We start from the raw sequence: 72,089 nt of genomic DNA, 5'->3' as shown, positions 1-72,089 counted from the left end.
TGTGCCACATACTCGAGAAGAATGGGCATATGTTGTTGTTAGATGGAATGTTCTGCATTATTTTTAGGCCCCTTTTGTCCAAAGTACAGTTCAAGTCCATTATTTCCTATCAATGTTTTGTTGGAGATCTATCCATTGTTTAAATCCCTAGTATGATTGTATTACCCCTTCAGATCTGTATGTGTTTAAATATTTAGGTGCTCTGATGTTGGGTGCATATATAATTATAATTGTCATAACCTCTTGATGAATTGACCCATTATCATTTATAATGACCTTCTCTTTTTCTTATTACAGTTTTTGCTAATAGACTATTTTGTCTGATATAAACATAGCTACCCTGCTGCTCTTTTTTGGTTTCCATTAAATGGAATACCTTTTTCTATTCCTTCACTTTCAGTCCATGTCTCTTGTAGGCAGTATATTGTTGGGCCTTGTTTTTTTAGTCCACCCAACCATTCTGCTTGACTGATTCTGCTATTGAAATTTTTTATTGAATTCTTCAGTGTAGTCATTGTGTTCCTTTTTTTTTTTTAAAGAGAATTGAATTTTTAAAAAGATTTTATTTATTTATTAATGAGAGACACAGAGAGAGAGGCAGAGGGAGAAGCAGGCTCCATGCAGGGAGCCCAATGAGGGACTCGATCCTGGCGCTCCAGAATCATGCTCTGAGCCATGGTAGGGCTCAACCACTGAGGCAGACACTCAACCACTGAGCCATCCAGGCATCCCAGTCCTTGTGTTCCTTAATTTAAGAATTTCTGTTTATTGCAATGAAAAACCGAGACACCTGCACCCCAATGTTTATAGCAGCAATGTCCACAATAGCCAAACTGTGGAAGGAGCCTTGGTGTCCATCGACAGATGAATGGATAAAGAAGCAGCTGTGGTCTATGTATACAATGGAATATTACTCAGCCATCAGAAGAGATGAATACCCACCATTTGCTTCAATGTGGATGGAACTGGAGGGTATTATGCTGAGTGAAGTAAGTCAATTGGAGAAGGACAAACATTATATGGTTTCGCTCATACAGGGAATATAAAAAATAGTGAAAGGGAATAAAGGGGAAAAGAGAGAAAATGAGTGGGAAATATCAGAAAGGGAGACAGAACGTGAGAGACTCCTAACTCTGGGAAAGGAACAAGGGGTGGTGGAAAGGGAGGTGGGCGGGGGGTGGGGGTGACTGGGTGACAGGGCACTGAGGGGGACACTTGACGGGATGAGCACTGGGTGTTATACTATATGTTGGTTGGCAAATCGAACTCTAATAAAAAAAATACAAAAAAAAAAGGAATTTCTATTTTTAATGATTTCTATGTTGAACTTGTTCATTTATGCATTGTTTTTCTAATTTTCTTTACTTATTTATTATTTGTGTTTTTTGTGTCTCATGAATTTCTTTAAGAAGCTTTCTCTGGGGGGGAGGGGCAAGATGGCGGCAGAGCAGGGTCTCCAAGTCACCTGTCCTCAACAAATTACCTAGAAAACCTTCAAATCATCCTGAAAATCTACGAATTCGGCCTGACATTTAAAGAGAGAACAGCGGGGATCCCTGGGTGGCGCAGCGGTTTGGCGCCTGCCTTTGGCCCAGGGCGCAATCCTGGAGACCCGGGATCGAATCCCACGTCGGGCTCCCGGTGCATGGAGCCTGCTTCTCCCTCTGCCTGTGTCTCTGCCTCTCTCTCTCTCTCTCTCTGTGACTATCATAAATAAAAAATAAATAAATAAATAAATAAATAAAGAGAGAACAGCTGGAACGCTGCAGTGAGAAGAGTTCGCGGCTTCTCAAGGTAGGAAGGCGGGAAAAAGATAAGACACAAAAGGCCTCAGGGGGAGGGGCCCCGAGGGGCGGGCTGAGGCCGGGGCTGACGTGGTCCCCTGGACAGGGCTGAGCCCCTCCGAGGAGCAGGGAGCTGCAGCCGGCCTCCCTGGAAAGGCTCCGGGGAATTGGAGCAGGCCCAGGAGGGCGGAGGGGGCCCTCGGGCTCCGGGGAACAGTACAGAGGACTGCGCCCGGGGGAGATGCGCGAGCTCCTAAGGCCTGCAGCGCTCGCGGGGCCCGGAGCAGCTCGGAGGGGCTCGGGCGGCGGCTCGGCGGAGGGGGCTGCGGCCGGGAGCGCGGACCCAACAGCACAGGCCCCGGAGCACAGGGCGCCGGGACACAGCCCAGGATCCGGCCTCCCCCCCGGGACAGGCAGAGGCCAGGAGGGCCCAGGACCGCAAGGACGCTCCTGCCTGGAGCTGAGCAGATCAGCGGCCCCGCCCCGGAGCCCCCAGGCCCTGCAGACGGAGAGCCCCGGAGCTACTGCGGGAGCTGACTCCAGGGTCCCAGAGCTGCCCCCGCCACTGGGGCAGTTCCTCCTGGGGCCTCACGGGGTAAGCAACCCCCACTGAGCCCTGCACCAGGCAGGGGCAGAGCAGCTCCCCCAAGTGCTAACACCTGAGAATCAGCACAGCAGGCCCCTCCCCCAGAAGACCAGCGACACGGACCAGTTCCAAGGGAAGTCAAGGGACGTAAAGTATACAGAATCGGAAGATACTCCCCCGTGTTTTTTTTTTGTTTTGTTTTTTTGTTTTTGTTTTTTTGTTTGTTTGTTTTGTTTTGTGCTTTTTTTTTCTTTCTTTCTTCTTGATTTCTGATTGCTTCCCCCACCCCACCCCACCCTTTGTTTCCTCCTTTCTTTTTCTTTCTCTTTTTCTTCTCTTTCCCCCCCTTTTTTTTCTTCTTTCTCTTTTTTCTTTTTCTCTTTTCTTTCCTTCTCTCTCTTTTTCTCCTTTTCCCAATACAACTTGTTTTTGGCCACTCTGCACTGAGCAAAATGACTAGAAGGAAAACCTCACCTCAAAAAAAAGAATCAGAAACAGCCCTCTCTCCCACAGAGTTACAAAATCTGGATTACAATTCAATGTCAGAAAGCCAATTCAGAAGCACTATTATACAGCTACTGGTGGCTCTAGAAAAAACCATAAAGGACTCAAGAGACTTCATGACTGCAGAATTTAGATCCAATCAGGCAGAAATTAAAAATCAATTAAATGAGATGCAATCCAAGCTAGAAGTCCTAACGTCGAGACTTGACGAGGTGGAAGAACGAGTGAGTGACATAGAAGACAAGTTGATGGCAAAGAGGGAAACTGAGGAAAAAAGAGACAGGCAATTAAAAGACCATGAGGATAGATTAAGGGAAATAAATGACTGCCTGAGGAAGAAAAGCCTACGTTTAATTGGGGTTCCCGAGGGCGCCGAAAGGGACAGAGGGCCAGAATATGTATTTGAACAAATCCTAGCTGAAAACTTTCCTAATCTGGGAAGGGAAACAGGCATTCAGATCCAGGAAATAGAGAGATCCCCCCCTAAAATCAACAAAAACCGCTCAACACCTCGACATTTAATAGTGAAGCTTGCAAATTCCAAAGATAAGGAGAAGATCCTTAAAGCAGCAAGAGAAAAAAAGTCCCTGACTTTTATGGGGAGGAATATTAGGGTAACAACAGACCTCTCCACAGAGACCTGGCAGGCCAGAAGGGCTGGCAGGATATATTCAGGGTCCTAAATGAGAAGAACATGCAACCAAGAATACTCTATCCAGCAAGGCTCTCATTCAAAATGGAAGGAGAGATAAAGAGCTTCCAAGACAGGCAGGAACTGAAAGAATATGTGACCTCCAAACCAGCTCTGCAAGAAATTTTAAGGGGGACTCTAAAAATTCACCTTTAAGAAGTTCAGTGGAACAATCCACAAAAACAAGGACTGAATAGATATCATGATGACACTAAACTCATATCTTTCGATAGTAACTCTGAACGTGAACGGGCTTAATGACCCCATCAAAAGGCGCAGGGTTTCAGACTGGATAAAAAAGCAGGACCCATCTATTTGCTGTCTACAAGAGACTCATTTTAGACAGAAGGACACCTACAACCTGAAAATAAAAGGTTGGAGAACCATTTACCATTCAAATGGTCCTCAAAAGAAAGCAGGGGTAGCCATCCTTATATCAGATAAATTAAACTTTACCCCGAAGACTATAGTGAGAGATGAAGAGGGACACTATCTCATACTCAAGGATCTATCCAACAAGAGGACTTAACAATCCTCAATATATATGCCCCGAATGTGGGAGCTGCCAAATATTTAAACCAATTAATAACCAAACTGAAGAAATACTTTGATAATAATACACTTATACTTGGTGACTTCAATCTAGCTCTTTCTACACTAGATAGGTCTTCTAAGCACAACATCTCCAAAGAAACGAGAGCTTTAAATGATACACTGGACCAGATGGATTTCACAGATATCTACAGAACTTTACATCCAAACTCAAATGAATACACATTCTTCTCAAGTGCACATGGAACTTTCTCCAGAATAGACCACATACTGGGTCACAAATCGGGTCTGAACCGATACCAAAAGATCGGGATAGTCCCCTGTATATTCTCAGACCATAATGCCTTGAAATTAGAACTAAATCACAACAAGAAGTTTGGAAGGACCACAAACACGTGGAGGTTAAGGACCATCCTGCTAAAAGATGAAAAGGTCAACCAGGAAATTAAGGAAGAATTGAGAAGATTCATGGAAACTAATGAGAATGAAGATACAACCGTTCAAAATCTTTGGGACGCAGCAAAAGCAGTCCTGAGGGGGAAATACGTCGCAATACAAGCATCCATTCAAAAACTGGAAAGAGCTCAAATTCAAAAGCTCACCTTACACATAAAGGAACTAGAGAAAAAGCAACAAACAGACCCCACCCCCAGCAGAAGAAGACAGTTAATTAAAATTCGAGCAGAACTCAATGATATCGAGACCAGAAGAACTGTGGAACAGATCAACAGAACCAGGAGTTGGTTCTTTGAAAGAATTAATAAGATAGATAAACCATTAGCCAACCTTATTAAAAAGAAGAGAGAGAAGACTCAAATTAATAAAATCATGAATGAGAAAGGAGAGATCACTACCAACACCAAGGAAATACAAACGATTCTAAAAACATATTATGAACAGCTCTACGCCAATAAATTAGGAAATCTAGAAGAAATGGATGCATTCCTGGAAAGCCACAAACTACCAAAACTGGAGCAGGAAGAAATAGAAAACCTGAACAGGCCAATAACCAGGGAGGAAATTGAAGCAGTCATCAAAAACCTCCCAAGACACAAGAGTCCAGGGCCAGATGGCTTCCCAGGGGAATTCTATCAAATGTTTAAAGAAGAAATCATACCTATTCTACTAAAGCTGTTTGGAAATATAGAAAGAGATGGAGTACTTCCAAATTCGTTCTATGAGGCCAGCATCACCTTAATTCCGAAACCAGACAAAGACCCCACCGAGAAGGAGAATTACAGACCAATATCCCTGATGAACATGGATGCAAAAATTCTCAACAAGATACTAGCCAATAGGATCCAACAACACATTAAGAAAATTATTCACCATGACCAAGTAGGATTTATCTCCGGGACACAAGGCTGGTTCAACACTCTGTAAACCATCAATGTGATTCATCATATCAGCAAGAGAAAAACCAAGAACCATATGATCCTCTCATTAGATGCAGAGAAAGCATTTGACAAAATACAGCATCCATTCCTGATCAAAACACTTCAGAGTGTTGGGATAGAGGGAACTTTCCTCGACATCTTAAAAGCCATTTACGAAAAGCCCACAGCAAATATCATTCTCAATGGGGAAGCACTGGGAGCCTTTCCCCTAAGATCAGGAACAAGACAGGGATATCCACTCTCACCACTGCTGTTCAACATAGTTCTGGAAGTCCTAGCCTCAGCAATCAGACAAAAAGACATTAAAGGCAATCAAATTGGCAAAGAAGAAGTCAAACTCTCCCTCTTTGCCGATGACATGATACTCTACATAGAAAACCCAAAAGCCTCCACCCCAAGATTGCTAGAACTCATACAGCAATTTGGTAGTGTGGCAGGATACAAAATCAATGCCCAGAAATCAATGGCATTTCTATACACTAACAATGAGACTGAAGAAAGAGAAATTAAGGAGTCAATCCCATTTACAATTGCACCCAAAAGCATAAGATACCTAGGAATAAACCTAACCAAAGAGGTGAAGGATCTATACCCTAAAAACTATAGAACACTTCTGAAAGAAATTGAGGAAGACAGCAAAGAGATGGAAAAATATTCCATGCTCATGGATTGGAAGATTTGATATTGTGAAAATGTAAATGTTACCCAGGGCAATTTACACATTTAATGCAATCCGTATCAAAATACCATGGACTTTCTTCAGAGAATTGGAACAAATCATCTTAAGATTTGTGTGGAATCAGAAAAGACCCCGAATAGCCAGGGGAATTTTAAAAAAGAAAACCATATCTGGGGGCATCACAATGCCAGATTTCAGGTTGTACTACAAAGCTGTGGTCCTCAAGACAGTGTGGTACTGGCACAAAAACAGACACATAGATCAATGGAACAGAATAGAGAACCCAGAAGTGGACCCTGAAATGTACGGTCATCTAATATTCGATAAAGGAGGAAAGACTATCCATTGGAAGAAAGACAGTCTCTTCAATAAATGGTGTTGGGAAAATTGGACATTCACATGCAGAAGAATGAAACTGGACCACTCTCTTTCACCATACACAAAGATAAACTCAAAAAGGATGAGAGATCTAAATGTGAGACAAGAGTCCATCAAAATCATAGAAGAGGGATCCCTGGGTGGCGCAGCGGTTTGGCGCCTGTCTTTGGCCCAGGGCGCGATCCTGGAGACCCGGGATCGAATCCCACATCGGGCTCCCGGTGCATGGAGCCTGCTTCTCCCTCTGCCTGTGTCTCTGCCTCTCTCTCTCTCTCTCTGTGACTATCATAAATAAAAATTAAAAAAAAAAATCATAGAAGAGAACACAGGCAACACCCTTTTTGAACTTGGCCACAGTAACTTCTTGCAAGATACATCCAAGAAGGCAAAAGAAACAAAAGCAAAAATGAACTATTGGGACTTCATCAAGATAAGAAGCTTTTGCACAGCAAAGGATACAGTCAACAAAACTCAAAGACAACCTACAGAATGGGAGAAGATATTTGCAAATGACATATCAGATAAAGGGCTAGTTTCCAAAATCTATAAAGAACTTATTAAACTCAACAGCAAAGAAACAAACAATCCAATCATGAAATGGGCAAAAGACATGAAGAGAAATCTCACAGAGGAAGACATGGACATGGCCAACATGCACATGAGAAAATGCTCTGCATCACTTGCCATCAGGGAAATACAAATCAAAACCACAATGAGATACCACCTCACACCAGTGAAAATGGGGGAAAATTAACAAGGCAGGAAACAACAAATGTTGGAGAGGATGCGGAGAAAAGGGAACCCTCTTACACTGTTGGTGGGAATGTGAACTGGTGCAGCCACTCTGGAAAACTGTGTGGAGGTTCCTCAAAGAGTTAAAAATAGAACTGCCCTACGACCCAGCAATTGCACTGTTGGGGATTTACCCCAAAGATTCAGATGCAATGAAACGTCGGGACACCTGCACCCCGATGTTTCTATCAGCAATGGCCACAATAGCCAAACTGTGGAAGGAGCCTCGGTGTCCATCGAAAGATGAGTGGATAAAGAAGATGTGGTCTATGTATACAATGGAATATTACTCAGCAATTAGAAGACGACAGAATACCCACCATTTGCTTCAATCGTGGATGGAACTGGAGGGTATTATGCTGAGTGAAAGTAAGTCAATCGGAGAAGGACAAACATTATATGGTTTCGCTCATACAGGGAATATAAAAAATAGTGAAAGGGAATAAAGGGGAAAAGAGAGAAAATGAGTGGGAAATATCAGAAAGGGAGACAGAACGTGAGAGACTCCTAACTCTGGGAAAGGAACAAGGGGTGGTGGAAAGGGAGGTGGGCGGGGGGTGGGGGTGACTGGGTGACGGGCACTGAGGGGGCACTTGATGGGATGAGCACTGGGTGTTATACTATATGTTGGTTGGCAAATCGAACTCTAATAAAAAAAATACAAAAAAAAGGAATTTCTATTTTTAATGATTTCTATGTTAAACTTGTTCATTTATGCATTGTTTTTCTAATTTTCTTTACTTATTTATTATTTGTGTTTTTTGTGTCTCATGAATTTCTTTAAGAAGCTTTCTCTGGGGGGGAGGGGCAAGATGGCGGAGGAGCAGGGTCTCCAAGTCACCTGTCCTCAACAAATTACCTAGAAAACCTTCAAATCATCCTGAAAATCTACGAATTCGGCCTGACATTTAAAGAGAGACCAGCTGGAATGCTCCAGTGAGAAGAGTTCGCGCTTCTATCAAGGTAGGAAGATGGGGAAAAAGAAATAAAGAAACAAAAGGCCGCCAAGGGGGAGGGGCCCCGCGAGGAGCCGGGCTGAGGCCGGGGCGAGTGTCCCCAGGACAGGAGAGCCCCGTCCCGGAGGAGCAGGAGCTACACCGACCTTCCCCGCAGAAAGGCCTCCCGGGGAATTGGAGCAGGATCCCCAGAAAGGCGGGGATGCCCTCGGGCTCCCGGGGACACTAACAGAGGAACTGCGCCCCGGAGAGTGCGCCGAGCTCCCTAAGGGCTGCAGCGCTCGGCGGGACCCGGAGCAGCTCGGAGGGGCTCGGGCGGCGGCTCCGCGGAGGGGGCTGCGGGGCTCCGGGAACAGCTCGGAGGGGCTCGGGCGGCGGCTCCGCGGAGGGGGCTGCGCGGCTCCGGGAACAGCTCGGAGGGGCTCGGGCGGCGGCTCCGCGGAGGGGGCTGCGGGGCTCCGGGAACAGCTCAGCGGCGGCGGCTCGCGCAGAGGAAGAAGCTCCGCGCGGAGGGGGCTGCGCGGCTCCGGGAACAGCTCGGAGGGGCTCGGGCGGCGGCTCCGCGGAGGGGGCTGCACCGCCGGGAGCGCGAATCCAACAGCACAGGCCCCGGAGCACAGGGCGCCGGGACACAGCCCAGGATCCGGCCTCCCCCGGGACAGGCAGAGGCCGGGAGGGCCCAGGACCGCAAGGACGCTCCTGCCTGGAGCTGAGCAGATCAGCGGCCCCGCCCCGGAGCCCCCAGGCCCTGCAGACGGAGAGCCCCGGAGCTACTGCGGGAGCTGACTCGAGGGTCCCAGAGCTGCCCCCCGCCACTGTGGCTTCCTCCCGGGGCCTCACGGTGTCAACACCCCCCACTGAGCCCTGCACCAGGCAGGGGCAGAGCAGCTCCCCCAAGTGCTAACACCTGAGAATCAGCACAGCAGGCCCCTCCCCCAGAAGACCAGCGACACGGACCAGTTCCAAGGGAAGTCAAGGGACGTAAAGTATACAGAATCGGAAGATACTCCCCCGTGTTTTTTTTTTTGTTTTGTTTTTTTGTTTTTGGTTTTTTTGTTTGTTTGTTTGTTTTGTTTTGTGCTTTTTTTTTCTTTCTTTCTTCTTGATTTCTGATTGCTTCCCCCACCCCACCCCACCCTTTGTTTCCTCCTTTCTTTTTCTTTCTCTTTTTCTTCTCTTTCCCCCCCTTTTTTTTCTTCTTTCTCTTTTTTCTTTTTCTCTTTTCTTTCCTTCTCTCTCTTTTTCTCCTTTTTCCAATACAACTTGTTTTTGGCCACTCTGCACTGAGCAAAATGACTAGAAGGAAAACCTCACCTCAAAAAAAAGAATCAGAAACAGCCCTCTCTCCCACAGAGTTACAAAATCTGGATTACAATTCAATGTCAGAAAGCCAATTCAGAAGCACTATTATACAGCTACTGGTGGCTCTAGAAAAAACCATAAAGGACTCAAGAGACTTCATGACTGCAGAATTTAGATCCAATCAGGCAGAAATTAAAAATCAATTAAATGAGATGCAATCCAAGCTAGAAGTCCTAACGTCGAGACTTGACGAGGTGGAAGAACGAGTGAGTGACATAGAAGACAAGTTGATGGCAAAGAGGGAAACTGAGGAAAAAAGAGACAGGCAATTAAAAGACCATGAGGATAGATTAAGGGAAATAAATGACAGCCTGAGGAAGAAAAGCCTACGTTTAATTGGGGTTCCCGAGGGCGCCGAAAGGGACAGAGGGCCAGAATATGTATTTGAACAAATCCTAGCTGAAAACTTTCCTAATCTGGGAAGGGAAACAGGCATTCAGATCCAGGAAATAGAGAGATCCCCCCCTAAAATCAACAAAAACCGATCAACACCTCGACATTTAATAGTGAAGCTTGCAAATTCCAAAGATAAGGAGAAGATCCTTAAAGCAGCAAGAGAAAAAAAGTCCCTGACTTTTATGGGGAGGAATATTAGGGTAACAACAGACCTCTCCACAGAGACCTGGCAGGCCAGAAGGGCTGGCAGGATATATTCAGGGTCCTAAATGAGAAGAACATGCAACCAAGAATACTCTATCCAGCAAGGCTCTCATTCAAAATGGAAGGAGAGATAAAGAGCTTCCAAGACAGGCAGGAACTGAAAGAATATGTGACCTCCAAACCAGCTCTGCAAGAAATTTTAAGGGGAACTCTAAAAATTCCCCTTTAAGAAGTTCAGTGGAACAATCCACAAAAACAAGGACTGAATAGATATCATGATGACACTAAACTCATATCTTTCGATAGTAACTCTGAACGTGAACGGGCTTAATGACCCCATCAAAAGGCGCAGGGTTTCAGACTGGATAAAAAAGCAGGACCCATCTATTTGCTGTCTACAAGAGACTCATTTTAGACAGAAGGACACCTACAACCTGAAAATAAAAGGTTGGAGAACCATTTACCATTCAAATGGTCCTCAAAAGAAAGCAGGGGTAGCCATCCTTATATCAGATAAATTAAACTTTACCCCGAAGACTATAGTGAGAGATGAAGAGGGACACTATCTCATACTCAAAGGATCTATCCAACAAGAGGACTTAACAATCCTCAATATATATGCCCCGAATGTGGGAGCTGCCAAATATTTAAACCAATTAATAACCAAACTGAAGAAATACTTTGATAATAATACACTTATACTTGGTGACTTCAATCTAGCTCTTTCTACACTAGATAGGTCTTCTAAGCACAACATCTCCAAAGAAACGAGAGCTTTAAATGATACACTGGACCAGATGGATTTCACAGATATCTACAGAACTTTACATCCAAACTCAAATGAATACACATTCTTCTCAAGTGCACATGGAACTTTCTCCAGAATAGACCACATACTGGGTCACAAATCGGGTCTGAACCGATACCAAAAGATCGGGATAGTCCCCTGTATATTCTCAGACCATAATGCCTTGAAATTAGAACTAAATCACAACAAGAAGTTTGGAAGGACCACAAACACGTGGAGGTTAAGGACCATCCTGCTAAAAGATGAAAAGGTCAACCAGGAAATTAAGGAAGAATTGAGAAGATTCATGGAAACTAATGAGAATGAAGATACAACCGTTCAAAATCTTTGGGACGCAGCAAAAGCAGTCCTGAGGGGGAAATACGTCGCAATACAAGCATCCATTCAAAAACTGGAAAGAGCTCAAATTCAAAAGCTCACCTTACACATAAAGGAACTAGAGAAAAAGCAACAAACAGACCCCACCCCCAGCAGAAGAAGACAGTTAATTAAAATTCGAGCAGAACTCAATGATATCGAGACCAAAAGAACTGTGGAACAGATCAACAGAACCAGGAGTTGGTTCTTTGAAAGAATTAATAAGATAGATAAACCATTAGCCAACCTTATTAAAAAGAAGAGAGAGAAGACTCAAATTAATAAAATCATGAATGAGAAAGGAGAGATCACTACCAACACCAAGGAAATACAAACGATTCTAAAAACATATTATGAACAGCTCTACACCAATAAATTAGGAAATCTAGAAGAAATGGATGCATTCCTGGAAAGCCACAAACTACCAAAACTGGAGCAGGAAGAAATAGAAAACCTGAACAGGCCAATAACCAGGGAGGAAATTGAAGCAGTCATCAAAAACCTCCCAAGACACAAGAGTCCAGGGCCAGATGGCTTCCCAGGGGAATTCTATCAAATGTTTAAAGAAGAAATCATACCTATTCTACTAAAGCTGTTTGGAAATATAGAAAGAGATGGAGTACTTCCAAATTCGTTCTATGAGGCCAGCATCACCTTAATTCCGAAACCAGACAAAGACCCCACCAAAAGGAGAATTACAGACCAATATCCCTGATGAACATGGATGCAAAAATTCTCAACAAGATACTAGCCAATAGGATCCAACAACACATTAAGAAAATTATTCACCATGACCAAGTAGGATTTATCTCCGGGACACAAGGCTGGTTCAACACTTGTAAAACCATCAATGTGATTCATCATATCAGCAAGAGAAAAACCAAGAACCATATGATCCTCTCATTAGATGCAGAGAAAGCATTTGACAAAATACAGCATCCATTCCTGATCAAAACACTTCAGAGTGTTGGGATAGAGGGAACTTTCCTCGACATCTTAAAAGCCATTTACGAAAAGCCCACAGCAAATATCATTCTCAATGGGGAAGCACTGGGAGCCTTTCCCCTAAGATCAGGAACAAGACAGGGATATCCACTCTCACCACTGCTGTTCAACATAGTTCTGGAAGTCCTAGCCTCAGCAATCAGACAAAAAGACATTAAAGGCAATCAAATTGGCAAAGAAGAAGTCAAACTCTCCCTCTTTGCCGATGACATGATACTCTACATAGAAAACCCAAAAGCCTCCACCCCAAGATTGCTAGAACTCATACAGCAATTTGGTAGTGTGGCAGGATACAAAATCAATGCCCAGAAATCAATGGCATTTCTATACACTAACAATGAGACTGAAGAAAGAGAAATTAAGGAGTCAATCCCATTTACAATTGCACCCAAAAGCATAAGATACCTAGGAATAAACCTAACCAAAGAGGTGAAGGATCTATACCCTAAAAACTATAGAACACTTCTGAAAGAAATTGAGGAAGACGCAAAGAGATGGAAAAATATTCCATGCTCATGGATTGGAAGATTTGATATTGTGAAAATGTAAATGTTACCCAGGGCAATTTACACATTTAATGCAATCCGTATCAAAATACCATGGACTTTCTTCAGAGAATTGGAACAAATCATCTTAAGATTTGTGTGGAATCAGAAAAGACCCCGAATAGCCAGGGGAATTTTAAAAAAGAAAACCATATCTGGGGGCATCACAATGCCAGATTTCAGGTTGTACTACAAAGCTGTGGTCCTCAAGACAGTGTGGTACTGGCACAAAAACAGACACATAGATCAATGGAACAGAATAGAGAACCCAGAAGTGGACCCTGAAATGTATGGTCATCTAATATTCGATAAAGGAGGAAAGACTATCCATTGGAAGAAAGACAGTCTCTTCAATAAATGGTGTTGGGAAAATTGGACATTCACATGCAGAAGAATGAAACTGGACCACTCTCTTTCACCATACACAAAGATAAACTCAAAAAGGATGAGAGATCTAAATGTGAGACAAGAGTCCATCAAAATCATAGAAGAGGGATCCCTGGGTGGCGCAGCGGTTTGGCGCCTGTCTTTGGCCCAGGGCGCGATCCTGGAGACCCGGGATCGAATCCCACATCGGGCTCCCGGTGCATGGAGCCTGCTTCTCCCTCTGCCTGTGTCTCTGCCTCTCTCTCTCTCTCTCTGTGACTATCATAAATAAAAATTAAAAAAAAAAATCATAGAAGAGAACACAGGCAACACCCTTTTTGAACTTGGCCACAGTAACTTCTTGCAAGATACATCCAAGAAGGCAAAAGAAACAAAAGCAAAAATGAACTATTGGGACTTCATCAAGATAAGAAGCTTTTGCACAGCAAAGGATACAGTCAACAAAACTCAAAGACAACCTACAGAATGGGAGAAGATATTTGCAAATGACGTATCAGATAAAGGGCTAGTTTCCAAAATCTATAAAGAACTTATTAAACTCAACAGCAAAGAAACAAACAATCCAATCATGAAATGGGCAAAAGACATGAAGAGAAATCTCACAGAGGAAGACATGGACATGGCCAACATGCACATGAGAAAATGCTCTGCATCACTTGCCATCAGGGAAATACAAATCAAAACCACAATGAGATACCACCTCACACCAGTGAAAATGGGGAAAATTAACAAGGCAGGAAACAACAAATGTTGGAGAGGATGCGGAGAAAAGGGAACCCTCTTACACTGTTGGTGGGAATGTGAACTGGTGCAGCCACTCTGGAAAACTGTGTGGAGGTTCCTCAAAGAGTTAAAAATAGAACTGCCCTACGACCCAGCAATTGCACTGTTGGGGATTTACCCCAAAGATTCAGATGCAATGAAACGTCGGGACACCTGCACCCCGATGTTTCTATCAGCAATGGCCACAATAGCCAAACTGTGGAAGGAGCCTCGGTGTCCATCGAAAGATGAGTGGATAAAGAAGATGTGGTCTATGTATACAATGGAATATTACTCAGCAATTAGAAACGACAAATACCCACCATTTGCTTCAACGTGGATGGAACTGGAGGGTATTATGCTGAGTGAAATAAGTCAATCGGAGAAGGACAAACAGTGTATGTTCTCATTCATTTGGGGAATATAAATAATAGTGAAAGGGAATATAAAGGAAGGGAGAAGAAATGTTGGGAAATATCAGGAAGGGAGACAGAACATAAAGACTCCTAACTCGGGGAAATGAACTAGGGGTGGTGGAAGGGGAGGAGGGCGGGTGTTGGAGGGGAATGGGTGACGGGCACTGAGGTGGACACTTGACGGGATGAGCACTGGGTGTTTTTCTGTATGTTGGTAAATTGAACACCAATAAAAATTAATTAAAAAAAATAAAATAATAAAATAAAATAAAATGTGACATTAAAAAAAAAAGAGAGCACTTGTTGTGATGAGCACTGGGTATTGTATGTAAGGGATGATTGTATGATAACTAATTGGAATTTAAATAAAACTTGAAAAATGAAAAAAAAGAAGCTTTCTCTGAATTCTTTTAACTAGCTGCAATTTAAATAAAAACTTGGGAAAAATATAAATAAATAAATAAATGAATGAATAAATAAATAAATAAATTCTCTGAATTCCTTGTAAGACAGTTTATAGATCTCCATATCTTTAGTTTCAGTCATTGGAGCTTTATTTATACCCTATAATGCAGCAGTTCCTCTTCTGAGTGTTCTCAAAAAAAATAGCTTTCATCAACTTTGGGTAATATCTGCTAATATGAATATCTTTATATAAGTGATAGATAGAGGAACTCAATTTTTTGCTTTCCCATTAATCTCCCATATCAGCTCTATTTATAATAGTCACTGAAAATAATTCAATGCTCAAAACACTGTAGAATAAATAAATTGTGATGGCGTCTTGCATTAAAATATTAGCAATTTTTTTAAGTGTGGAACCCAATGTGGGGCTTGAACTCACAACCCTGTTATCAAGATCTGAGCTAAGATCAACAGTTGGACACTTAACCAATGGAGCCATCCAAGCACCCTAGGAATATTGGATAGCAATTTCAAAGAAATACTGCTATATGCATACCTCTGAATCTCATAGGTATGCTGTTTTGTAAAAGAGGGCAGGCAAAAAAGAATTCTCACTGTTCCAACAGGTCAAAAACAGCCAAAACTAATCTATAATGATAAGAGGTCAATAGAGTGCTAAGCAGGGGAGGCAGGCATGAGAGAAACTTGTGCCACAGAAAATATTCTTTAGCATACATATATATGCATATATAGGTATGTAACAATTCTTGGGTTGTGACATTTATGACATTTACTCTCTGTATATTTATCACTCCATAAAAAAAGTAAAATTAATACTATACTAGGCTTTTAAAATAAGCTGGGACTTCCCCCCCTTTATTCTCTGCTTCTTCTTCTTTTTTTTTTTTTTTTTTTGGTATAAAATAGTAACTATTGCTTGAGAGCTTGATGAAACTTACCAATAAAACTATCTAGGCCTTTATTGTTAGATTCAATTTCATTGTTTTTTCTTATGTTAATAGCAGCTTTATATATTTCATAAAATTGTGGCTTACATAGCGTATTTCATTCTCACTTAGGGATGATATTTTTGCTCTGCATACAATTCCAAATTAAATGTTCTTGCTTCTTTTAAGATAATACTTTGGGGCACCTGGCTGGCTCAGTCTGAGGAATGTGTGGCTCTTGATCTCTGGGTTGTGAGTTCATGTCCCACCTGTGGTGTAGAGATAACTTAATAAAACTAAAAAAAATATTACTTTGTCTCGTAAGTAATGTTGTTACTGAGAAGTTTAGAGTCAATCGGATTCTTGTTCCTTGGCAGAAGATGGTCTCTTTCTTCTGGAAATTTTACTTTGGTGGGTTTTTTAAAAAACTTCTCTATAGTTTGTCTGCATGGAACATCTTTCCTTATCTTACTTCAGTGCCAATCTATAAGTGCTTCCAAAATGAGACCTTATTTATTCTTTTTATTCTGTGAAGTTTCTATTGATAGAATTATTATTATTATTCAGCGCCTTCCTCCCCTCTAATTTTGTGTTTCTTACTTCCAAGACCCTTCTTAAGTATATGCCAGGGATTTTCTTCTATCTCCATCTCCCTTAGCATTTTATATTTTCTATGTCTTTGTATATTTCTCATTCCTTCTTGGAAAATTACTGAAATTGATATTTCTTTTCTTTTAAAGATTTTATTTATTTATTTGAGAGAGAGAGGGTGGGCAACTGAGCCACCTAGGCATCCCTGAAATTGATTTTTCAAATCAGCAATTTGTTCTTCATCTATATTTATCCTATTATTTATTTCTTCATTGTTTTCTTTAAATTTTTAGCTTAGTAGCACTTTCGTACCCGCCTAATAGGAGTCTTGGGCACAGTGAGTAGCTTGGATCACTGACACAGATTTCTGTGCCTATGAAATTAAAACAAGTAATAAAACAAATTGTGGGTACTGCAAGATCAGAATTTGTCTCCTGTTTACACTCTTGTTTCCTCCCCTGACAGCTCTCTACCAGGGTTGCAGGCATTGACCACCCTCTGCCCAGTCCACTGTTCTCAGGTCACCAATTCACTCTAGGTTTCAGTCTGCTCAGGAAATGGTCTCATTCTAATGTGTTTAATTCTTTGGATGCTCATTTCCCTTTTATCTCTATTATTTCTCCAGAGTTGATTTTGGGAATTGGCAGTCCCTGTTTCTTTTATCATTTTGGCAGTAATAGGATCGGGGGTATATAAAACAAACCATCCCATTGAAGAAGAAATATTTTGAGAGGGTAATATAAATATTTGCATTTTTGAGCCAAACTACATAAAATATTGTTAATTTATAGATCAAGTTAAGGGCACCTGGGTAGATGAGTCTGTTAAGCATCTGACTGGATTTGGGCTCAGATCATGATCTCAGGATTGTAGGATTGAGCCCTGTGACAGGCTCTGCACTGGGCATGGAGCATGCTTAAGATTCTCTCTTAAAAAAAAAAAAAAAAAGATGATGTCAAATTGGGCAATTATTTGCATCTTTCACCAGGCTACCTTCCCTCCTCACTGCTTCCCTCAACACTAAATTTCAGCAAATGCTGATTACATAAGCTTTTGATAATAATGTTTTGGAGGAGGAAGAAGCAGCAAAATCTCCTACATTTGATGAAATGAGACAGCAAGAAGGTAAGAGGCATAGGAAAGAAAGGAAGAAAACAGTGATGGAGAATTCAACAAAAGGACACTTTAAGGAAGTAGTAGTGAGAAGGATGATAGCCTAAATACACTCAAGAACCATTAGAAATACTGGGAACAGTATGCAGAGCTAATGATTCAAATTATTTCATTTCTTATTTTCCAAAGGACTTGAGAACTTGAGCACATTATATGTAGATGGTCTATCAGTCCCCAGCAGATGTGTGAGCTCTAATGATTTTTCTCAGGAACCTCAGGAGATGAGTCTCACCCTACTGTATATATCACATGTGATCCTGTTGACTTTAACACAGCAGGCCAGAAATAAGGGATTTCATTCTTTTTCCCTTTGATGGATAGGCACACATTCAGATGGAATTTGGGAGTGAAAGTGGGTACTTTTTACTTTTCAGGATTTATCATTTGACCTTCCAATATTCCTAGCTTGAATCTAAGGGGTTACTTCATTTCTTCAAAACAAGTAATTCAGACATAGTGTTGTAGAGAGTAATTTTATAGAAACAGTATACCACTTATCACAACTATTTTCCAAGATGTCATGCACCTGTTCTCACTTCCCCAGGCTATCAAAAAAGATCAGAAATTACATATCTCTTGGTGAATATTGGGAATGCTGGAAGCTGGATTAGAGTCAGGTTTAGTGATGGTTGATTAGGAGTTGGGCCATTATTATTCCCTCAGCATGTTATAGTCATGGTGAGTGTGGATAGTCTTCTCAAATCATATCCTATAAGATATCCCACCTATGGGGTAACTTGAACCAATTTACATTTTCAAAGATTACTGGACTGAGGACACAAGAAATAATATTTATTTTAATTAAACTTGTGTGTGCTATACCTAGTAACCCAATAACTCAACCATGAAAAGGCATATCAGGTTTAGAAGCAAGTTGAGGTTTAGATATCTTCACAGCCAAAGTCATAAAGTTAACACAAAAACATTCCACTTCCAAGTGAATTTTGTGCTTTACTATTCCAATTATGCCTCTGAGTTTTCAGATTTGTTTATTTTTACAAATATTTAAGATATTTCTGAAATACACACATCTATCCCCCCACTCCCATGAAATCACATTCTGAAGTCCAAGGGGGGAGGGGCTGAAATTATGTAAGAAAAGATGATGTAATTAGAACATTTCTGGAATATTCACATGTTTTCACTGTGAAGTCATCCTGAGGAAAGAAATCTCAGATCCGGAGCTGGATTCAGCATCTGCTTCAGTCTGAGCGTGGATCAATCACCTAGGATTTCACTCAGGGGAAGAAAATGTGTTTGGATTAAAGCAGTTTGGGGTATGAATTCTATAAAAGCAGTTTGTGTTAAAGTCTCTAAATATTCACAAAGATTTCTTGATAACACAGAACTGGTCTGAAAGGACAATTTATATAGAAATGGAACACAAGTTGGCACTATCTTATCTGGATATAGACAGTGCTACTTTCTGGACCTCTAGTCTGAACCAAAATGTAACAGGAGTTTCAATACAGGCATATTTGTTCTTCATATGACACCCCAGTGCCTCTAATCTCAGTATCCTCACATACAAGTGCATCTTCACTCAGGAGTTTCTCCTCTTCCACACATTCATTCCATGAAGGATGTGAAAACCAATCTGCAAGAGCAAATTTAGGGCCTGGTTATAATTATATCTTGAAGACTAAACAGAGCCCTCTAGAGGTATCAGAGTCATACGCAAGAGGAAAATGCAGCATCCCCGGGGACCCAGATTGAGATGATTTCTGCACAATATAAAACACATCAGGGAAGCCATCAAATACAAACTGGTGATTTCAGATCATTGTCTAGAAGATCTCTGTATAGAGGCTAAAAAACTCTGTGAAGAGTCAGCCAATATAAACAGGAAAGACAGGAACCTGGAGAAAGGAATAGTAAGTATCCTACTTTTCCCAATTAGATTGGGCTGAATCAACAGGAATTTGGTGACAGGAAGGTACAACTCTGTTACCACCTGTCCCATAAGGTCACTTAGGGACCAGATCCTGATTTCCCAAATGTCCACAAGGATAATCCCAGGCTTTCCTGAAAGTCCTCTGATGGATAGAGTTGCTTCAGCTTCTACTGTTTTTCTCCTGCCAAGTGATCCCATCACCTTCTCACAGGCTACAGTAGCAGATGATTCATTAGGTCTTCCAACTCTGTAGTTGTATGGATAAAGCTTCATGAACATGTAACTGCATCTTAAGGATGGCCCTGTGCTTGGCCTAATCTCGCTCTCAGCCATCTTCATAGTCTTAATAATTTTTGAACAAGGAATCCCACATTTTCATTTTCCATTGGGCCCAGAAAATTATGAAAACAATCAATCAATATGGAGTAATTCCTGCCCTTCACCCAAAACTTGTCCCCATGAAGACACATAACTTAGCAGAGTAATCTAAATATCTTAGTAGCCATAAAATATCAAAATGTAGTTAAACATCAATTTTTTGCCATTTTAACTACAATTCTCACTTTGCCACATTTTGAATTACCCCCCAAAATCTTTTGGTAATCTATGTGATTATTGTGATTGGGAAAATAGGATCACAGCATCAAAAAATACGTGCGTGGCTATAACTGCAGGAAAGTCTTTTTCACGGAATCCAGCCTATTCCCATCCTCCCTAAAGATATCAAGAAATAACTGAAATTACTTGGAAATATAATTCTGGTTCTAAATAAGAAATATTCTTTTACTTGTATATAAGGGACTATTTTTTTTACTTGTCTGTGAGGACTATTCTTTGGATTATACAATTTGTGGGGCCTGGTGCAAAACAAAATACAGAGCCTCTTATTCACACATTATCAAGAGGTTCAAGATAGCAACAGGAGGACAACAAAACGAGTGTGAGATCCTTCTTAGTTTGGGAAGCTGGGTAATTGCATATATCACATGTCCAAGAGGGTGACCCCAAACAGGTCCATCGCATCCATTCTATGTAAGTAAGTCTCAGGAAGAATTTTAGGTACAGAAAATCCTTCATTGTTGTAGCTTTATTCTAGACCATCTCTCTCTTTCCCTCTACTAACAGGCTATGGCCTCTGGTGGTGCATATAGGTAGAGAGGACCTACCCCCAGGAATCAGAATAGGGTCATTCTGGATCTAATAGTGACTTCTTGCATAACTTTGAGAAAGTCACACCTTATCTACTTTTGGTTACTTTATTTATTTAATAGTATTTGACTATACAATTCCTTTCAAGTACGAATAATCCAGGGTCTATAATTAAAGGCATTCCGGATAATTGGTCTATATATCAGCTTAAAAAATTGTGGCAGCATTATCTCCATAAAACACCAAAATTTTCACAAAATCCTAATGTATTTCAGTAAAATGATATTTCTCACTTATCTCTCATCCTGAAGTTTTACAATGTTTTGTTGAACCAGATATCTTGGTTTGAGAAATACCATATGAACATATGCTTGAAACTATCAGAGTAGCTATGTACACATATAAGCAAGCTGGAGAAACAGTAATTCAGTTCCTCAGAGAATGGTCCCCAGGAAACCAGACTTGCCCTCTTGGAGGCCTGAGATTGCAATCTCCCAAGGCTCTATTCCTCCTTCAGTGTCTCTTCCAAACAGACCTCCTTACCTTCACCCCAATCCCAAGACCAGATTGGCCTGCCTTGTCTACAACACGTCCAAACTAACTTTGTCTTCATACTCTTTGGCACACAGTGGCAGCTTAGCCACAGAATTATCTGTCAGGTAAGCTTTCCAAGAACAGACAAGAAAAGATAAATTTGCACATGTGAAAACTAAATAAGGGTTCAGAACAGAACCCCAGGCTTGAAATAATTTCCTTCCAGAGAGAAGACTTAGTGTTCACTGGGGATCAGAGAAAACTGTTGATAGCCTTAGAGCATGGAGAAAAGATATGGTTCTGAGGAGGGATACAGAAATGCCATGTATAGAAGTTGCACCCACAGGTGCTATGAATCACCCCAGATGGTGCTTTATGGCCAGAACGTGCTGGAGAGGGTGGGGACATCCATGTGACTCCAGCTGTTTCTCCTCCTTAGTTTCATAATCATATCAATGTCCTCATATAGATAATATTTATAAGCAGGCAAGATTGATACAAAAGTTCTGAGTCAGAGGCTCACATCCTCAAACATCTTCCCATAAAGCCATCTTTGAAATCTATGGGGCTGCTCTCAGCTCATCAGAGCCATTTTCTTGTTCATGCTTTATGGGCATATCCTGATCTAGTCCTAACCTGTATCCCTATCCCTGGTGCTGAACTCGTTACTGTCCTATATAACTCCATATTTATTTGGCCCTCCTAGTTCAAGGTCATTGAAGCTTGAGCAGTACAAGTATAATTTTCTAGAAAATGTAATATGGACAAGAGGCACCTTCAATATCCCACATAACAATGGGTCCCTTCTCATCCACTGCCCACAAGCTCTTCTCATACTCATCTCCTTTTTAGAGCTTACCTTGGCACTTTATTTTCTTTTTGCATTGCTGAATCATCAGGAAAATGAGAAAAAGGAAGATACAGGGCCCAAAGATGAAAATGAGGATACCCGTCACAAAGAAGATTCCAGGGCCAGGATCTGAGCCTAAATTGGAGTCTGAAAAAAACATATCCTCGGGGTGGGAAAGGACATGGGGAAATCCTGCCCATACTGTCACCTGTTGGGTTTTTAGGTTGGTGAAGTCATAGCACAGGCACAATGGGGAGATTGTGAGAGCCTAGCTGGTATGGGCCTGGCCTTTGCTCTGCTGGGAGCTCAGCATCGTCAAGTACTATCCTGTGAAGTTACATGAGAGAATGCTAAGGAATATTAGGAAACTTCAAATTGCCACAGACTCATAGGTTCAGAAGCACTATATCCAATGCCCTTTCCAAGGATAGAGCTCAGTCACATTAGAGCAGAGAGAAAGCTCAGAGCTCTCTTATTTAGGATAAGAATATTCCCAAAGCAAACAAGACACACATGCATGGCAAGTGGTTTGTTTTCCCAAATTTTCTATTGTAAGTAAACCCAAGGAAGGAAAAAATTTCCCAAAAAAGGGACTCCTGATCTTTTCCTGAAGGGTCAAAGTTTCCTTAGGGCACATCCAATCTTGTCTAAAATGTGTGCACCAAAGAGAATCTTAGAATATCTCTCCTTTCATGTGGAACAAAAGAAAGGAACACTGTATCCAAGTGAATAGGAGGCAGATTTTCCCTATTGCCTGGGCAGTAAAGAAAGGGCTTACAATTGTCTAGTTATCACCAGGACAACTATGCCCACTCCCTCACCCTGCTCGTGAGGTGCCCAAGGTTTCCCTCTTTCAAGAGTATGTGGAGAAACCCATCAATTTAGGTACAGAGCCTCACCTGGTATAAGAACTCTTATAGTTCCATTGAAGCACTTTTTGAAAGAGCATTTTTACATTCCTATGATGTTTTCTACTGCTGCCATAGCAAATTGCCACAAACTGCATAACAACAAGAATTTATTGTCTCCTAGTTCTGGAGACTAGCAGTCCAAAATCAAAGTGTCAGCAGAACCATGCTCTCTCAGGAGGTATTAGGTATTAGGTATTGCCTAATGTCTGGTGGGTTTTGTCAACATTTGGCATTCTTTGCTTGTAAATTCATCACTCCAATCTCAGCCTCCTTCATCACATGACATTTTCCTTATGTGCCTCTGATCTTCACACAGTGTTCTTCTCTGTGTTGTATCTAAATGTCCCTTTTCTTATAAGGGCACCAGTTATTGGCTTACAGCCCAGCATAATTCAACATGACTTCATCTTAACTTGACTACATCTACAGAGATGCTATTCAAAATAAGGTCATATTCTGAAGTTATGAATGGGCATGAATTTGGGGGCAATACTATTCAATCCAATATATAGCTCATCCCCAAAATTGTCAAAACTATTTTCCTTTACAGAGTTTCAGTCTATAACCCCCTCTCACTCAAGAGAATCACTCAAGGATTCTCTTTGCCCTTACAGTTTGTCTTACAGTGACTGCAAGCACTGGCTTGTGAGGAATACTGGCTACCCCTGTACTGCACCTCAACCCACCAGACATTTCCATTCCCTAGACCAAATACAGCCTCTCAAAATAGCCAGAGGGTTTATATGCACTCCATGATAGAAAGTAGAGAAAAGAGAAACCACATCTTCAGGAATCCACTAATCTGTATAAATACATCCTGCACAGCATCATGAGTTGTATAATAAAAGCAAATTGTTTAATCCTTTTTGGGATTCTCAATAGAATTGACACCAGTAGTCTGTGACCTGCAGTGATCCAAAACGCAGGATATCAATATTACCTTAGAGCTTATAGAAATGCACACATTAGTAAGCTCTGAGCCAACTCTTCCAAAGCTTCATACCTGATACCAAAATAAGGACCTTTCCACTTTAAGTAGTCATTCTGAAACTTTTCACTATAACAGAAATAGCTGTTACAAGTTGAGTACCCCCCAGAAAATAGGCTTAAGATGACGATGTGAGAAAAGCAAAAAAAAAACAAAAACAAAAACAAAGATGACGATGTGAGGACAGGAAATTTATTGAGGAATACTCTTTTAGGAGACCAAAGGAGACAGATTAGACAGAAGGATAAGTTGAAATATAATGTGGTCACACAGAGGCTCAGTTGATACCACAGGGAGCTGCGGTGGTCCTTTGTAGTTGTCCCAAATAGAGACAAAGGGACCCAGGCACTGAGTCATGGGATGAGGACCCAAGGAAAGGACAGCCACCAGCACTTACAGCAGCTGGGAAATGAATGCCTTAGTCAGAAAGAGTGTCACATAACAGCCTCCACCACAGTCATCTTTTGCATCTCTCCAGTTCATTCACCTTATGCATTAAGTATGAGAATAATCTTGCTGTATGTTTCTTTTTCTGGAGTAATCTGTAAGAGGAAGGTTAAGACAAGCTACAGACTCCCTCCATTGCAGTTGGGTCTTGAGTCCATAACTATAAATCATCATTTCCCACCTCTACCACATTCTAGATTTCCTTCACCCTTTATTAGCACCTCTGCTCATCTAGGTAGCTTAGCTGGTGGGGTGATCCTGGCCCTCACCCTGAGGGATCTAAAACTCTGGCACCAAACTATCAAAATGAGATAAGGGAATGCCAAGAGATACTCAAATATAGGTGCCAAGTATATTCTTGTCTGCACTTGTTGTGCAGCAGTTCTCCTCATCCTGATAATTGGGATCATTTACCCCAGTAATGAGGTTACTGTTTTCTTGCTTGTTGATAATTTGTCATGAATATCCTGATGTGACTGGAAACAGCCATAGCTTAAAGTTTAATGTGATACTTACTGTGGCACCTGGTAGAATCATTTTTCCTTCTGGGAACCAGAGCTTCTAAATCTACAAAGCCTAGACTTGGAAGATGGAAATCCCAAATACTTCAAGGGGACCACTGAGAATGAAGGTAAGCATTGCCACTCCTATTTCCACTGATTCTTGGATCCATGTATCCTTACCTGTTGGCTTATCATGGGGGACCATAAAATGGTAACTGATTTTGAGGATATATATTCTACTGTGGATGGTGGGCCCCATCCTTGCAGGGTATCATCTCCAAGCTGGATTTTAGCTACATCTTCAATAAACATTTCCATCACTTTTGTCAGTGGATAGATGATAGAGTCCTTGGATCCTACAGTCACATAACCCCTGCCAAATCTCCTTTGCCATAAAATGGAACTCTTGGTCTGAAGCAGTGTGGTTCAAGATCCCATATCAATAAGTTAAACACTTTACAGGACTTCAAATAGTGGTACTGGTTGAAATCCTGCAGGATTTCCTGATACCTCAAATAGAAAAGAACATTACTAGAAAAGAGAACTAAGGTCAATATCCCTGATGAATATAGATGCAAAATTCTCAGCAAAATACTAGCAAAGCATATTCAGCAGCACGTTAAAAGGATCATTCATCATGAACAAGTGAGATTTGTCTTTGGGATGTAAGGATGGTCAATAACCTCGAATCAGTAAATATGAAGCATCATATTAATAGAATGAAAGAAAAGAATCATAGAATCATATCATTTCAATAGATACAGGAAAAGCATTTGACAAAATTTAACACCTATGCATTCATAATAAAAATTTTTAATAAATCAGATATGGAATAGAACTCAACCTTTAAAAAATCCATATATGACAAGCTCACAGCTAACATCATACTCAATAGTGAAGAGCTAAAAGCCTTTTCTCTAAGATCAGGAACAAGACATGGGTGCCCACTCTCACCACTCCTATACAACATACTATTGGAAGTCCTAGCCAGAGCAATCAAGCAAGAAAAAAGAAATAAATATTATCCAAAGCTGAAAGGAAAAAATAAAATTATCTTTATTTTCAGATGACATGATTTTTATGTAGAAAATCCTAGACTCAACCAAAAAATGATTACATCTCATCAATGAGTTCAGTAAAGCTGTAATATCCAAAATTAACATACAAAAATTAGTAATTTCTATACACTAACAGTGAATTTCCTGAAAAATAAATAAAGAAACGGATTCTATTTATAATAGCATCAAAAACAATAAAATACTTAGGAATAAATTTAACCAAGAAATTGAAGAATATCTACTCTGAAAACTATGGGACATTGACAAAAGAAAAAAACACAAACAGTTGAAAAAAACACAAACAATTTCTATAATTAGAAATTACTAATTATAAATTTCTTATAAAAGAAAAAAACACAAACAGTTGAAAAGATCTCCTGTGTTCATTGGATTGGAAGAAGTAATATTGTTAAAATGTTCATACTACTCAAAGTCATCTTTAGATTAAACACAATCCCTATCAAAATCCCAATGGCATTTTCACAGAAATAGAAAAAAACAATTCTGAGATTCATATGAAATCACAAAAGACCCCAATTAGACAAAGCAATTACGAGAAAGAAGAACAAAGACATATCACACTTTCTGATTTCAAACTATATTACAATGCTATAGTAATTTAAGCAATGCAGTACTATTATAAAAATTAACACAGAGAAAAATGGAACAGAATATAGTGCCCAGAAATATATTTCTACATATATCATCAACTAACATTTGACAAGGGAGCCAAGAACACTCAATGGGGAAGAAGTTATCTCTTCTACAAATGGTGTTGGGAATACTGGTTAACTACATGCAGAAAAGTGAATTTGAACTTCTGTCTTACATCAATCAGAAATTAACTCAAAATGAAATAAAAACTTTGACACAAGACTGATAGAGTGAAACTCCTAGAAGAAAAAATGGGAAAGAAGTTCCTTGACATTGGTCTTGGCAAACAATGATGTTTTTAAAATACTACATCAAAAGAGCAAGCAACAAAAGCAAAAAACAATAAATGAAACTACATGGGAAAGGCATTATGCTAACTGAGATAAGTCAGAGAGAAATACAAATACTGTGTGATATCACTTGTTTGTGGAGTCAAAAAAAATCAAATTCTTATAAGCAGAGAGTACAGTGGTGCATACTAGAGGTTGTGGGTTGGGAAAATTAGGAAGATGTGGTTTAAGGGAACAAACTTGCAACCAGTGGGTAAATTCTGGAGAACTCATGTACAGCATAGTGGTCATAGATAACAATACTGTGTTATAAACTTCGAAGTTGCTAAGAGACTAATCTTAATTGTTTCCACCACAAAAAAAGAAATGATAATTATGTGATATGATAGAAATGTTACCTAATGTTATGGTAGTAATCCTATTGCATTATATAAACATACCAAATCAATACACCTAAGTGTACACAATATTATATGTCAATGATATCTCAAAAAGTAACTTTTTTAAAAAGTGAATACATGACAAGTACTTGTTTTGTTGACAGCAAGGATATAAGCAAGTTGTGTAAAACTGACTTCATTTCCAAGGACTGTAATGATAGCCATCTTATTTACTTACTCAGAGACCTGGAAAGAATGTGAAAGTAGACTAGCTGGTTTATATGAAAATGAACAGAAGAAAGGGAGGAGAGTCACAGAGACAGAAATGTTGAAAAGAGGACCTAAGCATAGGAAGGCATGTATCTTCTAACCACTAAAAACTAGATTGTCAGGAACAGATTGCCACTGTGTAAAATAGGGATTCATTTTGTAACTGATTTGTAATATGTAGGCCACATGTCCTGGGGAAGTACAGTTTATTCCTTGGTGACATGTATGCTGGCCATGATAGTCTTGGGGGCAAAAGTTCTCGATAATGTGATAGAGAAGAAAGACCTACTTCATTCTTGTTGACCTCAGGAGCCCTGGATCTTTACAAGGCTTTCACTTACCAACCAGAAATCAGAGGGAAGCCAATGTTAAGACCCAATAATCATGTCTCCTTGTTGTCCATCTGAACTTTTTGTTTACGACCTAAACAACCATGACTGGATTCTGCTTTCTCCAAAGAATTGCTTTTCTCCTCCTCAGGGTCCTGGTGAGTGTTCAAGGTAAGCATAGCCTCACTTCTTCAATTCAGCAGAGATATTGGATTAGCTCAAAGTCTCTGGGGAGATGATCCCTGGGACTGTAAAGACAATGCCTTTTTATCAAGTATTTGATTTTAACCAAATGTGGTCTTTAGTGACAATGAATGTTGATTTTCCTCCTGTGGAAAAGGACTCTGTTTTTCAAGTTCAGCAGTGAGATGTTGCAGACATATAAAGTTTGTTTTCTGAGTCAGCCCCAGTCACCTAAAAGCTCAGGTCATTTCCAAGGCTTCTCATAGTGGGTTATGGCTGAGAGACTACATAGCCTGGATCTCTGATCAGTCTGTCCTTCCTATACTCTTTGTTACTCTTTAGACTATGGGCATGTACATGAGAGGGGGCAGGGAGAGGAGTGGAGTAATCAAGTGAAGGGGAGTCTGAAGAATGTGTGAAGGCCAAATGTGTAAGATTATGTCTGCCTGGTAAAAGTAAATTTTTTTAGATAATTCTCTAAGACAAATTGCTAGATTTGGTGGTGGAGGTGGTAGTGGTGAGGATGATATGTGCGTATATGTATATGATAGAGCAGATATGGAAACCTTTCTGCCTATAAAGACAGTTCTCCCAATATGAACTATAGTGACACTATAAGCCTGACTTTGACTTTCTTTTTCTTCCCCACAAATCTATAGCTCAGATGTTTTTCTGTTTTACTGTGGTCTTTCTCCAGCATTGGCAGAACTTTGTCTTCCTGCCTATAATGTTCTCCCTTCTTACTTCTTGGACTGATCATCCTCCAACCTCATTGTGCACCAGCGAAAAGTGATACCAAATGCAGGTGCCCTTAGATGGATTGATATTAGCCTTGAAAGCAGAAGAGAGATCTAGCCTTACACGAGAGGTCTAAAGGTTACTGGTTGTGGGGGGTGATGGCTTTTGCCATTAGTCTAAATGGATAGAACTCTAGAACACCCAGCTTCCCCGAATAGTTAGCACCATCCTTAGATGTATCTAGAGAACCACAAGGAGATGGACAAATTGCACCAATTATAGTTAGATTCAGGACACAGAGAATCTATTGTACGATTATGTGAAATATGTGGATTTCCTGTATGCTTTAATGAATAAATAAATAAGTCTCCTAATATATGCTAATGAATAAATGAATAAGTCTCCTAATATATGCTAAAAAAAAAAAATGATGCCTTACAGACATCAGGATGTGCCTCTTTTGGTCAATATTCCTCTCCTCATTAGGGGTATTCAAGTTTGTTTTGTGACATCCTAATGGATCTGCCATTTAGGAAGAACTCTGGGCTTAGGAATGTCCTTTGGTAAATTTTCTCCCTTGTAGTTTCTTCAGGTCCCAATTGAAATCGTGTCTCTGTTGGGCCCCTGACTCAGGGGAAAGCAAACTATCAGGGCTTGAGCTCCTGAAATGAGAACAGTCTAATCACGTGGCTAGAAAGCCAGCTTTTCCAGGTATGGGCCTTGGTCCCTGGCTGCTTTAGCAATGTTCCTCATCTCTCTGTCCCTTCCCTCAACTACATTTCCTCCTGTTTCAAACCCCTGCAACCACGAGTCCCTATCTCTCTTATTGGGGAAATTCTATGCCTCTAAACAAGAGCAAGAGGTTCTGCTCCCCAGGTCCTTGTTCAATTTCTTGGAACTTTCAGTTCCTTGAGTTTGGAATGATAATGATGGTTATCCTTTTTTAGGCTTTGCAGGCTCTTTGGTGTTGAGGTAGACTCAAAATAAAATATAAAATTGATGCCCTCATTTCAGATTGGCCTCTCCAGTTCTGAGAACAATGAATAGATTTCTCATTAGGCTAAGAAGAAATCACATTTCATCAAGTGTATTTTTTCTTGGAGAGAACTTTTTAGAATCATATTTTTGAAGAGTATGTTCACATATTAAAGCATCTGTTCACATGAGTTTGCCGCATCTATTTGTGAAATTTAAACCTTGCTATCATGCTGTCAGAGAGCATCAAATATTTCCAAGCCTGGCACATGTTACAGAGTTTGTACAATACAAGTCAGAATCTTCCAACTCTCTTTAGATTCTTTCTGAACACTAAATCTCAGTCTCTACACACACATGTGCATACACACACACACACACACACACTCATAATTGGATCATAAAGTTCCTATATGGCATTTTATATATACTTTCAAAATTAACAATAGATTTTATATTTCTTTCTGTCCTATTATAACATCTTCTATGTCATTTGTATGGTTGCCAGTATTTCACTGTACTACTGAATCATAACTTATTTATCTAATCCCATTTGTTGCATATTTATGTTTTCAATTACAATGTTGTGATTATATTTTTATGAATACTTACACTGACCCAATAGAAAATTCATTATTATTTTCTCAAGGTAACATTCTAAAGGCCTCTGATATATATTGCCTAATAGTCCATCAGAATAGTTTTCAGGAGCTTTAATTTTCAATAACATTAACTGAGAACATACTTTTCTTCATTACCTTGCCATAGTGCATTATATCGTGTATTTTTATTCATATTTACCCTCTACACACAAATATTATCTTCTTTCTTATCTCATAGCCCTAAAATGTCTGTCATACCATTTATATTTTTCTCTAGAATGTTTTTCATTTTCTTACTTACTTATAAGAATTCTTTATAAACTAACATCATTTACTATTTGTCTTACATATCTTACCCAATTTTTGTATATTAATGTTTTAGGGTTATGCATGCATTGAGGGGATAGGTTACATAATCAAACCTATAAAGCCTTAGCTTTAGGATTTCTGCCTTTATTTATGCATTTATTTGTTTGTTTATTTTTGAGAGAGAGAGTATGAGCAGAGAGGGGCAGAAGAAGAGAGAGAGAGAGAGAAACTTAACCAGGCTCCACACCCAGTACAGAGCCTGATGCAGGGCTTGATCTCACTACCCTGAGATCATGATCTGAGCTGCAATCAAGAGTTGGTCAGTTAACTGACTGAGCAACCCAGGCGCCCCTAGGATTTCTGCCTATAATGCAATGCTTCAAATGACATTCTTCATCCCACAATTACTTTTAATCAAGTTTTATTTTCCATAAATAATTGTATAGTTTCATTAGAGAACATTCAAAACCTTACTGTGTCTGAATTTATTTTACTGTCTGTAATGATGTTGTATAAATTGCACCAAATAGGAATTATATTTTAGGTATGTGACCTATGAACTTATGAACTAATTATTTCTTTTTTAAAAATATTTTTATTTATTTATTCTTGAGAGACAGAAAAAGAGTCAGAGGGAGAAGCAGGATCCCTGTGGGGACCCTGATGTGAGACTCAATCCCAGGACCCTAGGATCGCCACCTGAGCTGAAGGCATACACTCAACCACTGAGCCACCTAGGTGCCCTGAACTAATTATTGCTTAATGTGCAATATTTATTACCACAAACCATTACGATTAATTTATATTTCCTTCCATCCATGTTATGCTGAGTGAAGTAAGTCAATCGGAGAAGGACAAACATTATATGTTCTTATTCATTTGGGGAATATAAATAATAGTGAAAGGGAATAGAAGGGAAGGGAGAAGAAATGTGTGGGAAATATAAGAAAGGGAGACAGAACATAAAGACTCCTAACTCTGGGAAACGAACTAGGGGTGGTGGAAGGGGAGGAGGGCGGGGGGTGGGGGTGAATGGGTGATGGGCACTGAGCGGGGCACTTGACGGGATGAGCACTGGGTGTTATTCTATATGTTGGTAAATTGAACACCAATAAAAAATAAATTTATTATAAGAAAATTTATATTTCCTTTGTTATTTTACTGATTAACAAGAATTTAAAGGAATTGTTTTACCGCATTCTATTCACTCATTCATTGAATAACTATCAAGCCCCTATACCTAGTATTTATAAAAAGTTTCTCAATGCACACTTGTTGAATGAATGCATACAATATACCAGGTACTGTTCTAATAGCAGAAACACAGAGGTGAATAAGACATGCAAGGTCTTTCCTCTCGTGGAGATTGTGTGTGTGTGTGACTGTGTGTGTGTGCATATACACATCTGTATTTTGTTTATTGTGGAATGTGGAAAGTGATAAACAAGTAAATAGATAAAATAACGCCAGATGGTGATAAAGGCTATGATTTAGCAAGCGAGCATCTCAATAACTCAGCCCATTAGATTAATTACGAAGCCTGTTATTTACACTTGTCATTTGGACTGAGCCAAGCACTTTAGATCGTCTTACTTGGGGCAAGACCACCCCCAGCTGTCCCTGATCTAGCACTTCCCCATTGTCTGCTTCTGCAGGAGTGAGACCCAAGAGCTGTCCGACCGCTGGCCCCTGCACAGGTACATCAGCCCCTCCTGCCTCCCGTGTTGGCTCCCAAGGGCTCCTTCCTTCCCACTGGGGACAGTAACAGAAGGTGCTGCTGCCTTTTCAGGCAAGGAGAAGCTCCGACTGAGGGGAGGAGACACGGTGTGCTCAGGGTGAGTGGGGGTTTGGCACGAGGGCTCCTGGGGCACAGTTTGTGATGACTCCTGGAGCCTGGCAGTGACCAAGGTGGTGTGTCAGCAGCTGGGCTGTGGCTCTGCCCTGGATGCCCTGCAGAAGGCGGCGTTTGGGCCAGGAACTGGGAACATCTGGCTGGATGAGGTGAAATGCAGGGACAGAAGGAACAGGGTATTGAACCAGGATCCAAAGACATATGAGTTTATATCCAGAAGCACTTCCTGGACTTTCTATTGTGCTCTAGCTTCAGGAGAGGCTATTGCCTGATCTTTTGGGATATGGAGGAGAACAATATGCCACTGATGTAGGTGCAACCCCATGGCTTTTTCAGGCTAACTCAACACAGTGATCCCATTCTTCTTCTTTCCAGATGAGAGGACAACAGTCCCCCCTCCCCATTCATGCAAGTAAGTGGTTCTTCTACTCTGAGCCATATGAAGAAAGAGACACCCATATTTCCAGGGACCTGCACTATGGAATCTACATATTTATGGAAAAATTAACCATGCCAATATAAGAAAGTCTTAATGATCAGGTATTCATAGTCCTGTTAAGTTGTGGCAGCTATAACAGCTGTTTCAAAGATTTACCAGCTTTCATTTTATAAAAATCCCTTAGAACCAGATTTATAAGACAGTTGACACAGCTCAGGGCAGGACCTAGGTCGATCACATCTTGAGATTCAAGTAGATCCATTGTATCTGAATGATGATTTCATGGTCTTGAGGACTCGGGAGATGGCTAGACTATGGGGGATTCTCCTGGGTTAATGACCTTCTCTAAAATCTCATGCCCCTCTTTTCTCCTCAGGCACCAGTTCAGGCTCAGCTCCTATTCCTGGTATCTTCTCCCCACCTGGGATACTCTCTATATCATCCTGAGGGATCTTCTTTCCCTGGTCCTTATCATCCCAGTGACTCAGCTACACAGGTGGAAAGCAGAGCACCAAAGTGTACCTTAGGGATGCTAAAGGATCTGGAAAATAGTGGGAAGACTATTAAGCCAGTTGTGATATCAAGAAAACTGCACAAGTACTAGTCTCAGTCCTCATATAGCAAAACTCTACTTTCTCTACAATAGACTTTAAGAATTGAAAGATTTGAATCCTTGGCTCTGGGCTGAATATAAAATCTCTCAAAAATTATGACTTCCTATGTGAACATGTTGGTGGAAACTGAAAAATTGGTGGAAACTGAAAACTTGTAGTAGCCAGCTTTCTATTTTGGCTTTGTTGATAGCATTTATCAGAAGTAAAATATAATCTTGGTGGTTATACTTTATTCCATCATTGACTTCATTATTTCCCTATGGCAAATGGCCATGTATATTGCACTGAGAGAAATCTTGAGCATCTTCTAATCCCCCTCCCCTGTGAAAAATTATGATGACTGCAAAGTGATTGTAGATTGGAATCCCTGACAACATCCAGAGTCATCAATTAAGTACTAAGAGGTTGGGCTCAGCTCATAACCAGGTTATTACTCTCAGTTCTAATACTATGTGATGGGGGGTGTGGAGACATAATCTTTCCTTCGCTATTGCTACAGAATAGCTCTCTCCATCTTGAGGAATCACATTTGCATTGTAGATAGTTACCAGATCAACGCAATCTTGGAGCAATATGTTTTCAATTGGACTCAAATTCTTCCTCTTATAGTTCAATCACGTCAAATCCCTCCATCCACATTTATAAAACCCACATAGCTGATAGTCCCTGGTTTGTCTACAATTCCTTCTAGATCTCCTCTGCCTCAGTCTCTTCTTTGCCTTCTTGTCCCACTTGGATGCAAGTCTGTAGATAAGTGGCAAATTGTCCTTTATCAATTTGCAGTAAAGAAATATGAGTTTATATAATTCACCTAGAAGGCTTTATAATTGGGCAGACAGGAAATGACAACATCCTGAAGAAATAGGAAGTAGTGATGGAGAGGAAAGACTGAATTTAAAAGGAGTTGAGGGCAGCCTGGGTGGCTCAGCAGTTTAGTGCCGCCTTCAGCCCAGAGCATGATCCTGGAGACCCAGGATCGAGTTCCACATCAGGTTCCCTGCATGGAACCTGTTTCTCCCTCTGCCTGTGTCTCTGCTTCTCTCTCTGTCTCTCTCATGAATAAATAAATAAAATCTTTAAAAAAAATAAAATAAAAGGAGTTGATAACCAACTAGACATGAGAGAAGAGTGAGAAGGAATCTGTATGAGCTTAAGTAACAAATGGAGAAAGTAACCTACAGAATAAGAGCTTAAATAGGAAGATATAGTTACGGAGAATTGGATTTTTAAATTTTTACTTATTTATTTATTTTTGAGAGAGAGAGAGAGAGAGAGAGAGAGCAAGTGCATGAGCAGGGGGGAGGGGCAGAGGAGGAGGAGAGAGTCTTAAGCAGGCTCCACACTCAGTTCAGCACAGAGCCCAATCTAGGGCTGGATCTCACAACCATGAGATCATGACCTGAGCTGAAACCAAGAGTCAGATGCTTAACTGAGTGAGCCATCCAGGTGCCCCAACTTGGATTTTTAATTGAGCCACAAAAATTTGGGCAAGATATGGAAAACTGTATCCCTTCTCTCCCACTAGCCAACCTCCCACCTTCAACTTTGAAATTCCTACCTAAGTATGGTGTCTAGGAATTGTTTAAAAACAGATGATATGGGCAGCCCCAGTGGCTCAGTGGTTTAGTGCTGCTTTCAGTCCAGGGCGGGATCCTGGAGACCCAGGATGAAGTCCCACATCGGGCTCCCTGCATGGAGCCTGCTTCTCCCTCTGCCTCTCTCTCTATGTCTCTCATGAATAAATAAAAATTTAAAAAAAAACAGGTGATATGACATCTCAAGGAAGAGCATACATGAATGTTCAGGTCTGGTTTTTATCACATGAGTTCATCATAGTAAGAATGAAGGTATGAGTATGGGCTAAATTTAGAGTCCCTTGCCTATGAAAGAGACCTGGAACATTTGTGAACTCAGGTAAAGTAATGCCTAGAGTAGTCTGTAGGGGAGGTGAGAAAACAGGTCAGTTTGTTCACCTTGTATTTCCTTTGAGGGAAAATGTGAATGGAGATAAAACCTGCTAAATAATCAACAAAGCAAAAAGTACTTTATTCAGAATATTTAATTTTAATTAATTTCCATATAATTCAATTATAAGTCACTATTGAAATATAGGCAATTAAATATCTGAGACTTTATCTCATTTTTAATGCAATATCGGGGGGGAAATATAGTGAGTGTTTAAGGTACATTTAGTTCAATATCATCATACCCAGGGTCCCCTTCCCCCTGGAGCAGCCAGGGACTATCTTCTCCTTTCTCAGGTCCAGCTACTCCTCTAGAGAGCTGTAGAGAAGAGCCTGAAACAGTAAAGATAAGTTTGATTAGAACTGTGACAAAGGGAGAGGACAGTGCCCCACAGTGGAAGCAAGTCAAGTAAGTGGTGATGACAAAGTTTCAGGTAGGCTCAGACAATTTAATATTAGTTACAACACAGATATATCAAGGTTATTGCATCAGGTTCCAGTTCTGTGGGTCTCTGGGAAACCCTGTTGTCACAGGAGATCTAGGTCAACACAGATGTTCTATGAAGGCATGTTTCTCAGCAAAGAGATGGCCCAAGGATGATAAGAATCATAAGAAAGGCCATGAAAATTTCTCCTTTTACAATTGACAGGTCTGAATTCAGCAGAAGGAGGACACAGGAGACCTGGAAAAAATCTCAGTTCCTCCCTGACCATCTATCTCTGCTCTTGATGGCCTTGACTTGTGTTCCCAAATGCCCACAATCACGGGATCCTTCTGTAGTTGCCACCTTCCCAGAGTCACATGCCCTAGATGGAGAAATACTCTTCTCTGGAGAATTAATATCTTCATTAGACCACTGAAACATCTGGAGCAGATTGGCCCTTTAATGCCCATAATTCAGACTCTATAATCTACCACCATGGCTTTAATTTTCAAGACTACCATATATCATAGACTTTGTGCATATTAGTGCTAATATATGATTATAATGCATCTAAAATTATCAAAATACCTCATAAATTCCAATATTGCAATATTTCTTAAGTCTCTAAATGCCTTTCACATATGAGAGCACAAACATGTTATCAGAACAGTTGTTCTATTTTTGGACTTGATTAATTTATAAGTCTTAATGCAAGCACATCAAAGATGAAGTTATGGAGATGCAGATATCAAGAATATAGAAAGATTCTTCCCTCCCAAGAAATGTGAGAGCACTAAAGAGAGGAAAATGGTCAAAGGATATAGATCTTCTGAATTTTGACTCTATAGGAAGGATCGGCAGTGCGGGGCTGAAGTTCACCCCTTCCAGGACAGAGACAAAAGATTACAAGAGATCCACTCACCTGCCTGAAAGGCCCTCATCCCATTTTCCTCCTCTGGGGGCACTTCCCCCTTCCTCATCCATGAGGCAGGGGCAGCCTCAGGCACTGGTAGGTCTTCAGCATTATCATAACCCTCACTGGGGGCATCAGTCCTTTGAGCTGGGGGTTTTAAGGACAGACAAGGGGTTCAGATGAAACCACAGTAAATGGGTTGACCTAGGTAATATCTACAATCCCTTCTGCCACAGAGATTCTGATGGCTGCCGAACAGAGGCACTATTCACCCTGTGTTTTAACAAGTCTTTTCCAAGGTATATATTTCATTTTGATGTGTCCATAAACCAGAAAAATAATCTGAACATCCCAATATTTCCTCGTTTAAACTACATATTTCAGAGATACTCTTACACCAATGTGCATTACTAAAATATTTGGTCAGTTACACTTTCCAAATGTTATTTTTTCAAAACAGCGTGAATTTGTTGGGACTGAATGAGGGTGGTTCTGGACACAGACAGCCCAGCCTCACCAGCCTTCATCATTGCTCTGATGAAGTACATCAGAGCAATCAGAGAAGGAGAAGAGACTTCTAATCCTAGTCAAAGGGAGACTGTCCCTCTTGAATCTCATCTCTAGGGAGGAAAGTCACGTGCTCCCAATACCCAGCCGAGGTGGATTCACCCCTACTACCTGGAGCAGACTGAAAGTCACTATTCTCCTCACGATCTCCAGGGTAATATGGCAGTTTAGGCACGGATTCATCTGACAGGGCCCCTAGTGTGAAGAAAAACATCACAAAACAAAAAGAACACACCTTCTCACACCCATGGGACCTGTGGTAAGGCTGAGAAGAAATGCTGGAGCACATGTGGCTCCTGTTGTATAAAGAGAAGGCTCAGAGCTCACAGGGGCTCAGCAGGAACCCATCCTGCAGTCTTTGGAGGGGCTGCTCCTGTGAGCCTGGAATAGATAATGGGTCTGCAGATTCTGAGAAGCCTTGGATGACAGACGGCAGGGAGCTAACACCTAGGGGGCCCAGGAGGACAAGGCAGGGATACACACCAGTGCTGTCCAGCAGATCTTCCTTCGTTGTCACAACATGACCAATCTCCTCATACTCAGCCTCATTAAGAACATCTCTGAAACTGGGGAAGGCTGAGCAAACCACCAGCTAGTGAGAAATTGCCCCTTGAGTTCATCCCTGAAACAATAAGCAAATCATTCTCCCCAGTGCTTTGCACATGGAAAAAGCCTCGGGGCTTCCAGGACTCCTCATACCCCAAGCACCATGTCTACATCTTCTCCCTCTCCCCTGGTCTAACCCTGTATCCATAGCTCGGCCTGTATTCATTCTTGTCTCACACAGAAACCATGACTTATGAGTGCTCACACTCCAACCTTAAAAGCTTCTACAGATTCAGCCCTTAGAGTTTAACAAGGGGCAGATGAAGTTTTTCAAACATATTTCCGCCCCCCCGCCCCCCCCCGCCCTTGTACCTGGCCAGATCTCCTGCCCCCACACACTCTCCATGTTACCTTGTACCCTCTGTAGCCTACCTCTTTGCTTTGCTCTCCATCTGCACATCTGAGTCACCAGGATGACGAGGACCAGGAAGAGAAGGGCCCCCAGGATGAAGCAGAACATCTCAGACAGGGAGAAGATGTCATGGACAAGACTTGGGCCTTGTCTGATCCCTAAGGAGAATAAAACCAATAGGATTTGGAGAAAGGCATGGGCCCAGGGAGACTCCCTCCAGAGCACCTGGGACAAGGAAGTCCCAGCCTCGGACCTAACAGAATTGACTGTGACCCTGACCCCAGGCCTTGTCTTAAGATAAATTCAACTCCACTCCAGTGAGGTCCAAGGGAGTGCTGGGATTAGCAGACAGCTTCCCTGCTGCAACAGCCTCAGAGGACCAAACCACACAGCTGTGGCCTCCTTTCTTCAGGCCTCACCAGACCAAAACATCAAGCAACTCCTGGGATGAGCATCTTGCTGTGGAGGAGTGACACTCATGGGCAGACGGGAAAACCTTAGATTCTGCAACACAGGAACCAGACTCCCTTGGCCCAAGGGCAAAAGAAATTTGAAAGGAATAAAAAGAAGCTTCCTTAAGGAAAATACCCTAAGACCTCCCCACCAGCTGATGGCTCTTTAGGATCTTCCCTTTTCTGAATTGGTTAATTCTGTCAGATTCCACAGAATAGACCTCAAGAATCTGAATATTTGACCTTGCCTACAGATGGTGGCTGCAGTAGATAGCACAGGGCAGCCCCTTTTCCCTACATCTTAATTACCACAACATCAAGGTTGAGACTTCCCCTTCTTCTAGATCAGAGCTTACAGCACCTAGATATTTTTTGAATGCAAACTTCCCATTTTACCCAAGCCTACCCCATTGCCCCACTCCTGCTCCAGCTCCACCAGAGCCACTCACCAGAGCACCGCACTCCAGCATCATCCTCGTGCTTGCAGTCGTTCTGCCCCCAGGGGTCCGCAGCACAATCCCACAGGGAGGACTCCCTGCCCCTGCATTTCACCTCATCCAGCCAGATGTTCCCAGTTCCTGGCCCAAACGCCGCCTTCTGCAGGGCATCCAGGGCAGAGCCACAGCCCAGCTGCTGACACACCACCTCGGCCTCTGCCAGGCTCCAGGAGTCATCACAAACTGTGCCCCAGGAACCCTCGTGCCAAACCTCCACTCGCCCTGAGCACACCGTGTCTCCTCCCCTCAGTCGGAGCTTCTCCTTGCCTGAAAAGGCAGCAGCACCTTCTGTTACTGTCCCCAGTGGGAAGGAAGGAGCCCTTGGGAGCCAACACGGGAGGCAGGAGGGGCTGATGTACCTGTGCAGGGGCCAGCGGTCGGACAGCTCTTGGGTCTCACTCCTGCAGAAGCAGACAATGGGGAAGTGCTAGATCAGGGACAGCTGGGGGTGGTCTTGCCCCAAGTAAGACGATCTAAAGTGCTTGGCTCAGTCCAAATGACAAGTGTAAATAACAGGCTTCGTAATTAATCTAATGGGCTGAGTTATTGAGATGCTCGCTTGCTAAATCATAGCCTTTATCACCATCTGGCGTTATTTTATCTATTTACTTGTTTATCACTTTCCACATTCCACAATAAACAAAATACAGACGTGTATATGCACACACACACAGTCACACACACACACAATCTCCACGAGAGGAAAGACCTTGCATGTCTTATTCACCTCTGTGTTTCTGCTATTAGAACAGTACCTGGTATATTGTATGCATTCATTCAACAAGTGTGCATTGAGAAACTTTTTATAAATACTAGGTATAGGGGCTTGATAAATATTTATTCAATGAATGAGTGAATAGAATGCAGTAAAACATAATTCCTTTAAATTCTTGCTAATAAGGAAGATAATAAAGGAATGCAAATTGATACTAGTGGTTTGTGGTAATAAATAATGGATATTTTTTAAAGTCCAGAATCACAGAAGTAATTTGTATTCAATATCCCATTATATTTTTAATGGGAAATTATATAGCAGATTATAAACTTTTCTTATCTATTTTTCAGTATGATGTGTGCACAAGCAAAGATTACTACATTAAGGAGATATTTTGGGGGGCACCTGAGCGGCTCAGTCAGCTAAGCACCTGCCTTCAGCCCAGGTCATGGTCCTGGGATCCTGGGTTTGAGCCCCACATCAGGCTCCCTGCTCAGCAGGGAGTCTGCTTCTCCCTCTGCCCTCCTCTTGATTTGTGTACTCTCTAAATAAATACATAAAATCTTTAAAAATATTTTTAAAAAAATTTTTTAAAGAGGATTTTTTTTGCCAAAAACTGAAATAAGAATGATTCAGAGAAAAATATATTAAGTAGACAGTGGCTAGGTACTAAGACATAAATGTTTGCATGATACGCAAATATACTGAGAAAAAATACATTGAGAGAGGACACAGATAACAAATATGGTATAAAAAAAACGTAAAAAATTGAAACCAAAGGAAAAACATAAATTTGAAACAATATAAGAAAACTGACGTATACAAAGTACTTGTCATAAGATATCAGAATTAGCATATCCTTTTCATATTATCCTATCAAACTTCATACCCTATGAACATCTCAGAAAATGATGGCAGGACCTCTTTAGGGTGGTTGCTCACTTTCAGGACTGGAGACCTCATTATCACCCAACTCATCATATTTGATTGTAGACAATTATCATCCATGTAAGTTCTGATAGTTTAATATCTAATCAGCTTTCCACAGGAACAAGAAAAGGAGGTGAGGAAAGAGAAGGAAGGGAAGGGAGTGAGCCTCTGCCTTTGAAATATCTATCACCATGCTCTCCCTTAGCTGTGGACTTCAGCCAACTCCTAGCGGATCACCCAAGTTATACCTGAGCTGGCAGAGAAGGGATGGGGGGACCAAGGAACTGGAAAAGAATGTTGAGGAAAGAGAAAACACTGAAAATGCAAAAAAAGTAAGAAAGGGAGAGAGGGGAGGAAGGAGGCAAAGAAGAAGGAAGGGATAGAGGGAAGGAAGGAGAAAGAAACCAGGAGCAAAGCAATTGTTACTCTTACTTCAGAGTTCAAATATTTTAGCATAAGATATGGGTTTTTTAAGCTTATTGATTTGGGAGCTTCTATATTATTTGTCTTTAATACTCCCGTTATTTATTTTTTTTTTAAAGAAAAGTAATTTATTTATTTATTTTTTTAATTAATTTTTATTGGTGTTCAATTTACCAACATACAGAAAAACACCCAGTGCTCATCCCGTCAAGTGTCCACCTCAGTGCCCGTCACCCATTCCCCTCCAACACCCGCCCTCCTCCCCCCTTCCACCAATTACTCCCGTTATTTAAAACCTAAACATTTATATCTAGATAAGAAGACAATTGAAAAGAGTTAGTCCTCAAAAGTAATTTGACAATATCTATTAAAATTTATGTGTGTGTGTGTTCTTTGATAGAATAATATCAACAGTGAGTAATCCTACAGTAAAAAAAACTCACCTGTATGTAGAAAATCATATACAAAAATATTTATCATGGAAGAGGGAGGAGAGTTACCATGAGCTGCTCCAGGGGCAGGACTCTCTTGCTGATGGATAAAGGTTATAAGGAGGCAGGTTTACATTGTTTATAAAGTGGGAAATCAAAACCAATCAGACTACCAATAAATAGGTAAATGGTTACATTAACTGCACTAGCAATCTGGATGAATGAAATATTATACCATTGATTTACAAATGAATTAGATCTACCTGGAGGAATATCCATGATATATTAGGCCAATATAACAATAATGTGTAGGGTATAATTCCAATTTTGTACAATCAAAAGACAAGACACTATCAACATAAACCCTTTAAGAGCATATGAGTTTGGGTATGTTTCAGTGAAAATGGATGATTTGGGAAAACAGAACATACCAGTCCATTAATCCTGTTTACAACAGGATGGTATGAAAGGACAAGGAGTCATGAGATATGATTCACTTCTCTTTCTACATTTTTATATTTGTATTCCCTGCTCATGATAAGTAAGCAGTGTTTTTGTAATTTAAATGAACAAGAAAGGAACTGATCTCTCTCTAAGTGTAAAAGAAACTAGTGGAAAGAACATGATTTCCCTAGTGCCACGCATGGTACAACCCCAGCAGGAGCAGGTGTCATTGATTCAGGAAAGAAACATAGAGACAGGCAAAAATAAATATAAGGGAAGGCGCTGGCCATCCCATCATGACTCTGGTGTTTTTTACCTGATAGTATTATTAATTCCCTGAGGGACCATCACGAGGTGAGATACCTTTATGCTACGTGTACTTAAAATGGATCGAAATCTGCCTTCTTGTAACCTCTATCCATCAGCTGGAGTCCTGCCCCCTGGATTAGCTAGTTCATAGTGATTCTTTTCCTTCTTCCATGGTAAAGTCATTCAAAGTCTGAGGTCAACAATCAAGTTACATCTGTTCTGGCATTTCTGCTAATTAGCCTAAGACGTCCTATGACAGTCCATAGAGTGTATTAGCTTTTAAAAGTTAGTGCTACTTGATGGAATGAGCACTGGGTGTTATTCTATATGTTGGCAAATTGAACACCAACTAAAAACTAAATTTATTTAAAAAAATAAAAAATAAAAAAAATAAAAGTTAGTGCTAGTTGGAGTCTATTTTAGGATCATTTATATTCCCAGTGATCTCAACCACTCCTATCTAAGCATCTCTAAGACCACTCCCATATTTATATCTCCCACCCGGATTTCCTTTCTAAATTCAAATTGTATACTTTTAAATGCCAAATGAAATCTCTACTTGAGTGTTCTGACCCACTTTAAATTTAGCACCTCCAAAACTGAGCCCATGAATTTCCTCTCATGAGTTTCTGTGTCTCCTATATTAGTAAAAAATCAATGTCATCCTTCCAGCAGCCACCCTTGCTCCTCCAAGCTATTGCAAGTCACCATTATGCATTTACATTTCCCCTGCAATAATCCTTTATCTTGTACTCAGAGGGATCTTTTCTTAATGCAAAATGACACTTCCCAGCTTAAAACACTTTCAATTAGTTTTGATTATACCTTGATGAAAATATCTTTAATTGTAACTATGCAATCAAAAAGATTATTATTTGATTCAAGAACTATTTTTTGTCTGTTGTATACCAGGTACTGACCACAGACAGCATTGGATGTACAGTGGTGAATATAATAGTCAAAGTCCTCGATCTCATGGAATTTACAAACTAATATGAGAAAGAGAGATAATCTGAAAAGAAATAAATGATCGTTTCACATAGTAGTACTATGAAAAGCAAATATATATTATATATATTACATATTTTTTTACTGTAAAATGTATTATAGGTTGGGCAGAGGAACTGGAACCCTGCAGGAGATATTGAGAAAAGCAATCATTATATTCAGGGATAATCACAGAGTATCAAGAGTATGTCATAAAAAATTTTGGGAGAGGTAATAGCACTTAAGTTGATAAGAAAGCCCTCACCAAAAAGATGATATTTAATGTGAAAACTGAATGATGAGAAGTTGACAAGCAAGCAAGCAAATAGAAGAGCCAGTGGAAGGTCTTAGAGTGAATAATACCATCTGTCTGGTAAAAAAAAATACCAAGGCACTAAAGGATGGTCAGCCTGCCTTCCCTTACTTCCTCCATGCCTGGCTATTTCATGAACACAAAGAGAATCAATATGTGTACTAACTGAGTGGAAGAGTGTCTCCAGAAAAGGACTGAGTGGTGGGTAGGGGACAGATTATATATATAGCTTTGTCAACCAGTATAGGTTCCTTAAAACAGGAAGCCCCTGGAGGCTTGTAAGCAAGAAACAAGATACAGACTAATTTTTAAAACTTTTCTCTGTCAGCCAGAGAGAAAATATTATAGAAGAAAAAGAGTGGACATGGAAGACCACGAGAAACTTTTGGAATAATTCAGGCAAGAAGACTAAGATAGTGACAATGGAAGGAATAGAGGCATTGAGAATATATTTGCAGATAGAGCCAGCAGAACTTACTGGAAGTGGATGGAGTCTAATAGGAAGACTAAAGAGTCTGATGCTGAGCCCTGAAAGCATCCAAGATCTAGAGACTGAGCACAGGAGTTGTAAATCGGTAAGCAGAAGAACAACAATGAGGCCAAATAAGAACAATCAGTGAAGTCTAGTGATGTCAGGAAAAAAAAAAAGAAGAAGAGAAGTGAACCTGCTGAATACTGTTATAAGTTCAGGAATACTGAAGAGAGGAAAGTTTGCTAAATTTAATTACTTTACCAATTCAGAAGAATGGTGGACCCTAATACTTAACTGGGTGAGTTTAGAACACTAGAGAACAGAAAATTATGAAGACCCTGAGTAGTTACTGACCATACTTTCAGAAACTTAGCTGAAGAGGAGAGGGAAGTGGGATGCGCAATAACAAAGAAGTCAAGGAAAACTGGTTTTTTCAGGTAGTTTTCAAGATGTGAGACACTCAAGCCCATATATACAATGATGAGAATAAACAGGAGACAAAGCGGGGGAAGGGAGTTGATGGTGCAAGGAAGGGGGAATAGAAGTGAAGACTTTGACAAGATAAGTGCAGTTAGGATCCACAGACTGGGCAGAAGAGTTGACCTAAGATTAGGACTGAGGCCACTGATCCAGAAGGCCAAGTAAGCACAGAGTGTGTGCAGAGACCACATGTGAGTAGATTTGGTGAAAGGAAGATGAGGAATTCCCAAATGACTGTTCTAATTTCTCACTGAGGTAAGAGGCAGGATTATGATTTGAGAATAGATGAAGGGAATCAGGTGTTGACAATGCAAGAGAGCTCTCTTGCATTGTCAACACCTGATTCCCTTCATCTCTCTTGCATTGTCAACACCTGATTCGCTTCATCTATTCTCAAATAGAATAGGTAAAAAGATAGGGCAAGCACACATATTGGAGAAGTACAGTAGAACCCAGAGACACTATGGAATGCCCAGTAGAGATTGTGTCCATGGATTCAAAAATAGACTAGCAACATGACTATGTGTTATTTCCCCACATTTCCCTTAGTCCAGTTCAGGCAAGGAGTACTCAGGTAGTTGACTTTAACCAGGTCTAGAGTTTGCCAGGTGAGGTTGACAAAGAAAAGGCAAGGGAGTTAAATAAACTAAAGGAGAATGATTATAATGTTGGATATATTATCTCATCTGGCTAAGGAGAAAAAATGTGCAGACATGAGGAGAGTAGGAAAAAAAAAACTGACAAGGGAAAAGATTGGGCATCTCCACAAGAACGAGAAATTATTTGAAACAGAGCACTCTAGTTGAGGATCCATAAGAATAAGAAGCATTGGTCAGAGAATGGAATAAAGATATCAAGATTTTGAAGTGTACAATTATTGGTGATCAGTAGTATATGCATAGGCAGAGATAGGATGGGAGGAAAGGTGCTTAGAAATGAGAAAGTCAGTGAACTGAGAGGCCAGATGTTGTCTCAGTTGTGTTTAAGGATGTTGAAGCAAGCACCAAAGGTTCCAGGAGTGAGACAGAAATGAAGGACTTGGTACAGTCTTCAGTGGACCAGGGGAAGTGACCAGAAAGTTAAGATGATGACAGCAACAAACAAATGTACTGGGCGGTATTGTCTCAAGGTGTGAATTTCAAATAGCTGGATGTTGGGAAGAGAGACAGAAGAGGAATTGTCGAAAATGACAAACTGAGAGCAAGGAGTATATCTCTTCCAAGTCTCAGCCCAGAGAAAAGTATGTTCAGAGAGAAACAAAGAGCCTCCAGTTGACAGGAAAATCAACATTTTCAGGGAAAAGTCAGGTTCTAATCAGAACATGAAAGTGAAGGGAACAGTGCGGGCATAAGAGACTTTGAAGATGATGGGCTTTAAATTCCAGCAGTCTCTCCAGAACATTTTGGGAGAGTGAGATGAGGAAGACAGATTAAGCACATTGTAGTTAATGAAAAGCCTAGAGGACAGGATCAGCCCCAAAAACTGGGATCCTGAGGGCCTCTTATAAGAGACAAATTAAAGCAGAAAGTCATGGAGACATGAGGCCACTGACTTCTGAGCGGTTCCTCATGGTGCAGCCAAGAGACATATTGCTCTTTAACAGGAATGTTTTCCTGAGCCTTCCCACAGAGGGGTCTCTGGCTCTGCTCACCATTCCAGGGAAACCCTGAGCCACTCTCCCACCCTTTTCTGCTCTGGCCATGATGGGATTTTCTCAGTGCTTCAAAGACACCATGTTTCCTCCCACCTCAGTACATACATTGAACCATGTGATCCTCCACTTTCTTCCTCTGAGGAACTCTTACCCTTCAGCTTTTCATCTAGGTATGATTTCTTCTTTTACCCCAATTCCACAGTTCCACGGCACTTTCTAACTCTTCATGAAATTTCTGCCTAATGAGAGTTTTCAACACTGAACTGTATGCTCTGTGATGGCAGAGACTACATTTTCTTCTCTTCCTCGTCCTCCTGCCTGCAGTATAAATTTGTGCCTACAGGCACTCAGTCACTATCTATGGAAAGACTGATTGGAGAATGAGGCATTCCGGAGTAAAATACCATTAGCTTAAGAGACAAAACGATCAGGGTGGATTCCTTACTTGGTTCCTTATTTACTTTAACATGTTGGGATATCACTTAACTACTCCTAATTAATTAGCAAGTTTATCAGGGTATTACTCATGTTCAATGCGATCCTTCTGGTATTTTTCACATAGGCTGCTATTGACACAGGTCTCCTTATTTTTTCCTGTGAAAGAAGACTGGAATATGTAAATTAAGCAATCATCCAAACTTCATTTTGTAGTCTTATCTTAAACTCATTCCTTAGATTTGAAGATATAAAATCTCAGTAACAACATTCCACAGGACTGGGACAGACACATGGAAACAGACAGTAAATTACCTGCACACGAGATATAAGCTTCCTCTCTTGAAGAGCATGAGTTGTGTCTCCAGGGGTCAGAAGGACATTGCCAGAGAGAGGAATCAGTTTTCCGACACTCAATTTGATCCACCCATCGAAGTCTAGAACCTTCCCTGGGAGCTATAGAAGAGTTGAGGGTCCCACTGTCTCCACAGCCAAGCTGTCTACAGATGATGGACAAAGTCATGGCTGCCATGGGGCTGTGGCAGACACTGCCCCAGGTCCCATTGTAGAAAACTTCCAGCCACCCAGCACACTCCTGGTCCTCGCTCACCATCCTGAGTTTCAGGAAGTCTAAATTGAAAGGGGTGAGAAGGGGAAACAATCCACAATAAGCATTCCATTCAATGCTCTTGATTTTTTTTTCTCCATGCCAGAGATTGTGAACACTCATCACTGACTCTGCTGAGTAAGCACACATTAGGTGGTAAGACTGAAACTGGTCTCCCTTTTACCTGATTTTGTGTGTTTCTGTCTGTGTTTCTATGTCCACCACAATGATGCAGTAGAATATGATCAGAGAGGAATACCCACCTGGGCACTTTACACAGAGGGAAAGCTGAATCTTGCTTCCTGACAAGACTTCTGAAAGAGTATGTGAAAGTGGGGAGGTAGGCAGAAAAATGGCCCCCCAAAGGTGTTGCATAAATGCGCTACTTTACATGGCAAAGGAGACTTTACAGATGTGATTCAGATAAGGACCTCGGGATGGTAAGATTAACCTGGAGTAGTGTGGGTTAACCAGGTGAAAATCCAATCACATCCTTAGACCTACTCTCCTTAAAAAATGGGAACTCTTTCCCAGCTTCAGTCAGAAGGAAATGTGACTGTGGAAGAATGGTCAGAAGCAGGCAACATTGTCAGCTTGAAGGGGAAAAAAGGGAGCCAGTGAATGCACAGGGCCTTAAGAAACTGGAAAAGGTAGGGACAAGGAATCTCCCCTAGGGCCCCCAGAAAGAATGCAGTCCTGTCCACACCTTGATTTTAGCACAGTGAGACCCTTGTTGGACTTCTAGCATACAAAACTGTGCATTAATAAATTTGTGTTGTTTCTACCACTAAGTATATGGTAATGCATTTCAACAGCAATAGGATCTCAAGACTTTACCACCATAGTGAACTGAAGAATGAGCCCTGCTTTCGAATGGAAGTCACCTGAACCGCAGCTGTGGGAGGAAAAGAAAGCACCTAATCTTCACATCTAGAAAGACAGACAGTGTAGAAGGAAGGTTTCTTCTTCTCTGGCCCTCTCAACGACACCCCTCTGGGCTCAGACTCCCCTTCTCCAGAGCCCCCACCTCCTCACCCAACCCATGGACAGGGCGCGGGCAGACCTGAGCAGATGACCCCTGCGTCCTCCTTGTGCCTGCAGTTGTGCTGCCCCCAGCCCTGGGAGGGGCACTTCCAAATGTAGGATTCCTTTCCAGTGCACTGCAGGTCATCCAGCCAGATTGGGTCTGATCCCGCCCCGAAGTAAGCAGAGACTGTGGCATTGAGAGCTTCTCCGCAGCCCAGCTGTCTGCACACCACGTGGGCATCGTCCAGGTCCCAGTTGTCATCACAGACGGTGCCCCAGGAGCCCTGGTGAAGGATCTCCACTCTGCCAGCGCAGGGACCACCCCCGTCCACTAGGCGGAGCTGTCTGCTCTCTAAGGAGAGAGAATCATACCATTGGCGCGTTTAACAGGAAATGAGAAGGGCCTTCTGGTCCCTTGGGACCCCTCACCTGAGCAGCTGGTAGTACTCTCCTCAGACACAGAGTCGTTGCACTGGGGCAGCACCTGGGTCTGGTTTCCTGCAGAAACAGCATGGTCAGAGGGTTAGTAGGGTTGAAAAACAGGAAACTGAATTAAACTAAATAGTAACCTGGTGCTGGGGTCTGAGATGAAAGCTGTTAACATACCAGTAGAGTTCCCATAATTTTAGATTTCACCTCTTTATGGAAAGTTCTGCTTCTAACAATGCCAAAATTTGTTTCAAGCCAAGTGCTGCACTAAGAATGAATTTTAAGAAGTAGGAATATATCAGTACTGCTTGAAAATGGTGAAGAGCTACCAAGGCAGTGCAAATTTTTGAAGCCAAGGTCTGAGAGTAAAGTAAAGGGCAGAGGTGAGTCACTTTCTCCTTGAGGTCTTTGTCAATTCAAAGATTATAGATGAGATGCTGAAAAGTTCAGCAGAGGTTTGCCAGACTCATAGGGCACAGGGAGTACAAAGTATAATTCAGCCAAGGAGGAGACACCCTGTTAACCAGAACCTTCTACCATAGAAGGAAAAGTGAACTAAAAGTAGACTATTCCTCATAAGGATAGACACCCAGTGTCTAATTACTTCAATTCCCTTGTATAAGGTCAACCGTCCAGGGGCACCTGGGTGGCTCTATTGCTTAAGTGTCTGACTCTTAGTTGTGGCTCAGGTCATGATCTCAGTGTTATGAGACTGAACCTCATGTTGGGCACCCTGCTCAGTCTGCTTGAGATTCTTTCTCTCCCTCTGTCCCTTGCCCTACTCACAAGCTCTCTCTTTCTCTCTCTAATAAATAAATAAAATCTTTTTAAAAACCCAAAATTTAAATAAGTAAATAATAAAGTGATCTGTCCATAAACAGGTACCAGGAGGAAGCAAAATAAAATCCTTTCTGAAGAATTTCTGTAATTTTTCACCCATGATGCCTGCCAATCAAAAATACCCAGACATAGGGGCACCTGCCTGGCTCACTTAGTAAAGCATGCAACTCTTGATCTAGGGTCATGAGTTTGAGCCCCACATTGGAGTTAGAGATTACATTGAAAAAAAGGTTAAAACTTAAAAAAAAAAAAAAAAAAAGATTTGACAAAAATCCAGGAGGATAAAAGAGGAATTGGAAAGAAATTTGCAAGGCATCCAGATATTGGAGTAACCTGACAAGGAGTTTAAACTACCATGACTGAAATATTCAGGGAATTAAACAAGATAGCATTTTGAAAGGAAAATATTAACAAAAATCAAATAAAAATTCTAGATACTCTGAAAAAGTCAATAACTGAAATAACTCAAGGGTTGAGTATAATAGCCCATTAGATCAGCACAAGATAGAATAATAAAATGGAAAATCAAAAGGAAATACACAGAATGAAGCCAGAAAGACCAGAAAGTGGAAAATATAAACAAGAACATAAAGACATGCTGAAAAGTTCTAACATTCATATATACTTAGTCCTAGATACATAAAGGCACAATTGACAGAACTGAAAGTAGAAATTTAAAAACCCACAATCACCTATTTCATATATCTTGCTGTTTTTTTAACATACCCCAAAATCTTTGACACTGCATCCTTTGATAGGTGGGCATCTCTGCTTCCTTCCTTTGAATTTTGGCCTTCATAAATTGTTTGTAAGCAATGGAATGCAGTGAAGGTAATACTACTTGATTCTGAAAACTAGATCAGAAAGGTCATGTAGCCTCCCATGAACTCACTTAGGAGAGTTGCTTCTGGGGAAATCTACCCTGAGGAGACTACCATGCTGAAGAGACTAATCATATGCAGGTGCTCTGTCAACAACCCAGTTGCACATTCCAGCTGCCAGACATGTCAATGAACCATACTGGTTTCCCAGCTCAGTTGAGTCTACAGATGACTTCAGCCTCAGCTGATATATGAATGCAATTTCATACAGACCCCAACAGAGAACTGCCAATTGGAGCCCTTTCCAAATTCCTTATACAGGAAATAATAGGCAAAAATACAAAGGAGTTTTAAGGTGCTAAGTTTGGAGGGAAATTTTGTTATGCAGCAATAGGAAACAGAAAACTTATACTTTCCATATTATTGAGTATTTACTGAAGACAAATGAAATGTTTGTCTTCATTAGGACTTGTATATACATGTTCATAGTATCTTTATCCATAATAGTGCAATACCATGATGCCACCTAAACATGTGGCATTGCCTTTGGAACAAAGAACAGGCAGAAGCTGGATGGCCTGGGGCAATGCTGTCAATGAGGACTTAAAGGAGGTAAGGAAAATGTTACTACAAAGCAGGAGGGGAAATGAACAGTGATCCGTGTTACAGAAATTAAAGTGGAAAAAAAAAAAAAGAAATTAAAGTGGTTGCTTCAAGTGATTAGATTTGGAAGAAACTTGTTATCCAATAGTCACCAGAAAATACTTTCCATCAGTCTCAGTAAAGCAAACCAGCAAAATCAGCCAGTATATTTACCTCAAAACCACAGAATACACATTATTCCCAGGGCATACAGGTCATTTGCCAAGGCTGATCACATGTTATACCAAAAAGAGAGAGAAAGAGAGAGATCTAAAAAATTTTCAAAGGGCTGAAATCATTAAAAATATGTTTTTTGAAAAAAAAATTTTTTTGACCAAATGGAATTAAACTAGAAACAAACAATTCATACTATGCAACAAGGTAAGGAAGATTGGTATTCAGTGATTGACTTTGCTAATATTTTCAATTTCTACTTTGAAAAAAAGCCAAATCCCAATTTGCATTCAGGCAGGATGGGATGTAATACCAATTTACCGTGCTTCCACAAGATTTAATTCTGATTATAATTCTATATAGAATTCTCATTATTATAAGAATTGGAAAAGTGTATTTGTTGGAGATGATGATCTCAGAAGACTCTTCTGTCACCATCTTGGACTAGATCATCAGGCTTTTTTTGGTGAAAAAACAAACTAATTCCAAAAATTAAATGGAAAAGACCAAGAATGATCAACATACTTGAGAAGAAAAGCAACAGTTAGAGGTGTAACTTGAATACATATCAAGACATACTACAAAGTTATAATAACTACTGAATTGAGGATTTAGTGCTGGAATAGACAATGAAACAATAGAAGAGAATAGAGCCCAGAAAGAAACTTAGACATACTCTAGACTCATTATTTCAAAGGTGGCACTGCAGTGGGGAAAGATGTCTCTTCAGGAAAAGATTCTGAGTCTACTGGATATCCATATAAAAATTGAAATTTGACCCTCATCACATGTGAAAATCAATTGGAGGACTACGCAGTTACAGGTGAAATAAAGATAACTAAACTTCTATAAATATCATAAAGGAAAATCTTCAGGATCTTAGGGTAGACAAAGTTCTCTTCAGAAGGGCAAAAGAAGTAGTATTCGTAAAAAAAAAAAAGAAAGTTGATAAACTGAACCTTGTTAAAGTGAAGAACTTGGCTTATCAACAAACACCATTAAGAGAGTAAAAATAAAAGGGCAAGAGTAAACACCCAAAATAAATACATACATATTTGCACCACAAGTCACTGTCACAATAATCTCTAACATCACTATTGTAATAATTAAGAACTGGAAGTAAACCAAAACTCCACTATCAGTTGATGGATCAATACCTGGTCACAAGGTCATTCCAATGAATGACTTTACAATAATAATTATGAATGAAACACTGCTATAAACAACTATATGCCTGAATCGCACACATAGTATGGAATCAAAGAAATTGGACACAAAATGAAACATACTATATGGTTTTATATGAAGTTTAAAATAGAAAAAAACTATTCCATAGCATTGAAGTTAGGAAACTGGAGGAAAGTTAGGAAACTGGAGACAGGAGGACGGGCATAGTGATTGGTAGAGTATGAATGTGGCTTCTGGGGTACTGCTAATGATCTCTTTGTTGATCTGGGTTGGGGTTACACAGTATTCATGCTACTGTGTTTCACTGAACTACACACATACTACTTACCATACTTTCTCTGTAAATAATACTCAGATATATTTAAATAATAGTGTTAATTTTAAAAGATATCCCTCTTAACACTCTTTGCCTTGAACTGAAAGGCAAACAATTAAAAGAACCATATTTTATCTTGGATTATCTCACTTTTAAAATAATTTTTCTATGCTCTCTACTCCTGGGGACATTTCACTCAAGGAGCATCCTGAGTACAAGTTAGCCCTTCCTCTCTTTTACCTGAGCAGATCACTGAGACTGTGTTTCCATGAGCACAACCAGGAATGCCAAGGGCAGTCACAGAGCAATTCCACAAGAAAGATTCAGCCCCTGAGCAGTGAAATCGATCTTTCCATATCTGATCACTTCCTTCCACAAAGTATGCTTCTTTTGGAGTCGAGATGGCAACTCCACAACCAAGCTGTTGACAAACAACGTTGGCATTGGCCATACTCCAGTGTGCGGCGCAGAGTGGTTTCCAGCTTCCAAAAATATTCATCTCCACTTGTCCCTCACACTGAGAGGTGCCATTTTTCATGAGCCGAACTTCTGTGTACACTAGTAGGAGAAGACAGGATTTCAGCCAAATCTCATGTTTTTCTTACCCTAGCAGAGTATGCAGCAAAGTTGAAGTCCTGTTCTGCATCTCACCTGAACAGAAAACTTGAACAGCCCCATGGTGGCAAACACCTCCTGGACAGGACTTTTTGTGGCAATACCTGAGCTCAGGTTCCTGCCCGTTACACCAGAATTCTTCAGGCCAGACTCGTCTATCTGACTCTCTTAAGGACACATTCCCCTGGAAAGACACTGCTTTGCCACACCCCAGCTCTGCACAGATGACCTGGGCAGTAAGTAATGTGAAGTTCCCATCAGACACTGGAACCCAGTCTTTTCCAGAATGCACTTCTACCTGCCCTAAGCAGGGTCCATCCCCTCCAACTAGACGCACAAATCCTAAAAGAAAAAGAGAAAGCCAAACCAAGGGAGTGTTAGCGATTCTGACTTGGCAATTAGAAGTGACATGTCATGAACAATGATATATGACAATGACATATCATAGATAAGTTTTTCTTCTCCCAGGCATTGAGAATGAGGAGAGGACTTAGCAGTTGGAGTCAGAGTGGGGCCTCCATGAGTGAGTATCTGAAGACAGATTATATTAAGTATTGGAATACTAGGAAAATATATTTTGGGGTTGGTTAGAGAAGTGAATTCCTCATCTGAGCCCAAAGAAACTGCATGATGTGTAGGCATTCTACTTGAGTACAGAGGTATGAAACAGAACCAACCCAGAGGGACATTCGCTATGAGAATAGAGATCTATCAGCCAGATGAAGTTAGAAAGTCATCCTGAGGGATGCCTGGGTGGCTCAGTGGTTGAGCATCTGCCTTTGGCACAAGGTGTGATCCCAGACTCCCAGGATCTAGTCCCACATTGGGCTTCCTGCATGGAGTCTGCTTCTCCCTTGCCTATTTCTCTGCCTCTCTCTGTGTGTCTCTCGTGAATAAATAAATAAACAATCTTTAAAAAAGAAAAAAAGAAAGAAAAAGGAAGAAAGAAAAAGAAAAAGAAAGAAAGAAAGAAAGAAAGAAAGAAGAAAGAAAGAAAGAAAGAAAGAAAGAAAGAAAGAAAGAAAGAAAGAAAGAAAGAAAGAAAGTCATCCTGAGATTTGTGGAGCTCAAATTCTGGTTGGCTTTCTTTCCCAGGAACCAATCCTCAAGTGACTGAGGATAGGGAAAAATCATGAGGGCTGTATCCATGAATGCATGACAACCTATAGACAGACTGATGTCTCAAGATTAGAAATATGCACATTATAACCAATCCATAGTTATGGATTATGATTTTTTCATAGTTATGATTTCAAATTTTATCTATTTGACAATTTTTCATGGCAAAATATTCCGTGAACTTCTTAGGTGACCAAAGCAGGAAATAAAATGAGTCTGTATGTTAAGAAAGCTCTAATGAGAATGAGAAGAAAGGTGTGGTTTTAGCCATATCTCTTGAAATCCTACAATATAAAAATAGCCACCTTCCAATTCCTGAACACAAAATAACTTTTCCATTTGTCTGTATATTCTTTCATTTTCTTCATCAATGTTTTAATTTCTTTAATATTTAAAAGAGAAAACATTAAAAACAGATGCAGAAATTAGGCAGATGATTGAATAAGCTGACAAAGTTTTTAAACCATTTATATAAATATACTCAATGAAACAAAGCAGATTTTTAAAAACTAGAAAAAAATAACCAAATGGAGCTTCCTTTTTTTGTCTTCTTTTTTTTATTTTTAAAGATTTTACTTATTTATTCATAAGAACACAGGGAGAGAGAGAGAGACAGAGAGAGAGAAGCAAGAGACACAGGCAGAGGGAGAAACAGGCTCCATGCAGGGAGCCCGACGTGGGACTGGATCCTGCGTCTCCAGGATCACGCCCTGGGCTGACGGCAGCACTAAACCGCCAGGCCACCCGGGCTGCCCCCAAATGGAACTACTAAAATTGAAAAATACAATACCTGGAATGAAAATTTATCTAGATTAACTTAACAAGAGATTAGACAGGGAAAAATAAAAGAATTATGAAGTTAAACACAGAATAGAAGTTTTCTCTCTAAAGCATTGAGAGAAAAAAGACAAAAATTGCATATGAAAATGCATTTCAAAATTGAATGAAAATAAAAACGTTTTCAGATAAATACAAAATTATAGAATTTGAGGCAACCAGAACTGCATAACACAAAAATGTTACAGAAGGTTCTTCAAGCGAAAAGAAAATAGTAACAGATGAAAATGTGGATCTACCCAAAGCTATAAAGACTACTGTAAATAGTCTTTTTTATATTTACCCATGTATAAACCCATGGGTAAATATAAAAAAACTTCATCTCATTTTTAAAACAGTAGAATATTTAAGGCAAATATAACAGCAATGTATTATAAGATTTATTTATAATATAAGTAAAATGTATGACAACAATAGCACAAATGACAAGAATAGGGAAATGGAAATATACTGTGGTAAGGTCTTACATTAGATATTAAGTAATATAATATCATTTGGAGGTAAAATATGATTAAAGAATAATAATTCCAACATTATGGTAAACTCTAAGCAAAGCAGTATATCTAATAAACCAATAGAGTAAATAAAATAGAATACAAAAAATACTCAGAGATTAAAATAGGAACAAATAATACATAAGACAAATAGCAAGTTTAGTAGACTTAAACTCAAGCATATCAAGAATTATACTACATTGAAATAATTTAAATACTCCAAATAAAAGCAAGGTAATCATACTGAATAGAAGACACTTCAATTATATCTCAATAAAACTAGGGAAGAATAGTAAGACACAGCATGTTTACTGTCCATAAGAACATATGTACATTAAATATAGAAATGGGCACCTGGGTGGCTCAGTCAGTTAAGCATCCGACTCTTGATTTCAGCTCAGGGTTGTGAGATGGAGCTCTGTATCTGGCTCCATACTGAGCCATGGAGCCTGCTTGAGATTCTCTCTCCCTCTTCCTCTGCCCCTCCGCCCCCACACCACATGCGTGTTCTTTCTCTCTAAAATAAAATTAAAATTAAAAAAATAAACACAAATATATTAAAAGTGTCAGGAAAGATAAACCATGCAAGCACTAATCAAAGAAAGCTGTTGTACCTATGTTAATATCAGACAAACTAAGACTATAGGACAAAGTATATATTTAAAAATAATGAAAAAACATTTTATGATGATAAAATACAAAAGAAATCATATAATATCAAAATTAGTGGGATACAGCTAAAGCAGTGCTTGGAAGAAAAACTAGAGCTTTGACACTTCCTCCATGCATACATTATAACACAAAAGAAAAATTAAATTTAAATTACCTAAGATTCCAACTCAAGAATCTACAAAAATAACAGCAAATCACAACCAAAAGAAGAGAATATAAACTTAGACTCAAATCAATGAAATAGAAAACAAATACAATAATCAAGAGAGTTCATTGGTGATTCTTTTTAAAAGAATAATAAAACTGATAATCTTCTAGTAGACCTGATCAAGAAAAAAATGAGAAGATACACAAATTAACAATATCAGGGATGAAAAAGGGGTTATCATTATGTATACTATTAATATGTAAAAGATAATAAGATATGAACAAATTTTATCCTAATTTGAAAATTTTATTTACAATAGGATGAGTCCTCGAAAATTAATTACTTGAAAAACACAATTTATCAAAAACCGATACAAAAAGAAATGGAATATCTAAGTACTCCTATATTTGTTAAAGAAATAGAACTCATATTAAATTGGGACACCAAGGTGACTCAGTCAGTTAAGTGTCTTCCTTCAGCTCAGAGCTCAGGTTGTGGTCTTGAAGTACTAGGATCAAGCCCCTCTTTGGGCTCCCTGCTTAGTGAGGAGCCTGATTCTCCCTCTCCTTCTGCCCATCCCTCCTGGCTCATGCTTGCGCTCTCTCTCTCCCTTTCTCTTATTCTCTCTCTCTCTTCCTCAAATAAAGAAATAAAATCTATTTTAAAAAAAAGAAAAGAAAAAGAAATAGAGCTCATATTATAAAAACCTCCCCACAAAGAAAATTGAAATGCAAGCTTCAAATACTCGCACTTCCACAGAGCTCAAACACAATTCCTGCATCAACATGGAGGAAGAGAGGGAGAGAAGAAAGGAGAAGTCTAAAACAGAAGCTGTAATGAATATATGAATTAACATGGATTTTCAGTCCTCAACCTCCTCTCCTGAGGTTAATTGCATCTTCATCCCCTTACCATTTTGTACATCAGTGCTGTGGCCATTCTCAATTTGTGAGGCCCCCCGCCATTCTCCTGAACCCTCTGGAATCTCTTTATTTCAAACAAGCTCCTCTGTATTCTTCACAGATCATTCTTTCTACCTCTGGATTTCTGCTAAACACAGTACTTTATTTCTAACAATCTACTAGATGCTGAAATTTCTCTTTCATACCCCTTTCCTACAATTGAGAAAAGGAAATTCCAAGAATTCGATTTAAATTAAAATATTGCAAACGGCATGGTTTCCTATTCTTATCAATGCTACATTACCACCATTACTTCTGTTTATATCATTAAAACATGTTCATGGAAAATATGGAAACATACTAGAGGGTAGAAACTGATGACAAAGAGATTAGCCAAAGAAAACTGAAATAGTTCATTAAAATATGAGAATTTAAGTTAAAGCAATGGTAATGTTAATCAGGGAGTAAAAAATAAAATCAAAGTTTAGATGCCATACCATTCTCAAACTCTTTTTATCTTTACGTGTACCTTAACTGAAATTAAAATTAAAAGTATCAATTTTCTTAAGATAGTAATAGATGTTCCAACATCACACACTCCATTTTACTCAAATACTGATTTATCAAAGTAAGTCAGGTCCCCTGTAGTGTTTCCACAAGTTTATCTGCACTTGATACCATGATTAGGACATGATGACAATAAGGAATGTTACCTGAAATACCAAAAAACAAGTTTTCTTAAAAATATCCTAACTGAAGGCAGTAAACTCAAATGCCCCTTGAAAATATTTTTTAAATAATAATAAAGAAGATGGGAGGAAACTTTTGAGATGATAGATAACTCTATGGCACAGATTGTGCTAATGCTTTCACAGAAGTATACTTACCTCCAAACTCATCACGTTGTATACATTAAATATGTACAGTGTTTGCATGTCAATCATACCTCAATATATTAGCTTTCAAAAAAAGAAAATAATTGTGTTTCTAGGGACCTGAATTCGTATTATGAAAGATCCACTGAAAAGATGACTTTTCCAGTGATCCTCATCATGCCAATGACAAAAATGCTAACTGGCTATGGATTATGCTGTTGAGTTGCTATAGACCTAGTCAAATGTTATCACATCTCCACCTGTCCTATCACTCCATCAGATGGGATGGACCTTTTTAAAGACCCAACTACCTACCTTAAAGAATTCACTGTGACATCTGATAATATCTTCCTAAGTGAAACTGTTCTGACGGCATTAGTGACAGACTTTTCATCCGCAATTGTGATAACAACTGAAAACATCTCTGGCAAATACCGACACCACCCATCCACACTCTAGTTTCATTGCTGTCTTTACTGCCTCCACTTTGGCATATGCTAAACTTTGTTTCCCTGCACCTCTCTCATGTCCCCTCTTGTGGATGCACCTGATCATCTCAGGAAAAAAAACAAAACAGCTACCACGATGAAACTTGACCCCACTTTCTTACCTTTTGACACACCACAGATATCTGAATGGCCCAGTGATCCATAGGTCTGGAGCTTTCACTGTCCAGAGCCAAGCAAGTCCTTGTGCTTCCTTGAGTACCTAATACTCTAGGAGTTACTGTGTGACTGGAGTTTTCAACCAAGTGTGTGATCCTGTATTGTTAGCTATTCTGGGAATTAAACCAAGGGTATTCTTACTGGGTATCCCTCTAATAGATTAGACAGGCCTTACCTGAGCAGACTACTCCAGCATCCCGACTATGGGAGAAGAGTCGCTTCTGGTAGTCTTGAAGAAAAGAATGACTACAGTCATTGAGAGTTGATTCTGTCCCTTTACAAACAATGTATGAAAGCCAAATAGGCCCATGCCCTGATCCAAAGTAGGCCCCTCTGGGAGCATCAACAGCATCTCCACATCCCAGCTGTCTGCACACCACATGTGCAGCCTCCAAGTTCCATATGTAATCATTCACTGTGCCCCATTTTCCTTGGTATTTCACTTCCACTCTCCCCTCGCAGCAGGTAGCTCCCATTCTTCAGTCTCAGCTCCATAGCTGTAAAAGAGACACAGACACAGAACACAGAACACAGAACACAGAAGAGATTTCAGGAGACTATACAGTGATATGCTGGTAAGTACTTTAAAATACACACACTGGGGGAGAAAAAAAAATCCTCTCATGTATGGCATTTCTTGATTTCTATAGTAGGAATATTTCCACTATGGTCAATTTTAAGCTACCAATGTGGCATCACTGAACGTGGAGTTGAGAAGAGATGCACACAATTATTTCTCGAACAAGCCAGTAAGACTCAACGCCATGTATAGCAATAAGGACAGGCCTTCAGATGACTATAGATGCTGCCTTCCCAGTAGAGATGCATGAAGCTGGTAGGGGCCCAAATTCCCCCATCTCAGTTACAGTTCATGATCCGCGAAGTCAGTGGAGGAATCTTCTCTTTCCTTCTCTATCCTATAAGAAACATTCTCATCTAGCTTTGGAAGAGAAGACCTCTAAACAGTCCGGATTATTTCTGCTTCCTGATATTCATGCTTTTATATAATCCTTGCACTTGAATGTGGTCTGAATCTAGTAACATTCATATAACAATGGAATTTAGCAAAAGTGATGAGACGTTACTTAAATAATCAGATTTCAAGATGACTCTGGTTTCTCTTATCTTGCTCTCATATGCTTGCTCTGTTGAAGCTAGCTGCCATATTTTGAGTTGCATGTGGAGAGATTCACATGACACAAATATAATATAAGCCATATGTAAGAAGACCATGGTTAATATCATACTCATTGGTGAAAGTTTGAAAGCTTTTCCTCTAAGATCAGGAACAAGTAAGATTCCTTTCCTTACTTGTTCCTCTCACCACTCTTATTCCACATAGCATAGTAAATTCCAACAAGAGCAATCGGTCAAGAAAAAAAAAAGTAAAAGACATCCAAATCACAAAGGAAGAAGTAATATTGTCTTCATCTGCAGATGACTTTATGTATAGAAAATCCTAAAGACTTAACCAAAAAAATCTAATCAATGAGTTCAGTAAAGTTGCAGGATACAAAATCAACATACAGAAATTGGTTGTGTCTATACACAAACAATGAAATATCTGAAAAAGAAATTTTAAAAACCCACTTCATTTACAAAAGCATCAAAAGAATAAAATTGTTAGGAATAAGCTTAACCAAGGAGGTGAAAAATCTGAAAATTAGAAATTATAAGATTTTGATTTAAAAAAAATTGAAGAAGACACAAATAAATGCAAAGATATACCATGTTCATGTTTGAAATTAATATTGTTAAAATATCCATACTACCCACAGCCATCTATAGATTCAACACAATTCCTATCAATTCCAATCATATTTTTCACAGAAATAGAAAAAAAAAACTATCTTAAAATTTGTATGGAACCACAAAAGACATTTGTATGGAACCACAAAAGTCAAAGCAATATTAAGAAAAATAAAGCTGAAGGTATCACACTTCCTGATTTCAAACCAAACGACAATTGTATGGTACTGGCATGAAAACAGACACATCGACTAATGGGAAAGAATCAAGAGCCTAGAAATTAACCCATGCAATATGATCAGCTAATATATGACAAGAAAGTCGAGAATATTCACTGGGAAAAGGACAATCTCTTAATAAATAGAAACTGGAAACTGGGGAAACTGTTGGGGAAACTGGAAGTTTACATGCAAAAGAATGAAACTGGACCATTGTCTTACACCACTGACAAAAATTAACTCAAAATGGACTAAAGACATAATTGTAATACCTGAAACTGCAAAACTCCTAGAGGAAAATATAAGGGGAAATCTCTTGACATTGGTCTTGACAATGATTTTATGGCTATGACACCAAAAGCACAAGGAAAAAAAGCAAAAAGAAGTAGGACTCTACTCAAGTAAAAACAAAAACAAAAACAAAAACTTCTATAAAGCAAAAGAAATGGTCAGCAGGATAAAAGGTAACATATGGAATGGGAGGAAATATCTGCAAGCCATCTATCTGGTAAGAGGTTAGTATCCAAAATATATAAGGAACTCATACAAAACAATAGTCAAAAAGGGAGGGAGGGGAAAAAGGGGAAGGGGAAGGAGAAGGAGAAGGAGAAAGAAGAAGAAGAAGAAGAAGAAGAAGAAGAAGAAGAAGAAGAAGAAGAAGAAGAAGAAAGAAGGAGGAGGAGGAGGAGGAGTAGGGGAAGGTAGAGGGTGACGAGGAAGAGGAAAGGAAGAAAGAACGAAAGAATGAAAGAACAAAAGAAAAGAGAAAGAAAGAAAGAAAAAAGAGGGAAGGAAGAAAGGAAGGAAGGAAGGAAGGAAGGAAGGAAGGAAGGAAGGAAGGAGTGAAATCTAATTTAATTAAACCATAAAAGACTCTTAACTATAGAGAACAAACTGAGGGTTGATGGAGGGAGGTGGGTGGAGATGGTCTAAACGGGTAACGGGTATTAAGGACTGCACTTGTGATGAGCACTGGATGTTGTATGTAAGTGATGAATCACTAAATTGTACTCCTGAAGCCAATATTACACTATATGTTAACTAACTAGAATTTAAATAAAAACTTGAAAAATATTTTAAATGTAATTTAAAAATGGGCAAAGAATTTGAATAGACTTTTTTCCGAAGATGTAAAAATGGCCGACAGGTATATGAAAAGGTATCACAATGAGAAAACCACAACCTCACACGTATTAGAATGGTTATTATCAAAAAGACAGGAGATAGTAAGTGTTGGCAATAATGTAGAGAAAGGGGAACCTTTGTGCACTGTTGGTGGTGATGTAAATTGGCACAGCCACTATGGAAAAACAGTATGGAGGCCTCCTCAAAACATTAAAAATAGAACTACTATATTATCCAAAAATTCCACTTCAGATATATATCTAAAGAAATGAAACCATGATTTTAAAGAGATATCTGCGCTCCATGTTCATTGTACATTATTCACAATAGCCAAGACATGGAAACAACCTAAGTGTCCATCAATGGTTGAAAAGATACAGAAAATGTGATATAAATACGCATATACTAAACATGTATGCATTCATGGGTCTGTATAATATTAGACATTATTATTAATACCAAAAATTATAAACAACTTCACTTCTAGAATGCAAGGCCTTAGCTTAAATTTTATTTCATAAAGGAAATATCTGCTTTTCTCGGCTAGAGTATATAACCCTGATTGTGTCCCCACCAGTGGCACTTATTAGAGTTTATTATAAATTCTTGTGTTGGTGCCCAGTCTCACCAGACTGTTAGCTTCAGGGGCCAGGGAACACTTGCTTCACCCCTGCTAGGTCCTCTGTACCTAATGAACTGCAAAGGGGATATATCAACTTAACAGTCCCCCCACCCCAGCCCATCTTAAACTCAATAAACATTTGTGGAATTAAAGTCTAAATAAGTCCAAAAAGGATATAATGGAAAGGCCATGGTGTTATTTAGCATGTTTTTAAAGTGGCATTCAAATCAGTCAGAAAAGATGAAAACATCATTCAGGAAATAATATTGGAAAAAAATAAAGTTAGATATCACTTCCTATCATTCAGTAAAATAACTTATGCAGTTATCTAGTATTGATGTATTTTTTCAGATTTTTAAAAAGATTTAATTAATTTACTTAGAGAAAGAACAGGCAAGTACAGAGGCTGAGAGAGAGGAAGAGAGAATCTCAAGCAGATTGTGCTGAGTGCAGGGCCTGATGCAGGGCTCAACCCCAGGACCCCAAAATCATGAGCTGAGCCAAAATTAAGAGTCAGATGCTCAACCAACTGAGCCACTCAGCAATGACATATATTTTAAAATATTTACAAAATTATTAAAATAAAGATGCAATAATTTATTTAAAATTGAAGCCGAGAAGAGCTTTTTTAGGCTCTGAACGCAGAAACCAAAAGGGGGGGATATTTTTATAGATTTGACTATTAACATCAGAACCCCCCATGCAGGGCATGATGCTGAGTGAAATAAGTCAATCAGAGAAGGACTATCATCATATGGTTTCACTCATATGTGGAATATAAGGAATAGTGAAAGTGTTTATAAGGGAAAGGAGGGGAACTGAGCAGGAAAAATTAGAGAGGAAGACAACCCTTAAAAGACTCCTAACTCTGGGAAACAAACAATGGGTTGCAGAAGGGGAGGTGGGGGGAGGATGGGGTGACTGGGTGATGGGCACTGAGGGGGGCACTTATGGTATGAGCACTGAGTGTTATACTATATGATGGCAAATTGAATTTAAATTTTAAAAAAAGAACCCTCCATGCATCTAAAAACATAGGAACGATAAAATAAAAATAAACTGAGAGAAATATTTGCAGCCTATTAATGGAAAAATTCAATAGGGACAATAATCATGGACCCAACTTGCCTGGGTTCAAATCCCCCCTTTGCTACTTACACCTGTCTCACCTTGGGCAAGTGATTGAACTTTGCTTTGCTTCAGTTTTCTGATCTATTTTTTGAGATAAAAACATCATTTGCCTTGTAGGGTTGTTGGGCACTCACAGGAGGTCACAGAAGTGAATGCAGTGAAAGTATCTGGTGCTGGTAATCATAGTCATATTTGTAGTGGTAGTAATAGTACAAAGAGCTCCAATATAAATCATGACAAAAATGACAAACATCCCAGGTTTAAAAGGACAGACGTCATTAGCAAGTAATTTGCAAATGAAGGATTAAATTAACTAATATATAACAGTTTTTGTTTACGACACTGGCCAAATTTTTAAAACTTGATAAAAAACCAATGTTGGTGAGGGGCTATGGAAACTAACACTCTCATACAGTGTTGGTGGGAATAAAACAGTGCAAACATTTCTGGCAGGCAATGGATCTTCATGTATCAAAAGCTCTGAAGGTATTCACAGCCTATAAAACAGCAATTCCACTGTTAGGATGTTATTAAGAAAAACAATCATGAAGTAATTTACATTTAAACTCAAGGAAGTTCATGACAACATGTTTCATAAAAGCCAAAACATTGAAAACAGCTAAATGCCCAAAACCCACTGGCGAGTGACTGGGCGAGTATGTTGCATTTTGGTCATATAATGAAATAACTGGAAGCAATTAAATTTTTTTTTTAAAGACTTATTTATTTATTTATTTATGATAGACAGAGATACAGGAGGAGGGAGAAGCAGGCTCCATGCCGGGAGCCCGACGCGGGACTCAATCCCGGGACTCCAGGATCGCACCCTGGGCCAAAGGCAGGCGCCAAACCGCTGAGCCACCCAGGGATCCCCAAATTTTTCTATAATACTCCTATAATAGTCCATATTTTTGTAAGACTGCCATAAAACACTTTTAGTGTGTAAAAGATGAGTAAAATGATGTCCAAAATATATTGTCAATTTTTAAAAAGAGTTTACAAAATAATAAACACTGAATTGTCCATCTTTGAGGGTCTATGTTTCTGTGTATAATGGCATAAATTGTATTTCAAAGGATAATCTTCTCTCGATGCCAAACATGAATTTTATAGTGGAGACTCCTGTTAACGTGTGCCCAACTCAGAAATAATCAATGCTCCGAAAGGCCAGGACTATTATTTTACAAAGAGCAAGGCCAATGTTGTATGAAGTAGAATAAATTTTTAGCAGGATAACACTGGATAGTGTTGATTCTAGGAAAATAAAAAGAATGCTTGCTTTGGTGAAATATTCTTGCAACTTAAGCTACTATTGAAAAAATCCTATAGTTTCCTAGTAAGAAGAGGGGGCTTTATATCAGAACACTCATTGTCACTCTCCCTCATGGGACTGAAACCCCTATCGGTACCTCAGAGTCATCAAGAGAAGAATTTTCACCAGCATCTGGCCAACACTCATGGAGCAGAAACTTGGCAGGATGAGTTTCCCAATCCCCATTCCAATTCCCTTGGACTGAGAGGAGTCCAAGCTGTAAGCAGCCTCAGCCTGGACTTACAGCCAAATCTGAAAGAGTTGCCCCTTCCCTGGGCTCAAAGCTAGATTTTTTTGCAGCCCTATCTCTCTGAGTCCAAGGCTCAGTGGAAACCAGCTTTCAGATAGGGGTAGAAGAGAGAAAATATACCCTACAGAATTCAGAAAGGACCAGTCCAGGATCCCAGCAAGTCAGGAAATGATTCACAAGGACTGGGACAAAACTCGGGAGACTTGATTTAACCAATGCTGTGCATCAGTTAATCTCTATCAACAAGAGGCCTCCTGTAACGGCTGCGGGTACCTCTGCTCTACAACAGACACTCGGTAGGAATAAGTGAGGCCAGGAGACAAAGCCTCTCACAGAACCCAGCAGACACCACAGTCAAGCAAAGAGAAGGCCATGGGACTGAAGAAGAGAGGCCAAAGAAGAGAGGCAGGTGTGAGATTATCTATGATCTGGTTACATACAGGACATGGCACTCCCAACAGTGTGGGCACTGTGTGTTGCAGAGCAACCGATTCAGTCACGTCTCAGCAGCCCTGCTCCTCCCCCAACAGACAACCTTCATACCCTCCCATACTCATTCTATATGCACACACACAAGCATATAGCCTACACATAAGCACAGAAAACATAGAAATCCTGATGGGGTAATCCTCTGCAAAGCAGGCAAATGGAGTGTGCAAGGAGCAGCCCAGAGACACAGCTGAGGTCAATCACTGTTCCTTCCCACACCCGAGGAGCCACCAGGACCGACCAAATGCTCCCTGAAAACAAGGGAGATGTTGGTAACCTGGGTGGCTCAGTGGTTGAGCGTCTGCCTTCAGCTCAGGGCATGATCCCGGGGTCCCAAGATCAAGTCCCACATCAGGCTCCCTACATGGAGCCTGCTTCTCCCTCTGCCTGTGTCTCTGCCTCTGTCTCTCATGAATAAAAAAATAAAATCTTAAAAAAAGAAAAACACATGGTTTACATGGAGGCTTTGACTCCCTGACTCCAGAAACCTTTCCCTTCACCAAGGTATCCACTCACATACTGTTGATCCCAGGAAACTCACCATGAGCACCCACCATGGTGCTGAAGAAGAAATAGAATCCCTGAAGAGGGAGATTCAAAGCTATCTTGATTCCCATGCCGTTAAGGTCACAGTCCCAGCTGCAAAATAGCCCTGCAAAGAGGTACAGTATAACACCCACAAAGATCTACAGTAATGGGAGGGGAGAATAAAAACACATCCTCTGACATGCTACCTACTGAGAGCCAATAGAGACACATTTTACCATCTAAGATGTGATCGGAGGCTTCTTCTGCCATTTTCTGAAGCTCAAGCACCAATTAGATTCTGAATCTCCAAAATCTCCTTATATGAACAACATGGCCTTTTGAGACCATGTTTCCTTAAGTCTCTGAGAACCAGGCCCCCATGATGGAGGCTGACGTAGAAAAGTTACATCAAAAAGTATGAGTGGCTTTCTCTCCCCTAAGGGTCCGGGCTGCTCGTAGTAGACTGAGATCTTTGAGGGCCAGGGTGCCATGGTCCGTTACCATTTGAGAGGAAGTTTTGGGTGGAATCAAGCATTGTTCTTCCCTGTGACAGCTCATTGCTGAAGCAGAGAACTACAAGGAGGTTTGGAGTACAATAATGATTAGAGGGATGCAGTCAGTTAAGCATCTGCCTTTGGCTCAGGTCATAATCCCAGGGTCTTGGGATCAAGCCCCACTTTGGGCACTCCGCACTTACTGGGCTGGTGGTCAAAGATGTTACACAGACCAAGTGTATATGAAATTGTTTCACAACAGATGTGAAAATCTGTAATGGAAAAAATCCCCTGAGTAATAAGAGGTTACAACATGGAGGAGGCTGTGGGGAAGCCCACTCTTGCCCGGGAAGCCTCTCTTTGAAAGAGACATATCAGCTGATACAAAGTTGGAGTTTACTGGGAAACTCTGAGTCCTTCAACTCAACACTCCTAGCCCCAACCTGCCATTGCTGGGAAACAGTCCCTTTCAGAATGTTTATATACTGAAATCCTGTTCTTCTGGTTCTTTTTTTTTTTTTTTAAGATTTTATTTATTTATTCATGAGGGACACAGAGGGGCAGAGACATAAATAGAGGGAGAAACAGGCTCCCCATAGGGAGCCTGATGCAGGACTCAATCCCAAGATCACAGCCTGAGCCAAAAGCAGATGCTCAACCACTGAGCCACCCAGGCACCCCTGTTCTTCTAGTTCTTGCTCTCATTTCAACCATATCTTTCCTTCAATTCAACCCCTTTCCTTCTTTGAATCTTTTCCTCTACTTGAGATAGAATGCACTGAGAGTTGGAGAAAGAACTAAAGATTAGATCATCAAAAGACATATTTGAGTTGACTGGAGCATAAAGATCTGGAGCCAGGCTCCAGGAGGTTCCGAATTTGAAAGAACTAAGCTAACATTATTGAACTTGTGGAGAACGGTGAACGGGAGCAAGAGGGATGGATGGTGATGCTACCATTTTCTTCAAATGTGTAAAATGCCACAAGGAGTGATGCTACTTAACTGACCCTATTATTTTTATGGTTTATTGTGGAACATAACTTCACATAGACCAATGCTTTGGTGCAGTCATGAGAGTGGAAATTCAGGAAGATCCAGCCAGTAAGTACCTAAAGTTGGGGAGAAAACACATGGAACTCCCAAGTTGAGGCAGAAACTGCTACACAGAGGACCAAGACAGCTGTATAATCTGTACAGTCTGTCTAGAAAAAAAAAAAGAAAAGAAAAGATAACCAGTGGAAATCTACCTGATGGAAGAAAAATTGCAAACTACCTCTCTACAGCTTGCAGATTAACAGCAGAATGAGCTCAGTCAAGCTGATCCACCAATACTACTTATTGTCAATAGGTACCACTCTTAAGAGAAGCTATCTCTTCATCCATCTGGCAGGCATCAAAGCAAAAGAAAAGGAAGCTTTCTATTAAGCAGGGTTTCAAATTCACTGCTTCTCTTCCACTCAGTGTTATTTGATGCTATTTCAAAACCACACAGGATCCTTGCACCCCCCCCCCCACAAGTAGTTCTTGTGTAGCCCCTACACAAGTAGTTCTAAACCTTGGGCCCATTGCTGGTTTTCTCATGTGCCAGTATCTGATAGTGAACATAGGAGTCAGCCTACATCCTCTGGGTTTAAACAGTTATTTCCTCTATCCAGCTAGAAAGGGTCCTGCAGTTCCTTTCTTGCTGGATCTCTTCTCAACACTCCACTGCTCCCCACAGCTGCCTCTCAGTCTTTACTAACAGGTGTTAACAGCTATTAATACAGAAGCCTCTGAAGCCATTGAGCCAGGCCATAGTCAAGACTGGATCAAAGGTAGAAAGACTCATGGGAAGTCAGACAGCAGTCCCAGCCTTTCCTCTCCCTCAGGCCCACAGAGTTTAAGGGTGAGCCCTAACACCTTCACTTCCATAAAGCGCAGAAAGCCCCCATTACTCACTTCCGGGTTCAACCATTTTTCCTTGGCAACCATTTTCTCTACACTCAGTCAGGAGAGGAGTATTGTAAGGCTGCTACATTAAGTTTAGTGGTAAAAGTGGAAATTCTCAGGACTTTGTAAATATTTCTGTTCAGGGTCAGTTCATATCTTAGATGGGATACAGAAGGTTCACACAACCTTCAGAACCTTCTACTCCTTACCTACTTTTGTGGAGTAGATGGCACTGGGTTAGACCCATTTCCTCATTTGGTTCTTGAAAGGTTTGAGATCTAGAACAGGAGCAGAGAGACAGACCTTGAGCTGAGAGGAAATGACTCTGTTCTTAGGGACAAGAGGGATGAATAAGTACTGGTGCTGCTAACACTTGTAGTGCAGGGAGAAGATAATGTATTAAGTCATTGTCTGATTACCTCTTGAAGTGAAAGAGAAGGCAAAACTACTTGAAGGAGGGAAGTGGTTAGTAAAAGGTTTAGAGAAAAAAGCAAGTTTGCAATTGCCCCCATGAGAATTCCATTCTTCTTATTATTATTCAAATTGCATTGTTTCATTTAGCTGTTATAACAATGAGCTTCTAGAGTTAGAAACCCAGAAACTCATCTGATGACAGACAAAGCAAATACAAAATTTATTGAAAAGGCCTGAAGCAGTTCATTGAGCCATTGAACCAAAGGAAGAGCCTCTGGATATGGAAGCAGGGACCAGCCACTGCCAGGAGTTTCTGCATTTACCCCTCAGCTGTCCGGTTCTTGCCTGGTTCCATTCATTTCTACTGCAGACCAACTCTATCCCAGTCTTACCCCAAGAGGCAAAGGAGTCTCTCCTTCTAGCTGCAGTTTGACAAACCCAGAATAGGCCACTGGATGGCCTGCTTTAAGTCTCATGCCCATCCCTAGACCAGAAGCTATGCTCAGAAGGATGAGCTACTCTCTCTGGCTCATCCTGCATCAAGTACTCAGGATGTGGAGTGCATTACCCAAAGTTAAGAAGAGTAGAAAAGACAGGGGGATGGATAGGGGCATGCTGTGCACAATAAATGCCAAAGTTACTTTTTTGGGTTCTCAGACCCAGTTTGAACAGAAGATCGTAGGGGGAAGAGCTTCCCATATAGCACCAAGCAATTCTCAAACGCCAGCAGGGTGTCTAAGAATTCAACTCCATTCTGCCATTATCTACCCAGAGAGAGCATCAGATTCCACAGGTTAATGGTTCAGTCCTACAGGATTGCCCCTCCTCCCCCATCACCAACATACACACACCACACTCAGGTGCTGATCCCAAGCCCAGGTTGTTACCTATATTCCTGACAGACCAGCTACAGATGGGTGGTTTACACAACCTCCCCCTCTCCCCTCTCAGGGTTCCTTTAATCTGCTAGAGCAGGTCACAGAGCTCACAGAAACATTTTACTTACTAGATCACCAGTTTATTACAAAAGGACACAATTCAGGAATAGCCAGATGGGAGAGATGCAAGGGGCAAGGGATGGGGGAAGGGTGCTGAGCTTCCATGTTCTGTCTAGGTAGGCCACTCCCCCTGCACCTCCCAGCGTTCAACAGCCCACAAGCTCTCTGAACCCAGTCCTTCTGGGTTTGTAAAAAAATAATAAAGGAAACCTCACTAAAATAGAGTTGGGAGGTTCAGCAGGGGGAGCTTTCATGCCCTACCACTGGATGTCTACTGCAGAGCCAACACGAAGCATCGACCTTGCCCTTGGGTATCACTTTACTATCCCAGCAGGAAGAAGGAAGGCTTCCTCCTCCCCAGCCACAGCCCAGCCAATGAAGAGACAGTCACAATTCAGCCAATGAAGAGCCACTATACTTAAAACCCCCAGTTTATTCCAATGGACTTTTCTTTTCTTTTTTTTTCTTGAATATTTTATTCATAAGACACACAGAGAAAGAGACAGGCAGAGGGAGAGACAGGCTCCCTGCAGGGAGCCCAATGCAGGACTTGAACCTGGGACCCCAGGATCAGGCCCTGAGCCTAAGGCAGTCACTCAACCACTGAGCCACCCAGGCATCCCCAATGGACTTTTTCTTAATAACACCCTCCCAACTTCCTACTCTCCTCTGTAAAAAAGCATTCCTGTCCTTTGTTTGGCAGCCTTGCCAATGGTTTTGACAGTTTCCTAGTCCCAGATTACAATTCTCTGTTATTCCTGAATAAACCATCTTTTGCTAGTAAAATAACTGGAAGTGTTGTTTTTTCTAAGGTTAACAGGCTTAATGGAGCCTTCATTACATAGTCATATTGATTATATCATTGGTCTTTGGCTATTGTTTCAATCTCCAGCTCCTCTCCCCTCCCCAGATGTTAGGGGATGGAACTAAGAGTTCCAACCCTCTAAGTATACTCTTGGCCCCACTGGAAACCAGTTCCCATCCTTAGGTGCTTTCCCAAAGTCCCTCATTAACATAACAAAAGACACTTTTTATCACTTTATATCACTTAGGAAATTCCAAGAGTTTTGGGACTGTGAACCAGGAACTGTAAGTGGTCATCTGAATGATGAAATATATATTTCTCATAAATCAGAATTCCATGGTTACCTAATGGAAAAGTTGAATGAATCCTGGTTAAAAAAAAAAGAATCCTGGTCACTAAAAAGAAGATTAGTCAGCCATGGAACAAAATTAGAATATTGAGTAAACACAACTGATAAAGAAATGAAAACTTTTTCACTTTATTTATTTCTTAAAATTAATTCAGAGGAAAAGTTTTCCCTGTTCCCATGGCAGGTCCCAGGACTTCTCACTACTAAATAATGAACAGTCCAAGTTCACTTTAAATTACAAAACAAAGCTTAGTGCAGTAATTAGACCATATCCAGGCAGAACTCTCCTTA

At 40.3% G+C, this 72,089-nt stretch overlaps 1 protein-coding gene across 1 annotated transcript; it reads right to left on the bottom strand.

Moving 5' to 3' along the window:
* Positions 1-35,808: 35,808 nt before the first annotated feature.
* Positions 35,809-55,916, bottom strand: LOC121480104 (antigen WC1.1-like). Its single transcript, XM_041736399.1, has 13 exons — positions 55,913-55,916; positions 53,710-54,015; positions 53,299-53,616; positions 49,078-49,146; positions 48,686-49,000; positions 47,331-47,645; positions 39,782-39,823; positions 39,375-39,689; positions 38,494-38,631; positions 37,999-38,091; positions 37,627-37,710; positions 36,958-37,095; positions 35,809-35,943 (listed from the first exon to the last, which is right to left on the bottom strand). Exons 1-13 carry the CDS (start codon positions 55,914-55,916, stop codon positions 35,825-35,827), a joined length of 2,256 nt encoding a protein of 751 aa, XP_041592333.1. The 3' UTR covers positions 35,809-35,824.
* Positions 55,917-72,089: the final 16,173 nt, after the last annotated feature.

The sequence above is a fragment of the Vulpes lagopus genome, chromosome 21, assembly GCF_018345385.1.
Source record: "Vulpes lagopus strain Blue_001 chromosome 21, ASM1834538v1, whole genome shotgun sequence".
Lineage (NCBI taxonomy): Eukaryota > Metazoa > Chordata > Mammalia > Carnivora > Canidae > Vulpes > Vulpes lagopus.
The sequence above is the reverse complement of the archived record's forward strand: the minus strand, read 5'-3'. Positions and strand labels throughout refer to the sequence as shown.

Excerpts from the sequence above, each read along its gene's own strand:
- LOC121480104 (XM_041736399.1), bottom strand. Across the intron at positions 49,147-53,298 it reads AGTCTCAGTGATCTGCTCAG|GAAACCAGACCCAGGTGCTG; the intron begins GTAAAAGAGAGG and ends CTGTTTCTGCAG. Across the intron at positions 37,096-37,626 it reads TGACTTTCAGTCTGCTCCAG|CTCAAAGGACTGATGCCCCC; the intron begins GTAGTAGGGGTG and ends TAAAACCCCCAG.